Below are 72,089 nucleotides of genomic sequence, written 5' to 3' on the forward strand. Positions count from 1 at the left end.
TTCGGACATGTGATGTGACACCCAGAAAAATACAGCATATTCACTTAATTCCTCAAGAAAGATTGAAGGCAAACAAGGTCCAGGTAGAAGAAGAACACCATGGCTTCAAAATCAAAGGGACTGGTTTAGACAAAATCCAGCAGCACTTTTTCATGTGGCTGTTGATAAAAATAGGATTGCCAACATGATCGCCAACGTCCGATGATGAATATGGCACAAGAAGAAAATGAAGTCATGTTGTAAAACCAAAAATTGTGTGCTGTGTAATTTAATAGAAAAGATGAATAAAGATATGTAGATCAGCATATTGGACATGACCCTTTTAAAAAAAGAATATAAGTAAGAACTAATGCTTTTGTTTGATTGCTTTTGTGAGCCATGATGAAGATGTCTACATACCCTTAAATAACTGACTATATAACTGAGCAACAACTAATCTGCAAGGTCCTGCTAAATTCCCATCCTGGTATCATCCTTCCTCCAGTGGTCAGGACTGTTAATTCTAGGCACAAGAATCCCCTAACAATTTTTATAAGAAAGAATAGTGGCTTCCAGTGAGGCAAGACAAACCAATATCCATTTTTTTTTCCACTTTGCAAATGTGGGGGAATTACAATAAAAAAGGCAGTTGGATGTAAGATCCAGACTGCCAAAAGTCTCTCTGGAACAAATATAGATCTGGAGATTGCCCATATGTACTCTAGGCAGCTGATTTTTGTGAACAGTCAGCAGAAATAGAAGTATTTGCAGTCCCTTGCAATCAGCTGGGAGTAGTGGGTTCCATCATACTCTGATCTATAAATGCAGCTTTTCATAGACTCAGGCTTTGACTAAATCTTATCTTTTTAATTACTTTGGAGCCTTACTTTTTATTGCCTCTTTGAGATTGAAAAACCTTCAAAACCACAAACCTATCAGTTGCTGAGTGAGTTTCCCTTTAATCCCTTTAAAAAGAAAGAAAATGATGTCTCTTCAGCATAGTAAATTCTTAATTTATTTTTTTTGCAATATACAGCAAAGGGGTGGCTTTATTTAGAGTTCTTTTTTTAGGGAAAGATTCTAATGCTAAAGCTTAGTGAAATCTTTAAATTTAAAGAAAGGTTTGGGAAATTAATTACAAAGATCCTCTTGTGTGGGAAATATCTGTGTTATTTACCTTTCAAATACAAACAAGACTTCGAAGGTTGATGACCAAAGCACATGATGCCTACTTTAAAAGAAATGTTTGATTTCTGGGCTTGTAAAATGCTCAAGCTTTTTAACTCTTTACTGGAACTGAAGATAACCAAATGCCTCTAAAGATTAACAAAGTGACCTTTGAGGTGGACTTAAAAATTATAACTTACATATATATAATAAAAGAGATAGAAATCCTGAATTTACAGATGGAATTGGATGATCATTTAAAAATAAAAAGGATATGGCAACAGTATATGAGAAGAGTAACATGGATTACCCTTCTAAACTGAAGAGATTTACTGGAGTTATTTCATGGAAATTACAAATGGGCTTTGATAAAGATGTTAAGATCTTCCAGAGAAGAGGTAAAAAAGATAAAAAAAGAAAGCAGGAGTTAGAATTTTACCTAGAGTACTTAAGGATAGCTGGAAGGAAAAATATTTTTTTAAAAAATGGTTTATTTGACTATGGTTAAATAAATTCGTATTTTGATTGTGTTGAATAGTATCTGAACTGGATCATTTATTCTTTTGGAAATGTTTAATGGTGTAATGGATTAGTTTATAATGTTGATGTCATTATTTTTGATATCTAAAGAGCTTATTTCTGGTAATGTTTAGCTATTATTTTTTGCAATGTTTACTTGTTAAGAGAATGAGAATGGGGATTTAGATTAAATATAAAGGGAGATTATGTATTTATATTGTTAGATATTTTTGTTAACTTTTACTGATTAACTGCTGATTAACAAGGACACTGAAGATGAGAGATGAGTTTATAGAAAATAGGGTGAGATATAGAATGAAGAAGTATCTGCTTGCATTTTAAGAGACATTGATACATTGTTAATATTGAATATGCTTATTGGAGCGAAGGGGAGAATTTATTCTTACTAATGGGGGTATTTTTAAATATATTTGTATTTGGCTTTTGTTTTTGTTTTATTTTATTTTATTTACATTTATTTAAGATAAAATATAATTAATAAGAGTCATCTCCTGATTTTGCAATATCTTTCCCCTTCCACACCCACCAAGCCATGTCCACCAAGCCACACCATGTCCACCAAGCCACACCATGCCCACCAAGCCACGCCCACAGAACTTGTTCTGTCGTGGAGAATGACAAGTGCAGCGCCCACTAGGTAGTGGACAGGAGTGAGAACTGTGAACATAACAGAACCGGTAGTAAAAAAAATTGAATTTCACCACTGGTTATGGTATAGGCCGGGAAGGATGCTTAGGGATTTCTTTCTCCCTGTTCATTCTTGCTCTTTACTTTCCTTTGCCTGGCCTTTTATAGTAGGCAGGTAAAAATGACTTTTGCTTTAGTAAGAGAGTGAGGGATTCCAAGATTGGCTGAGAAACACTCAAAACTGAAGATCACTTGACTGCAACAGCAGTATATCATCAGCAGCCTGTAGTCCTGAAACGACCACAATTTCCCCAAATTTCATTCCTTTGGGTGTCATGAATCCTGAACTTTGGACACATTTTGTAAGTTAACCCATTTGAAGTACCTTGGTTCAAATATTGTTGCCCTATGATGCACTATTTCACCCAGTTTAAAGGTCACAACGAGTTTTATCTATCTATCTATCTGTCTGTCTGTCTGTCTGTCTGTGTGTGTGTGTGTGTGTGTGTACAGTTAATATTTCGGGTTTCTTCCTGTGTAATTGTGAACATATCCCTAAAAGGGTAGAAGCGATGTTTCGACAGAATCTCATCTGTCATCACCAGGCTTATGTGAAGGGTCTTTTGCTGTAACATTCACATAAGCCTGATGATGGCAGATGAGATTCTGTTGAAACGTTGCTTCTACCCTTTTAGGGATATGTTCACAATTACACGGGAAGAAACCCGAAATATTAACTGTACACACATATATACCCGTGAAAACTTACATAGACATATATATATATATATATATATATATATATATATATATATATATATATATATATATACACACACATACATACACACACACACAAACACATACATACATGTATACATACACACATACATACATGTATACATACACACATACATACACAAATGCTGCTGTGCCTACAACAGATGTACACATAAATCTCCAATGCTTTTAAAACACACAAGCCCCATATAACCTGCTCTTATGAACAAATAAAGTGAAGTGTTTTGAAAATGGTTTGTGTATATATATATATATATATATATATATATATTCTGACTCAAGAATCTTTGAGTGGCTATGCTCTAAAAAGTAGTGCCTGGGGTAAACTTTTATTTGATTTACATTTATTTAAGATAAAAATAGTTAATAAGATTCATCTCCTGAGGTGCATTTAATGGTGTTTTTTTTTTTGTTTGTTTGTTTTTGTTTTTTGCTGCATTAAACTTTAGTAATTGCTTGTGGGGGCATCTCAAGCCATTGACATCAGTGAACATCCCTGGGCCTTGAAGTTATGTAGGCTCGGACTGAGTCCTCCATTTGTCTGCAGATTCTCCCTGGAAAATAAGTAAACAATGCATATTTCATTCAAGCTGCCTTTGAAATTTAAACTCCGTGATATTATTAGGTGCATAGTCAAGTCACTGACTCTAGCTTACTTTACAGCTGAGCTCCCTTGTGGCCACTTCCTTTTAGATAGTAAGCTAATTTGCTAACTTTTAAAGGTGAGAAAGGAACCCTGCCAGACCTGAGGACTGTCCTACTCATCCTTCCAAATAGGGACTGCTTAAGGCAGGGGTGGGCAACTGTAGCCCTTTTACAACCTGTGGACTTCAACTCCCAGAATTCCTGAGACAGCCAAGCTCCCCAAGCTGGGAGTTGAAGTCCACAGGTCATAAAGGGGCCATATTTATGGCCCCTTTATGGCTTAAGGTTATTATTCCCAATGACAGGTATGTACAAGGCAGATGCTAAAAGAAAGCATGTGGCTGTTCTGACCTAGGCTTCCTTAGAAAGTATAAAGCACAATCTTAGTCCTGGCAAACCTCTTTAATTCATACAGCTGTGAATTATTGTCATTCCCAGTCTTTCAGGGGAGTGTTTACAAACACCCACCTTATCTCCCTTGGAATTCTGCCAGAGAACTAAGTGCCACATGTAGGGCAAGGCCAAACTTAGCATAGAGTCAAACAGAACTTTTCCAAAGCTTTTACTGACCAGATGAACTAATTGCTTCCTGCAAAAGCTCACATCCCGTTCGCTTCTCTTTTATGTCTTATGGGAGGGGCCAATCATCCCCAAGCCTTACTCACAAGTCGACTGTGTTTTCTTAATTGTTCCTGTCTTCTGGCAGCTCTGCGCATGCGCACATTGGGAACAGGCTCCTGCTGTTCTTCTGCCTTGCTGATGCCTCAAAGAACTACCAGATGGCCTTGGCCCCCTCTCTGCCTCCGACTCAGAGCCCTGGTCTGAGCCTTCCCCAGACTCCAGGACTGGCCCACATTCCTCCCCAACCTCCTCACTGTCTGAATCTGCTGCCAGCTCTGCTGGCCGCTGGCGGGCCACAACAGTGGCTTTATGACTGAGTTGTTATAAGTGTGATACTTAGGCCTACCATATCTACACCCCAAAAAGCCAGATGTCAGGTAAATGGCAACAAAGAGGTACAGAAAACTCTGAGCAAATGCTTGCTATTAAGTATAATTCATATGTTCCCATTCCATTGCAATGATGGGTACATCAAATTTGAATGGTGAGAGAGTGAAAGGGAGGGAGAGGGAGAGGGAAAGAGAGGGGGGGAGAGAGATTGATTGCTATGGTCTCCAAAGGATTGACTCCCAAGCATACTATGGTTCCATTTATGATCTTTGAGGTATGAGACTAGAGTGTCAGCAGAACACATTCTTTAACAAAAACTTCAGCTATATTGGTTGCATCAGCCACTACTAGGTGTCATCATACTTGGAACCAAACAAGAAACAATAACTTAAGAGTGCCTTTGGATGTGCCTGTTCTCACCAAAGACCTTCTCTCCATGTTTTTGATGATAAAGCCAAGAGCCCTTAGGAGGGATCCATCTATGCTTTTGGAACTGTTTCAGAAAGCCATCTCTCCGAAAGGCATTCTTCCCTCCTTATCTTTGCATGCAGACCTAGCAAACCACTCAGGGAAGAAAACAACACAATGACATCTCTGCATATATTCAGGAGAGACACAGAAGGAGGAAAGCACACAGAATATGACAGCTTTTCCCATCCCCATCACTGCAGCTGTGCCGATTGGGGTAAGACTAAATGCCTATCAGTATAGGATTATATATATTTAAAAGCTTAGAATGTATATATTGGTATGGGGCATCAAAGCCAGCTAATAACTACGCTGTGTATTATTATTTGGGGGAGTAGATTTTTTTTGGTTTTGTTATTGTTGTTGTTTAGTTAAGTCCTCACTAAAGAAGAAGGAAATAATCATTCTCCTCTCAGATGAACTTGGTCTCATCACTCTTAGTATGGACATTAACTAGATCATGTACTGAAAAGAGTACCAACAAAACTATAGACTTAATATTTTCACACAAAATGAGCTGTATGCTGTGTGGGTAATCCACAGAAGGGCTTGATGCAAACAGATCACTCTAATGTGGGCTTTTGAGGAAAGACACAGTGTTGACCTACCTGAACCTGATGAGACCTTTTGCTTGGTAGTAATTGCCCTCTTGGTAACTGTAATGGTCTGTGGGAATAACCTTGAGGAACAGGAGGAAAAGCCACAACCAAGGCAACAGTCAGATAAATGAAATCTGAATCCAGGGCAGAAATGTAATATGAGAAAGCATCTCAGATGCGACCCTCCCTAGTCAGAAGTGGGCTGCACTTTCTTTAACAAAGGATTTACTGGTTGTGATCGTGTGTACGTGCCCCTTTGGGAGAGAAACAAAGCTTCAAACAGGCTCTTAATCAGCTCTGGTGGCTCCGATGAGAACAGCAGGGGCGGCGTGGAACACAGCTGGGCCAGCCAATGAGCCAGAAAGTAAGTTATAAATGGATACCATAGAACAGGAGTGGGTGGGCGGGCCTAGCCAGCGATCAGAGCTAAGGGTTTGCCCGAACCCTTGCGACCATGCAGCAGCCCACCACTGTCCCTAGTTCTTATGATGATAAAGGAAGGGAGGGGGGAAGTGCATTCAGGTTTATAAGATTCTTTTACCATAAGTTTATAATAAAAGTAGTATTATCATTTATTGCTCTGATGTCTTATTCTGGTCTATCTCAAAAGACTGACAGTAACATGAATTATCCACCCATTGACAACTAGACATGTATCTTTTTGCATGACACAATAGCTTGTCCTAATAAAATACTGGGAAGTCATTAGTCACAAGACCCAATACTCTGAAAACCATTCAGTTTTCAACTAGACAGAGCATGTATTTCATATGAATCAGAAAATGCCTATACTATGAATACAATCAATTCCTTTGTAGGGTAGAAAGACATGGAGCTGAAAGTCTGAAGGTCAGATATGCGCATTGCTAAATCAAGCTTCAAGGGATTTAATTATCTATCTATTTATATCATGTATCATTTATCTATCCTCTAATCTCTGTCTTTATTAGATTAAAGTGGATCATTATTATGGCTATCATCTGCTCCAAAAATATATTGGGAATTGTTTCTTTTTATATTTAAGCTCATTTTTTATAATAGTAATCATGAATTCCATCTGTGTGAAGTTTTAATTATGAATAAAGGTAATATTTGTTATGATTAAATTAGTTTATTGTATCAGGATAGGTCCCGTTCAAGCAAGATCTGGTCTGGGTCCAGTTATTTGGGTTGGAATTGGTCATACAATATTATCTTTGCATCCCTTTATGAGAAAAATGGCAAACTAAGGGACACTGATCCTGCCTTGCAAAAATAAATAAAGTAATCAAATCAATGGAAGGTCTTCAAAGCAAGATCAGCTCCTGGTGACTTTCCAAACATCCACATATGGTTGGGGGTTGTTGTTGTTTGTTTTATTAGTGTTTGTTTTTGGTAGTAATTCAGACAGAGTTTGCAGATCTGGATTTTTTATTTTCTTTTTTCACTACCAAGTCAAGACTCTCAATTCTCAGAGCTACCCTTCCTAGGTTTCTCAGCTAATATTGAGTGGATCAGCTCAATAATAAAATACATGACCAGCATCACACATCATCCTGATTTAGGAAAGTCATTAACACCAATCAGCCCCTTTAAATTGAAAAATACAGATCTTGGAAGTGGATGGCATTAAACATTGTTTGTTCAAATATGGTTTATAGAATGTACCATCAGGCTATGTTTTCTCAGTCCTTGAAACCACAGAGTATGGAAAAGGTGTCCTCTGGATTGAAAGCATTTGTCAAATTACAAAAGCAGAATCATGCCATTGAAAGACAAAGTCTGCCCCTTTTGTACACAGGTATGTCATCATGACACCTGTACACCTGGAGATGTTTTTGTCACAAGAGCACCACCCTTTTGTCAGTTGCCTCCCTTTATCTCCCCACACAGAGGCCTCTGAGCAATAGTTAGCAAAGCACCATGGATGGGTTCAAACATTGTCAAATTACAAAATTTGACCATTGTGTGATTTGTCTGGCTTGGTTTAATGCAGTTGTGAACCAGCTATCGCAGAGGTGGGTTTCAGCAAGTTCTGACCAGTTCCACCGGTAGTGGAAATTTTGAGTAGGTCGGAGAACCGGTAGATACTACCTCTGACTAGCCCTGCCCCCATCTATTCTCTGCCTCCCGAGTCCCAGCTGATCAGAAGGGGATTTTGCAGTAACTTTCCCCTGGAGTGGGGAGGGAAAGGAGATTTTACAGTATCCTTCCCCTGGAGTGGGGTGGGAATGGAGATTTTACAGTATCCTTCCCCTGTCTCACCAAGCCATGCCCACCAAGCCACACCCACAGAACCACTAGTAAAAAATTTTGAAATCCACCGCTAAGCTATTGGCTATCATGCTGGTTTCTAATAGACTGTAAGTTCAAGTATCCAGGTACTTCCAAGGAGTCATTTATACCTTGGATTCCAAAAGTGAACTTCAAGTAACTGGATACTTGAATTGATAGTCCATTAGAATCCAGCACGACTGGTTTACACCTGCATTAAACCAAACCAGGCAAATCACACAATGGCTTTGCACAATATTTGAACCCATCCATGGTACTTTACTAACTGTGGCTCAGAGGTGTCTGTGGGGGAGATAAGGGGAGGCAAATGTGATAGAAACATCACCACATGTACAAGTGTCATGATGTTAAGGGGCAGAGTTTGTCTCTCAATGATGTGACATTGTTTTTTGTAATTTGACAAATGCCTTCAATCCTTTTAACTACTTTGGACTTTTAACTACTTATTTTCCACATGAAAGTTATAAGCCATTCATCATTTCTGTTAGCTCATTTATCATTCTGTGTTATACAACAACTTTCATCAGAAATCTGCCTTCTCTGTTGGGCTGTTTCCAGAACAGAATTGAACTGAATGTTGAGTATCTTCATTCAAGAGATTGATGAATAATGTATCTCCATGGTTAACTTTTATATCTCAAACATAAGCGATATGATTTGATTGCTTTAATAACATAGTTAACTATACTTGCATTATAAGAGTCATCTTATATAATGTTTAGCTTCAGGGTATTATATAAAACTGTTTCCTCAGTTATAGTTTCTTGCCTATAAATCCTTGACCTTATTAGAACTTGAAATCTACTCACTTTTTCTGCTAAAGTAGACAAAGACACTGCTATCACCTACCAAATTCTTCCCTCCATTGGCTTGTAGGCCAGAACCTGATGTCATGTGCTGAGAGTGGAGGACCTTCATGGCTAAAGCAAGAGTCAAACTCACAAGCTACTGGTTTCTAGCCTGATGTCTTTTCCTCTAGACCAAATTTACTGTTGTAATATATTTGCCCATCTCTCTCTCTCTCTCTCCCTCCCTCCCTCTCTCATAATTGTGAGAGTACTTTCTAAAATACCTATATATTTGATGGATGGATGAAATCTCTGTAATGGTTACTTCCTTATATTTATTTATCAGGTTTTTATCTGCCTTTATTATTTTAATAAATAACTCAAGGTGGTAAGGCATCTTCCTCTTCCTATTTCCTCCACAACAACCACTCCTTGAGGTAGGCTGGGCTGAGAAAGATGCCTAAAGTGGGACTAGAACTAGAACCAGAACTTAAATTTTGGAGTGTATATGAACATTCATCAGGTTGACTCAGCCTTCCATCCTTCCAAAATTGATAAACTGAGAACACCAATTATTGGAGGCATACTGACTGTGTAAACCACTTAGGGAGTGCTGAAAGCAGTATTAAGTGGTATATAAGGCTAGGTGCTATTATTAATATTATAGTAACATAACAAAGAATACCAAAAAAGTTGTATACGTTTAGCTGGAGTACCATTTAGCCTTGTCTACATTCAAATAAATTCTTTTGCTTTAGGATTTAGTTATTTAACAGGATCTGGGGGCTCAGTGGATAAGATGCTGAGCTTGTCAATAAGAAGGTCAGCAGTTCAGCAGTTCGAATCCCAGCTTCTGCCAACCTAGTAGTTTGAAGGGATGTAAAAAATGCAAGTAGAAAAATAGGGACCACCTTTGGTGGGAAGGTAACAGCGCTCCATGTGCCTTCTGTGTTTAGTCATGCCGGCCACATGATCATGGAGACGTCTTCGGACAGCACTGGCTCTTCGGTTTAGAAATGGAGATAAGCACCCTAGAGCCGAAAATGACTAGCACACATGTGCGGGGCAAGCTTTACCTTTACGTTACATTCAAAGAAGTTCTGTTGCTTTAGGATAGATCCTGTTCCTCATAACCTTTTTCAGAATCCCCAGAAGCTTCAGTTTTTGTTCCTCCTCTAAGATGCAGCCAAAGTCAAGCATTTACAAAATTAACCCTCTCTTCCAGAAATCAGTAAGACTTAAATGTAGTTTCCTTGGAATAAGGGAAACATGATGAGACTATTCACTTAAATAAGAGGTTTTGCAAAGAGCTATAAAGAAGCAGCTTTCTGTTCTGACTACAATTCACCAGCTCTCCTGGTGTAGGAATGAGCTCACAATATTAATGTGCTCTGAATGCAGAAGTCGCAGCAGCTGCTTTAACTTTAGCTATTGAAAATGTATTTTGCAAACATGTGAACACATGTTCAGATTTAAAAATGTATCTCCCTCCTGCCTAAAACCTTTTAGTAATTCAGAAACATCTTACAACCAACCTTACTTCAAAAGACATCTGCATCTCATGTGTGTTTTTCATAGAAGATATGTTTTTCTAAATGACATCATCATCTTTAATGTTTTTCAATAAACATTACATTCTTATCAGGTTTCAAACTTAAGAAGAGATATTTGCTATTTAACATTGAATGAATTATTGAGGAGTGGGGGATAGCTTGTCATCTATGCAGTCTGTTGCTAGATTCCTAGCCTATTCCATTGAATATGCTTAATTCCATAAAGCATGTTGTGATGCCCTCTAACACATCCATGGTTTGAGAAGGGAATTCATGAACCTCAATTTCCTGTGAGTCATATCACAACTTGTTGGAGTCCAGTTCAATCACACTTGCTTTAAATAAGAAAGCAGATCAATTTGCAGCCATAAGCATGTTTAGCATATTAAATCTTAACAAGGAAGACCTCTAAGTAGATATATTAAGGTCTATATTATACTCTTGATACTGCTACCTGGGATAGAAAAAAATCAGATGACACTAGAGGAAACAAATAGACACAAGAATCAACAACAACAACAACCATGCTGCTCTTTTATAATTGTATAGATCATTGCAGTCCAAATATGGTAGCCCTAATATTTGACTAAGAATCATGTAAAGAGCCTTTATATGGACAGTCAAGGCTATCAGCTGAATGGAGTATGTCATGAATATGACTTTCCTAAAGTTTCTTACTTTCTCTTGTAAAGACAGTGTACTAAATGCAATTCAGTTATGTCAATGAGCATGCATTCCTCCTGTTGTGTCTAATTTGCTCCTTGCATAGATAATAATAATTAGATGAATCACGTAAATGATAGCAAAAGGTTCATTTCAAGGAGATGGCAGTCTCCCCACATGCACACACACATACTACAAATTGCTCTCCCTTCATGATGAAAACAAAAACCCATGAAAGAGGATGAAAGGAAGATGGATGGGGACAGCAACATCCAGAAATCTAACAGAAATGAAGAACCTGGGATGAGAGTTCATTTCCAAACACCTTGTTTTCAAGTATTTAAAGCAATACACAGCCTCATGTTACAGTTCAAGGGGTGACACAAACTCTTTGCATATTAAAAATCCTGATGATGAGAAGATGATGATGTGATTCTTTCCTTGAAAAATAAGAGAAAATGGGACCTTACTTTGGTTTTCAAAGAGAAAACTGGGACACTTTATAAATTGGTTTAAACATCAAAAATGGAAATCTAACTAAAATCTTAGAGGCCATACATATTTACCCAGTTTCCCCAAAAATAAGACCCAACCGGAAAATAAGGCCTAGTATGATTTTTTAGGATGCTCATAATATAAGCCCTACCCCCAAAATAAGCCCCAGTTAAGATCATCAGCAGACGGAGGCGTTTAGTACTGTATTTCCCCCAAAATAAGACCTAACCAGAAAATAAGCCATAATGCGTCTTTTGGAGCAAAAATAATATAAGATTAATATATTAATTATAATATATAATAATATATAATATAATAATATAACAATAAAATATGATGATGATGATGATGATGATGATGATAATAATAATAATAATATCACCCAATTACTTGTCTGCCAACAACATTCAAACCGTTTACAAGAATACTGGCAAATTCAGTATTCAATCATCTGATGGAAAATGATTTGTATCCAGTAGAACAAAAAGGAAATTATAAAAAATCAAAAGGAACAAAAGATCAGCTGCTCATTGACAAAATGGTACTAAAAAATGGTACTAAAAAATGCAAAACGAAGAAAAACCAATTTGTAATCAAACCAATGGATTGATTACAAGAAGGCATTTGACTCATTACCCTATAGCTGGATTAACACTACCTGGAAAACTTTAGAATTAGCAAAAATATTTGTACATTTTTGAAAGCAAATATGCAAAAATGGAAAACATTTCTAACAGCAAATAGGGAGAAGATTGGTGAAGCCAACATCAAACAAAGAATCTTCCAGGGGACTCACTTTCACCACTACTGTTCAACATCACATTAATTCTATTGACAATAATCCTACGAAACACAAATCTGGGATACCAAATCTCAAGCCAACATGGCAAGATAAACCATCTACTATACATGGATGACTTAAAAATGTATGTGAAAAGCCACATTGAACTTAAATCAACACAGTTCAACTGTTCGGCGGCAACATCAAAATGAACTTTGGACTTGAAAAATGTGCTATATTATCCATGCAGCAAGGAAAAATGAAAAAAATAGAAGGAATAGAACTGGGAAATGGAAACACAGTAAAATCATTAACAAAGGATGATGGTTACAAATATCTAAGCATATTGGAAGCAGATAACATATTGAATGGAAAAGTCAAAGAGTCAACGTAAAAGGAATACATCAGGAGGGTCCACAAAATATTAAAACCAAAACTGAATGCTGGAAACATAATTAGAGGCATTAATACATGGGCAGTTCCAGTGATACTCTACTCAGCTGGAATCATCAACTGGACTTTGGCTGAATTGGAAAACTTGGACCGGAAAACACTCAAACTTTTCAATATGTACCACGCTTTACATTCACAAAGTGACATCGACAGGTTGTACCTGCCAAGAAAAATAGGGGGCAGAGGACTATTGCAAATCCATCAAACTGTAGAAGAAGAAAAACGAAGTTTGAATGATTATGTGAACCAAAGTACAGAAAAATTGCTGCAGGCTGTGAAAATGGAGAACATTATAAAAACAACAGAAACAAAGAGAATATAAGGAAAAACAGCTGGATGACAGATTAAATAGATGCAAAACCAAAGCTTTGCATGGACAGCACTTGAAAAACATTGAAGGAAAATGTGATGACAACTTTACATGGGCATGGCTTAAGATGGGAACCATCAAGAAAGAAATGGAAGGTTTAATACTGGCTGCTCAAGAACAAGCACTACAAACTAATGCCATGAAAGCAAAGATACAAAAATCCACTGACAATCCAAACTGCCGACTTTGCAACAACAAAGTCGAAACTGTTTCACATTTAATATGTGAATGCAGCAAAATTGTACAAACTGATTACAAAGCTAGACACGACCAAGTTGCTAAATTAATCCACTGGTCATTATGTAAAAAATAAGACTTACCTGTATCCAAAAAGTCATGGAAACATAAAGTGGAAAAAGTTATAGAAAATGAGAAGGTGAAGATCTTGTGGGACTTTCGAATACAGACGGATCGTCACTTGGAACACAACACTCCAGATATCACAGTTGTCGAAAACCAAAACGTAAAATTTATTGATATCGCGGTACCAGGAGACACCAGAGTCGAAGAAAAAGAACTGGAAAAAAATCATGAAATATCGCAACCTGGCCATAGAAACTATACGGCTATGGATGAAACATGTCACAGTGATATCCCTTGTCATCAGGGCACTTGGTACCATGTCCAAGAATTTCACAAAACACTTCAAGAAATTGCAGCTTCCTGCAATAACACCAGCGGAACTGCAAAAAACTGCGTTACTTGGAACATCATATATTTTAAGAAGGTACTTGGTTAATACCTAGGATGCTGGCAGCAACCCATATCAACCATTAGCACCAGTCAATGGTATTTGTGACATATTTTTAAATGTCCAGTTGACTGAGTTTCATTTTTAATGAATAAAAGAGAATAATAATAATAATAAATTAATATATTTTGGGGAAACACGGTAGTACATATGTATTAATAGAATATTAATCTAGGAAGATTACTACATTTAAATTCCAGTGATTTCTGATGAAGCAATATGAAAAATTATCTACTACAATATGTGAAAAACCTGCCAAATATTCTGTTTACAAGAAACAGACACCAAGGGATCATTAATAGCATAGAGAAAACTAATTGCTGGAAATCAACACAGCACTGACATATGTGTATATGAGCACTCATACGCTCAGAGATATGGTGGAACAGCATCTGTACATTGTACACTGAGAGCAAAATAAGTCAATTATTATTGATTGATTTATCAAATTTTGAGACTAAACAGTACATACAGAAAAAATCACAGCCAACTGGAAGAACAGTACACCAGTTACAAGCCAACCATAAATAAAGAGGGCTCCCCCATCACACTATTCCAAGGCCTGGATGAACAACTACAAATTTTTAGTAATATCCTAAATGCCATATTGTCATATTGCTATTATATTAATATATATATATAGGATAGAACTTGAGCATTGTATTTTAACTAGCAAATATGACCTTTGATTTTGTCAACTTGATGGTGGCAGAAAGTAAGATCCAGATTGTAGCAGGCATTTTTAATAGCAGTATCAATGAATAGGAATATAACTCTACAAATGAGAATGGGGATTGGCAGAAACCTGGATAATTAAAGAATTAAAGTAAAATGAGCAACCCCACTTTTATATTATATCTAATTCTGCAGGATCCAATCTGGGTCAGTCACCGGGACCAGAGGTTTTGTCTTCCAAGCTTTTGGACTCGTGTAGGAGCCCATCTACAGGGAACCTCTCTTTAGCAGTGTGTGTGCTGTTTTGCATGTGATATTTATATGGTGCCTGTTGTATGTAGCTTTTTAGATGCTGAATGGAGTGTGTTGATGGCTGGCTTTTAAGTCATTGTCTGACTTTGCTTGTGCTGCCCAGCTTCTAAGTAAATGTTTTGTTTCAGTGAGACTTGTCTATCAGGGCAACTTGGTCTACCAAATTATGGGACGGAGCCAGAGGTGGTATTCAGCAGGTTCTGACCAGTTCTGGAGAACCAGTAGCGGAAATTTTGAGTAATTCAGAGAACCGGTAAATACCACCTCTGACCCCATCTATTCTCTGCCTCCTGAGTCCCATCTGATCAGAAGGAAATTGAGATTTTACAGTATTCTTCCCCTGCCACGCCCACCAAGCCACACCATGCCCACAGAGCCGGTAGTAAAAAATTTTGAATCCCACCACTGGATGGAGCATATTGCTTCTGCTTTCAGAAGCCTTTGCAGGCAGTCGCCTTTGCAACAAACTAAAAATAGTTTGTCACGAGAGTGATTGCCTGTGAAGGCTCCTGGATTGGGGCTGAAAGGCAAAAGTGGAACCAGTGTGCTCTGTCCCATAATTAGGTAGACCAGATTGCCCTGATAGATTGGTCTCACTGGAAAAGACACTTAATCTCTCCCCCGGTATAGCTGACAAAGTAAGGAGAGCCCTTGGCTTAGAGGTTAATACATCTAATGTACAAGTAGCCCAGGTTCGAATCCAAGAAGGTATGTCTAGCTGATGAGAGCTAAATAGCTTGAAATAGAACTATACTAGTCTCCCTTTATTTCTTTGTCAGTAAAATATAAATTCAACACTGCTTCTAAGTACTTGATAGCTGGTGGTAAATCAGCACTCCTGTTTATTTATTTATTTATTTATTTTTAAAATTATATACCGCCCTTCTCCCTGAGGACTCAGGGCGGTGTACAGCCAGAATTAAAAAACATGGAATACAAATATTAAAAAACAATTAATATATATATAAATTTGGCCCAAAATTAAAAATACAAACCAATTAAAACATTTAAAATTTCTTCTTAAGCCAGCCCGGCTTGCTGGAAAAAGTGGGTTTTAAGGGCACGGCGGAAGGCACTAAGGTCTTGGATTCTCCTTATCTCTGGGGGCAACTGATTCCAGAGGGTAGGTGCCCCCACAGAGAAGGCCCTCCCCCTGGGGGTCACCAGCCTACATTGATTGGCTGATGGCACCCTGAGGAGGCCCTCTCTGTGGGAGCGCACGGGACGATGGGAGGTCATCAGTAGCAACAGGCGGTCTCGAAGATAGCTAGGCCCGATGCCAAGGAGCGCTTTAAAGGTGATAACCAACACCTTGAAGCGCACCCGGAAGACCACTGGGAGCCAGTGCAGCTCACACAGGAGCGGTGTTACATGGGAGCGCCATGCTGCTCCCGTCACTACCCGCGCTGCTGCATTCTGGACCAGTTGGAGCCTCCGGGTTCTCTTCAAGGGGAGCCCCATGTAGAGAGCATTGCAGTAGTCAAGACGAGAGGTGACCAGGGCATGAGTGACTGTTCACAGGGAATCCCGATCAAGAAAGGGCCGATGTTGACTGATGAGAGGCCTATTTCTCAGTCTTCAATCACTTTCCTGGCTGTTTTTGTGCATGCTCATCCAACAATCTTAGTAGCTGCAAAGTTGAATATGTGTCCAGGTTCATTGCAGTGTGAGGCTGCCAATGAGTTCAGGTCTCCTTGTCTGACTACTCGCTTGTATTCTTGCAATCTGATAGTTAGCTTCCTCCCCATTTGTCCTACACAGGGACAATCCATGCAGGGAATTTGGTAGATTACATTAGAAATGTCCCCCACCTCCAAGTTATCTTTACAATGCATAATTTATGGTAGCCTCTGGGTAGTGTGTTCTTGCAGATCTTGAAGCTCTGTTCTACAGCTTCTGAAATGTATTTGATGTATGGTGTAACTAATTCTAAACATGTACTGTACTAAAAACATATTAAAGGAAAAAGCCAAAAAGTCAAAATTATAAATTAAAATATATATCTTTTCAGTTTCAACATTGTTTCAGTTTTAACAATGAATTTAACCTAGATTGTACTAAATCATAATATCTTATCTTTTCTCCCTGTAGTTATAACACAGATTTTATCTTTATTGGCAGTGTGTTGTAAAATTATCTTAAACTCTGTTCTCTGCTTCCAACATTTTGTTCACGTTCATCTGATAATTACGGAAAGTATTATCCCCTTGTGATTTCAGAAAAAAAGCTGTTTCACAACTTATCTTGACAGGGCAGTGCTCAGTATAAAAGAAAATGATGAGAATTTTGACAAAGCCTTGCAATTGTAGCCATGGAATGAATACCAAAAAAAAAAAAAAAAAAAAAACCCTGTAGAACAATTACTAATTTTGGTCTTATATCTCCTTTCTTCAGTATATTTAACTATGTGTGCTAAGATTCCTTTATGGACAAGAATTATCTGAGAGTACAGACCTGACTCTCGAGAACAAAATAGCTTGGAATATAATGACTATGTTGAACATAGTCCCAAGGAATATAGAACTACATCATAAGGTAACAGCCACCAAGTGCCAGACCAGTTGTTCCAAAATAGCAAATCATCAGTCCAATTACAGAAGAAGAATGAAATGAAATGGCAGGAATATTAAATAAATTAATATTTAAATGACATTTTACAAAGGGAGAGTTAGAAAAGGCTATGACGCAATATGCAGTCATGAAAAGATGGCTTTCTATTGACCAGCCAACTTTGAGCAAATGCATGTTGAGGTGACAAATAAATGAAAACTATAGTGTGACCCCTAAAAGAGGCTTTGTGCAGTTTACAAGCAAAACAAACACCGACACATTCTCCAACAGAAGTGGAGAAAAAGATGGGGGAAAGAAATTCTACCCATGTGACTGCACACATTTTTGCCACTGTTGCACACATTGTTTTCTTCATCCTGACCAACAGTGCTCCTTGTGGCATCCCGTCTCTAAAAGGCTTCCAATTCATGCTATATCAACACAAAGCTGCCAATTCTATTAAAATTCCTCCTTCTGTTTTCACAGACCAATAACCCTGTACAAGCGGGGAGTTATTTTTAGCCCAGACATAGGCAGAGAACAAGCGATTCATAGTTTAAACTGAATTTATAACAGAATCTTCCTCACTATGCTCATGTTCTCACACCTGTCATGATAATCACACTTTGAAGAAAGTTTCCAGTGTTTTCTAAATAAGTGCTGCATGATTTATGGAAGGAAATCAAAATATTTTGCATCTTATTATGTCAATATAAGTAACTGTTGAGTCTCATTTAAGTAGCATCATGGCTTAGGGATGATACTAGGAGGTTCTATGTAAGAACTAGAGGTTGCATGCAAGGGCATCCTTTTTTATAGAATAAAATAGATTTTTTTATTGGCCAAATATGATTAGACACACAAGGAATTTGTCTTTGGTACATATGCTCTCAGTGTATATAAAAAGACAAGATACACTCATCAAGAATCACAAGGCACAACACCCAGTGACAGACATACGGTACAATAAGCAATCAAATCATACTGGGAAACAATCAATATCAATATAAATCACAAGGATATAAGCAACAAGTTACAATCATGCGGTCACAAGTGGGAGGAGATGGGCGACAGGAATGATGAGAAAACCAATAGTAATAGTAATGCAGCCTTAGTGAATAGTTTGACAGTGTTGAGGGAATTATTTGTTTAGCAGAGTGATTGTGTTCGGGAAAAAACTGTTCTTGTGTCTACTTGTTTCGGTGTGCAGTGCTCTATAGCTTCGTTTTGAGGATAGGACTTGAAACAGTTTATGTCCAGGATGCGAGAGGTCTGTAAATATTGTCACAGCCCTCTTTTTGACTCGTGCAGTAAACAGGTCCTCAATGGAAGGCAGGTTGGTAGTAATTGTTTTTTCTGCAGTTCTAATTATCCTCTGAAGTTTGTGTCTGTTTTGTTGGGTTTGTGATTCTTGGCTCCCCCACAGAGAGGATTTGACCATATTTATTTGCTTTTGGGGATATGAGGGGGCAAATTAGTTCCTTAGGCCTCTTCAAGACTTAACAAATTCAGCTCACCCATTAAAAATATGCCTACCAATTTTTTAAATGCAGCGATCAATGTGCCACATAAACTTCAAAATGAGCAAATGAAAATTGTGCATTCTTGTCCCAATATCATTCATGAGGTTATATTACATCCATTGAGTACCAAGAAATCACTGGGGTTTGTCATAGTGGTTGTGCAGATCTGTCATAGTGGTCAATGAAAAGACTCAAGCCGCCTTGAGTCTTTGGAGAAAGGTGGAATACTAGTTGAACAAATAAAAAAAAAATAAAAAAATAAAAAATGCTGTACATATAATCTAGAAATGGCAGAGTGAATTCTTTAAAAAATGGAGCTCTTCAAAAATACTATAGTGAATGATAGATTTTATCCAAAGAATGTGATGGGATCACTTTATTCCTTATTACACTTCCATCACTCTGGCCATCACTGATATTATATCTCATATTGATATTTGATTGAAAGTTACAATTGGACTAGGAAGTGCTTGCAGTATGTTAATTAGGCATTGTGTTCTGCTCCTTAAAATTGACATAGTACAGTATGTATTATATTGCTTAGATCAGGAGTCCCCAACCCCTGGTTCATGGACTGACACCTGTCAATGGCCTACCAGGAACCAGTCTACACAAACATTGAGGCCCCATCTGTACACATGTGGAACCACAAAACCATGCCCTCATCGTTTAAAAACTACTCTCCACAGAACCGCTCCGCAGCACCCAAAAGGTTGGAGGCCACTGGCTTAGATGACTTTGTAAAAAGTTAGACCTCTACCCCAATAAGTTTGCAAGTTAAAAACTAAAGAATTTAAATCTTCAAGTCACATTTAGCTCCTGATGACTTTGTGTAGGTTTCTTCACAACAATATAGAAACACTTTGTCACTGTCTTCTTCCAAAGTTTTTTTTTTTTTCTGACTTCTCAGTTATCCCTAGGAATATCCTCTGGTAGTCTTAAAATGCTATCCAGGCCCAATCCTGTTAATTTTCCTAGTCTAGGCATGGTCAGCCAAGTAATTTTAATTTCAAGTGAATGAATAATGAAAAGTTTACAGGAAGCTTTTAGAAAAAACCTCTCCTGATTATGTTTGGAAGAAGGTAAACTTCTGAGCTGAGTTAATTTCCAAAGTAATCATTGATGGAGGATGCTGAAGCCAACATGCATTAATTTGCCATTGCAGCTGTACTGATGGTAAGCAACATAATTTCAAGTCAATTAGTCACAGCTGCTGTTCTGCACCTGCACTGAGATGAACCACGGACAAGTCACTAATTTTGACAATCTAATTTTCAATAATTCCTCTGTCACATTGAAAAAAAGAAAGAAAAACAAGATAGAAATGAGATTCAACTCAACCAGCTGACTGCTTACCCCATATTCATTATGAATGCCTTAGGCTGGCATCATTAAAAACTCTAACCAGGGATTTCTAAAATCACTGGACATGCCCTAAGGCTCTCTGAGGTTTTGTTTAGTTGAGGGCAGTTTTGGGCTAACATCATCTTTCTTTGTTTTTCACTAAGTATATTATAACCCTTTGTTTCAAACCAGTTAAGCATCCAACACGACCACGTAGCTCATCTTTTCTTTTCTTTGATGAAGATATTAATGACATCTGAGCTGTAGTGGTGCAGAGGTTAGAATGCAGTATTGCAGGCTAATTCTTCTGACTGCCAGCAGTTTGATTCTCACCGACAAAAGGTTGACTTAGCTTTGCATCCTTCCAAGGTCAGTAAAATGGAGACCCAAATTGTTGGGGGCAATATGCTGACTCTGTAAACCGCTTAGAGAGGGATGTAAAGCACTGTGAAGCGGTATATAAATCTAAGTGCTATTGCTATCGGTAAAGTGACATTGAGCTACGCTTAATATTATGCAGATGGACTTACACTTGCACAATTGAATTTTATCCTGAGATTTCTCAAGTGTTCTTCGGTGTCCTCCATCATTACAAACAGATTTGGAGATGTGCTGCAAAGGAAAGGAAGGAGACAAGGAATGAATATCATTAGTGCCAACTCTTAGTCATTGTATATAGTTCTCTTGTTTCCACTCCATATAAATCTCTGCTGCTGAAAGGAAGTCCATTCACTGAGGAAATATCCTAGACAAGTGGGAAAAGGAAGCAAGAATATGTGAATGTAAAACTTTTACCAACCCTAATGAACAGAAAACCAGTAATAATGTCTTCCTTCCCACATTATTCCCGAAATGTTCTTAAGCTTTAAAAAAAAAATCAGAAGAATCTTTAAAATAAAACAGTCAAAGCTATTCTTTTTTGGCAAGGGTAATCAAAATTTCATATACTTCAGCATTCCATACTTCTGGTATTGAGGTTTCATTTAATGTGAATATTTCTCTACATGTTGCATTTGATTAGATTTGGAGGTTAAATTAGACAAGTGAATGGAGAGCTTAACGGTATTATTGATTAAAGTATGACAGGTCTCCTACTGTATAGTAAGAGCATCTCACATTTCAAAGTATATTTGAGAGCCCTTCAACTTTCCATAACATATAACAAGTTGGTGATTTTATGATTTTTTTAAAATCCCCAAAACATTTAAATTTGTCTCAGTTTTCTATTTGTTTATTTAAAAAGAGGAAAAAATGGTCTTCATCAACCAGAAATGTTTACCACATATTCCTGTCCATTACGTCTGTGAGAACTAGGCCTTTAGTTCAATTTCTTTTTGTTTCCTAAGAGGAAACAAAGGAGGGGCCAAGGGAGGGGTGAGAAAGAAGATTAGCCATTCTTGGAAAAGATTTGACATAATCTGTTGAATAAAAACAAAAAAGAGAAGAGTAAGTCCTACTTTGGGTAATAACTGCTTAGTACAGTGGCTAATGCCTGCATATTTTTCAGTACCCAAATGATGATTTACTGAAAAATAATTGCTTGTTATTATTCCCCTGGCTCCTCTTTAGCTTTTAATTATCCCATTTGAATTTGCCATTCTTATCTCCAAGAGGGAAGCATAATGTTGTTTACTCCTTTTTCCTCTTGCCATTGCTCTGTCTATATCAATCACTTCATTCTCCTCTTCCTCCTCCTGTAGAATTCATTTTTATGTTGGTATTTCATAGTGCCTAAGTCAGAAATTCTTTCAGCTCGGAGGCACCATGGAAACACATCATGTGCCAGAGAGAACTGGATCCAGTTTTAAATAACTTAATTGAAAGGCTGCAAATCTGAAGCCAGGTATATTAATCCATATTTTTTAAAAATCCTACTTTTGACCACCTGGTTCCACAGAGACCTCAGCATGGCTTACAGTAGAATAGCATCAATATAAATTCTGCAGGGATTAGAATGCAGTATTAGCAGCAAATTCTGCCCACAGTCTGAAGTTCAATCCTGACGGGACTCTAAATTGACTTAGCTTTCCATCCTTCTGAGGTCAGTAAAACGAGGACCCAATAATACTTGATGAGTTCTTGGAACTAACATCAAAACATTGTGCATCTAGAGCACTTAGTGCAAATCTTGGTTTGTCAAATAACCTACTCGGTTGTTTGCTTTTCTATTAACAATCAATTTGACTAAAATATAGCAAAATGGCAGGGAAATTTTCTGCCCAGTTGCAGATTGTATACTTATCATTTGAATTAATTATGTGTTCACAGATCAATAAAAAAAACAAGCACAGTATATAATTGAAAGGAACAAGGACTAGCAAGCAACTTAATGAGTACAAAGCAGAACTTGTTACAGATATACAGGGGACTAAATATCATTTCACCGGCTTTCCTATTTTCCTAATTCTAGTACAAATGGGGAATACACTGTAAGAAAGGCAACTTGGGGAAGGAGACAAGGAAGGAAGATCTACAAGAGCTGATTCTGATGGAATTCAATTTTTGCATGCACCAATGTTCCCAATAAACTTATACATCAATAAAATTATACATCATAGAGGCAGTTAGATGTTGGGATCATTCATAAAGAGTATGCATGTTTATTTCCTTCCTTGGTTACTTTGCATATCTGCATGTAACTTGCATATTATGTGCATACTCACATACACATACTTTGTTGCAGTGTCTCTATCAGATTTTTCTCAGTTGTGTGGTGGTTATCTTACATGCAGAACTTCACTAGTTTGAAACCTGGTAGGAATATTTTTAATGCTTTTACCATTTCTCTGATATAGCCGATTAATTTTCAATAAATCTAACATTGCACCATTCTGACTCAACATTTTGACAAACTTATTTCTTTTAAAAAACATTAGCCCAGTTAAACAGTAGGTAGTTGAGGGAAAGAAAAACAGTGATTAAAGAAATTATATTGGATTCTGAGTGGGGAACATTCTGCATGTTGAATAAGTATTACAGCAAAGAAGAAGTTGATATTTACCCATGCAATAGCCTGTACGAGAGGTTGCCTAGATGAAGTTAAAGCTTAGCAGGCTTAGCGATAATAATAATCATTGAACTAAAACAAGCCAGAAAATACTACTTTTAACACAGTGTGGGAAAACATGGACAGAGGCCACACTTATGGTGAACTGAAAGAGAATAAAAGACAGTCATATTTTCCTGTCCACTAGAAATCTGTTGCCTGTACTTACAACAATAAGTGTAGATGTGTCCAGAGTTTTGCAAGCAGAAATAAACTGAGACCCCCAAAATTGACTTACAGTGTGAGATATAAATATTGATGGATGATGTGCTATTTATTTCTGTCTATTTGTTGAGCAACCATCAACATGGATGATGGAGTATAGTTCTGTTAATACAAGTTCTTCTAATACAAGTTCTTCTAATACAAGCGTTTCATCTCTGCTGGCTCCTTTGGAGCTTAAGTCAAGGCAGTAATATTTTGCAATATTTTTGTGTATAAGTCGGGCAAACAAGTCATTTAAGTATACAGAGTTTGGCAATTATCTCCATACTGGGGTAATTTGGCAACATGTGTCTATGTTCACAGTATTCTCAAACAGAATTAGAATCAGAATAGAGTTGGAAGGGACCTTGGAGGTCTTCTAGTCCAGCCCCCTGCTCAAGCAGGAGACCCTATACTATTTCAGTTAGGTGGCTGCCCAGTCTTTTCTTAAAAACCTCCAGTGATGAGGTACCTACAACTTCTGAAGGAAGGAGGTTCCACTGGTTAATTGTCCTCAAAACAAAGAAAATCAAACATCAGAATCAAACAGGTATATGTTCTCTTATTTGATAAGAACAGTAATGCCCATTTCATTCAGTTTTTAATAGTACTATGCTGAACTGTTCACTTTTTTTTTTAAAGTACTGGTTTCCATTCATTCATTCATTCAAAAATAATAAAAAAGGAAAAAGTAAAACACAAAGACAATTATAACAGAAATGCATACATTGTCAAAGAAAAAAGCACATACAATGTGCTTCAAAAAGTGAGAAAAATACAACAAAGAAAAAACAGTAAGATATATTATTTTAATGTAGGCATGATCCTGCATATACTTATTTAATGCAAATATTGTTCAAATACGTATATATTTCTAATACCTGGTCCACTGAAACTCTCCACTGACATATTGTCTAGGCAGTATAGGAGCCTCTAATTCTTTATTCCACTCATTTCATAGCATCTGCCTATCAAATTGTTTTATTGATAATAAATATCTATAAAAACCAATAACAGCTGTTTAAGTTTTAAAGGATTTAAGTAGATGTTCTAATACCTCAGGTGTCTCAGAAGCTAAAAAACGCTGCTGATACAAACAATGTTGTTAAAAAATATTGTAGCTGTGAATATTGCCACTGAGTTATATCTGATAGATGGTATTCATCTCTTAACAAAACATATATTAAAAATTCATCTTCATTATCTGTCACTTGATCCAAAGTCAGTATCCCCACTTCCATCAAATTTTTCCACATCACCCTCTTTTTCCCAATTTTTAGTTGGGTTTCACCATAAAGTAAATTTAGTATGGAAAAAAAGGATCAAATCTTATTTTATTAGACATTACATTCCACAACTTTCCAAATGTCATAATTGTTTTCAGAGCTACTAGAACGTTAATGTATTTAGATCCTAATCATGTTCATCTAAGCAAAGTTGCTATATATTCCAAAGTTGTCCCTATTGGAAAATCAACCAATTAGCCAAAATAGTTGGCATCCAGCATTTGATATTTGACAATAAATAAGCATGATGATATAGCTCCAGATTCAGAGCACAGAATTCTCCCTCATTAACTGGTAATTACGTTTTCTGTAAAGGTATTCTCAGAATAAAAAACATTAAGAAGTGTAAACATTTTCTGTATAAATATGGACTTGATATTTCTTAAATCAATGGATAACCAAATTTTCACTTATTGACCTCAATTATAATTTGATCCAACTTTATCCTGCTATTTTACTAAAAGGATTTATCATTTGCACCAACACTGGAATAATGGCATGCGATTTAGAAATAAACAAAACTATGTTTTCTAAAAATACAACCAATTTGTTTTATAGATCTCCCTACGTTGTCTGATAGCACAAGTCAAAGGTTCCACAGACATATTAAAAAGCAAGAGTCACAGTAGACCTCATTATCATATTTGTCTAAATATTTGGAAAATAGGAGAATATAGGCCATTAACCTTTACTTTAGATGAGGGTGAGTCATGTAATATCACAACTTATTTTTTTGAATTACATCTCCATTTTGATGTTCTTTTACAAAATTATCTTCTTCTGGCAATTTCAGTAATTCTGCATATCCTTTATAAAGTATTTTGACCTTGCCCTTTTTAAAATGTTTGCCAGTAGCTGTGTACCTGTAGTTTAAAAAGTGGATTTTGTTAACATCAATGCTGGAAAGGCATTTGCCATTTTTATACCTCAACAATTTAAGCATGTATCTTGATTGGTCATTTCTTTGTCACATTTTTCATAATCTGTACATATTTTCTGCTAATCTGTTTGAACATGAAAGTGAGTTCAGTTTTCCACTCTGAAAAATCTTGCCAAATGTATATCTTTATTCATTGTAAATTTTTATTTCATCCCATTCCCCGTGTTTTTGCTGAATTGGTTTTATACATTTGATATGTTGTGCCTGCCTGGCTGCTGTGAGTTGCACATTATTTGCAATTCAGTGAGCTGTCCTAAGTGAATATTGTTTACCAGTCTTTGCTTTTACAATGTTGACAGTTTGCTTTCTCTGAATTTTTGTCTGTCTTTCTGTAGATATAAACTCTTTCTTTGCAGTCTCAGCTAAATGATTCTTCATAATGCATTAAGTGGCTTGTGAATCATCACCATTATTTCAGCTGTGCCACAAATTTATTGGTGGAAATTCTTATATCCTGCCATTTTTACAAATATTTTTTTTATAATGTTGGGGTTGGCAAGTATGATGCAAATGAATCAAGTTTTTTGTTGAACCAGTACTGCCTATATTCTAAATTCTGAATCAAAATTTTGACTGATTGTTTATCTGTTATCAATTTGGTGTAGATTAGGGGTGTCAAACTTGATTTCATTGAGGGCCGCAACAAGGTTGTGTTTGACCTTAGGGGGCTGGGGTGGGAGTGGATATGGCCAGCTCGACGTCACTCATGTCTGGGGCACCTGTGGTGGCCTGAGCACTCTGCAAGTGAAAATGGTCTCCCGAGCTCCATTTTCAGCTGTGACAGCCTCCTGAAACCCTCTGCCAGTGAAAATGGAGCTCAGGAGGGCTGTGTGCGGCCCTCCCGAGCTCTGCTTTTGTTGGCAGAAGCACTGCGGGCTGATCCTTTGCTGTTTCCAGGGCGGCCCCATGAGCCAGATCTAAGCACTCTGTGGGCCGGATCTGGCCCGTAGGCCTTGAGTTTGGCACCCCTGGTTAGATAGATTTACTCCAGGATATTCTGTTCTCAGTGTTCTAATGTTACAGCCATTGCTATTCCCACTCATCCACCATGCTTATGGTCATCCTCTTTTCTTTCTTTCCATCTTTCCCAGCATCATAAACTTCTTCAAAGAGTTAGGTCTTCACATAATGCACGGGTGTCAAACTCCCATTGCTGTCACATGATGTTTCACAACATTTTTTCCCTTCATAGAGCTGGGGTGGGAGTGGCCTGTGCATGACCATCCATCCCGGCGGCTGCCAGTTTAACACCCCTGACATAATGTGTCCAAAATATGATAATTTGAACCTGGTTATTTCTGCTTGAGTGAGAACTCTGGATTGGTTTGTTTTCTGACTGAACCTAAATATCTAATGATAAATTATGGTTCTTTTATTAAATCTTTATGTTCTTGGATTGTGATATCAATGAGTTTGTAAAAACAGAGGTTCAATATAATCAGTAATGTTTGGGGATGGTGTTATAACATATTTTGTCCCAAATTTGGGAACTCAGAATGTTTAACTCTCTGTGTAGTTCTTGGCATGTTTTGAGTTTTTCCTCTGTTTTCCTTTTTATCTTATCATTGAATCCCCAAAGGTGCTTTTTCAGGAGGCAACTGGACTTTCTTGTTTTTTGTATTGAAGATGTTTTGCTTCTCATCCAAGAAGCTTCTTCAGCTCTGACGGGATAGTGGGGAATGGAAGGATTCCATTGAATCCTGAACTGATTAATCATTCACTATTAACTGCATAGTTAAGGCACAGCCCACACATCTACTGATTTGGTTTTCTCTGCCTTTCCTAAAATCATTGGCATCATACAGATATTTTGTACTGAAAATCCAAATCTTACTATACTTTTCTTTTTCTGCAGGTAAGTTTGTTGCTAAGCTCTGCAGATATATCTTCCTCTAATTCAGTACAAATCTGAAACCGCGGGGTTTTTTCTCCTCTTACTACTTGCCTATTTTTGTGTTTGTAAAGAGAGATTCCATGTGCTTTCTTTACTAGAGCCAATTTTTAACATTTTTTTTTTTATTATTACAATTCACAGAAGCCACTTGCCTGGCACTGATGTCTTTCTCTGTTCCTAGTTGTGAAGTTTTCAGTTTTTAGTTCTCTTCCAATACTGTTTGGTCTCTGGCTGACACTGCCTTGGCTTGCAACCATATGAGCCTTAATCATACTTCTATACTTTTCTTTACAACAGTATGGCAGGCTTGTATTGTATCTATATAGTACAGGGTAGAAGTTCAAAATGAGATACAATATTTATGAGATTTTTGCTTTCTTAGGAAAAAGGAGTTTATGGCAATGTGAAACATTTTGTAATATGTGCATCCACTTGTTAAGTATACATTTATATGTTCTCCATTCCCATTTTATGACTCTAAAAGGCTTACAGACTTCAACACGCAACAAAATCCAACCTATACTGCACACCATTAAAATCCAACAACATAAAAATACCCCCCAAAACTTCAAAAAGCTATGACTATAAATACATGTTTTAGATCCTCTCTTAGACTATAACAGGAGGGAGCCAATCATGACTTCATGGCAAACTGTGTTATAATATAGCCCTTCAACACATTAAAAGGAGAATTATATGTTGATATCAAATGCAAGATATCCATGATGAGACCTATTAAAAATGATCAACTGAAGTTCTAAATGTGTGGGGCAGATTTTATGGAAAGATATAGTCTTGCAAGTAATCTGGATGATCCTCCCAATTGCAAACTGGTCTGTAAAATGAAATGTGATCTTATACAATTCAAATATACTATATCTTGTAAATGAATCAGCCATGTTTCTTATCCTGCCCAAATTTTGTTTCAGCTTACTTTTACTCTGCCAGCCCTTTGCAGCCTCAGGACGTGAGGCTCAGGTTCTTGAAATATTCAACTCTGAACCTTCATGTAATGGATTATCTTAATTCCTTTCAGTGACATTTCAATATGGCTGTCAGGATTCCTTGTAACACCCCCAACTAAGTAAGACTCCAGGGCAGACTTTTCCTCAAAGTTCCATTTTATTAGAGATGTCTTATTGGCACATCTGGGAAAACCCGAATCTGAAGTCTCCCGGATTTCCCCCCACCAAAGGAAATCCAAGTTCCTTCCTCTGCACTCACATGTCCATTACATGGTCCAATCAATCCACCATCCCAACTGGAGATGCCTCCCAGTCACACCTCTCCAGGTGCAGGTTGAATGTCCTTGACTCCCAGTGAAAGAACGTTGTTGTTGTTATGGCTATAGATCTCACCCCATTGCCATCCAATCCCCCTCCCAGTTCCCACAGCATGCCCATCTACTAAGTGTGGTAGCCCTGAAGATCCAAAGAAAAAATGGCCTCCAGGGCTGATAATAGCCATAAGACATTATCAGTATGTATCCTTCCATCACCCACCATCACAACTGATGAAGATTCTTGGATGAGAAGCAAAATGTTTTCTTCTTCTTCTTCCTCAAGGAAAAAGCGGTCCAGTTGCCTTTTGAAAAAAAGCACCTTTGAGACAACTATGACCCGGCTGAGTGAGAATCTTCACAGACGTAAGACAGAAAATGCATTGGTTAAGCTGGTTGAGGTGTGCCTCTCCTGATCTTATTAGGGTTACCAGTGACTTTGAAATCCTCAATCATAATATCTTTCTGGATTGCCTATGAAGATTGGGAGTAGAATTTACCATTTGTCCTGACACCATGTGTTCTGTATTGCTCACAAGGGAAGTATGGCAATGACCATATATACCACAGAATAATTGTGTAATTCCAAGATACAGTCTTAGTTAAGAATGCTAGACTGAATATTCAACAAATCTAAACTTGAACTGTTGGCTCAAACCATGAAGTCTTAGGAAGGAGTATTAGTCACAAAATTAGAATCTGCTTCCACCTTTGTTTGCCACTGTTACCTGTAATTTGTAGTGCAGGTGATGGCAAAATTGGTTTTATTTTATTTTATTTTGTAGGAAGGTGGAAATAGTTACCTACTCATCTTGAAAGGGTCTTGGGTTTTAAGCATTTAAGAAACACTAACAAAGAATCAAAATTCTGCTAATTCTGTAATACAAAATACCTGTAGCTACTCAAAAACATCTAGTGCTGCTTGCATTATAAATAGGGGAGAGGTGCCTATGTTTCCTGAAGATTGAAAGATGAGACTGCATATCAACATCTCTACTAGCAAGAGGATGCATTAACATAACAATATGAAAGCAGCTAAGCCCAACAAAGTGATGGCAGACAGTTTTAAACCAAAATGAGAAGTGTACCAGGACTGAAACAGATGTCCTGGTCAGAACGGGAGAACAGCAAGCACATTTTAAATCACATTCCATATTCTTACAGCACAGAGAAGAAAAAACAAGGTGTTTTGTTTTACTTTTAAAAGTTTATTTAAAACAGTTTTTTATTGTTTTTGTATCTATTTCTGATTTTAATTTTGTTTTTAACTGTATCTCTTTTATTTGGTTGAATGGCTTTTATTTGTAAACCACTCAAAGTCACTTAAGTGAGATGGGCAGTGTATAAATTTGATAAAATAAACAAATAATTATTGCATCTCCCCTGATTTGTTGCATTGGCAGAAAAGTAATAAGCAAACCATGGTCGTTCAGGAATCCAGGGTTTGAGTCTATGGAATAAAGCAGCTCTGTTTATGATTCCAACCTCAAGGTAAAAGTGAACTTGACCTGGCATCTAAGACTGGTATTCCCTTGCCCTTATGATGACATTTGGAGATCATCAACCCCCCCCCCACCAATCCAAATTGACATGATCAGTGGACCATCACATCAACTATAATCTCCCGCTAAGTACACTGGGAGGTTCATCAATGAACCTCAATTAGCACAGACCCCATATGTCTTTTTAATATGTAATTTCAGTGAAGATATGCAATTAATTTGTTATATAATGTATTTTCACTTGCCAGCCTTTTAAAAAACTGTTCTCCCAAGACATGTCCTTCAAATAAAGCAGCGAGGCATTAATGCGCCGCTTAGAGGGGAGGAGCACTGTCCTGAAGAAACCTGGAAATGATTGACTTTGCTATCCTTAATCCACTCAACAACCAAGACGCCACCGTTAATGAAATGACCCTCAAATCCGTAGCATGTTTAATTTGAGCTTTGTAGTATTCTCACATCTACATCAAAATATTTACAGGAGAGCATTTCCACTCTTTTCCATTGCTTCTTCTCTCCCCTGCATTCTCATGTTGCTATCTGGAAGGAGGGGGCACAAGAGAAAGGCAAATGCATTCGACCCCTGCTACTTATTTGCATTCCATTTTACTTTCTCCAAATACACAAGTAGGCTTAATATTAACCAGCGTACTGTAGTGGTTCAAGTGTTTTGTTTTGTTTTTTTAAAATTTGATTTATATGCCGCCCTTCTCCGGAGACTCAGGGCGGCTTACAATCCGTTAAGCAATAGCCTTCATACTTTTGTATATTTTTACAAAGTCAGCTTATTGCCCCCACAAACTGGGTCCTCAATTTACCTACCTTAGAAAGGATGGAAGGCTGAGTCAACCTTGAGCCTGGCAAGATTTGAACTTACTAATTGCAGACAGCTGGAGTTAAATTACAATGCATTAGTCTGCTGAGCTATCCAGGCTCCTGGATAGTGTTGAAGTAAGTGCAGAAAGATCTAGTCCATCTTCAGTTGCAGATGAGCGGTATTGCACTAGTGCAGACTAACTCTGCCAACTGCCAGCAGTTTGATCCTGACTGGCTCAAAGTTGACTCAGCCTTCCATTCTTCCAAGGTCAGTAAAATGAGGATCCGGATTGCTGGAGGCAATGTGCTGAGAGGACTGTAAACACTATGAAGAGATATATAAGTCTAAGTGCTATTGCTATTGCAGAAGATCAGGGGGCAACCTTCTGCCAGTCACATCCTCTCTGAGGCTTATAGGCTATATCAACCTATAGTGTCCACTCCAGGTAGAATTTGCCTATCTGAAACATGTCGGCCAAGACAGCAAACTGTGGAATCCTCCAACCCTTTCTGTGATATTAGTGAAGGAGACCTAGAGAAACTCTTTTTGGTTGTAGCCCCTTTTCTCTAGAATAGCCCATCTCCTGTGTTCAGAGCAGCCTATTGCTAATATTCAGAAAAATGCTTTTCCATGTAGCTTTTAGATAGTGAGATGTAATCCAGCTAAAATTGTCAAATGAGATGGCATGCATATAATTCTGTGCATATATTCGTGTATACATGCATGAATGAATGAAAGATAAAACACTACTCTCTCTACACCTCTTTCCCAATGGACTGAACCTGGCAAGATCACTGGATCTTTAGAATGTTATCCTATCTACTCAGAATTATCCCATTAAGTTCAGTGGGCTATTTTGAGCCAAGCAAATACAGCAGTGGTGGGTTCCTCCCGGTTCGGCCCGGTTCGGCCGAGCCGGTAGCAGTGACGATATGACGTAACCGAACCGGTTCTCTTTGTTTGGGAGCTGCCCCCCGCCCCTGCATTATTCTTACTTTTTATTTGGCCCCACCCCCAATGTATTGCTGCCTCCAGAGTCCCAGCTGATCGTCTAGAAGGAAAAAAACTGTTTAAACTCTTGCCGCGGGGCTTCAAAGGGCCACCCTACAGCTGATCAGTGTTAAAAGGCAGTGTGGTGGTAGACCGGTGCCTCCAAAAACAAATGGGTAGACCGGTGCCTCCAAAAACGAATGAGTAGACCGGTGCCTCCAAAAATGAATGGGTAGACTGGTGCCTCCAAAAACAAATGGGTAGACCAGTGCCTCCAAAAGCAAATGGGTAGACCAGTACAGCTCTGCAAGCAGTTAAAAGCCTGGTAGACCAGTACCGCTGCTAAATCCTAAAGAATACGCACTGTAAGCCGCCCTGAGTCTCCGGAGAAGGGCGGCATATAAATCAAATTAAATAAATAAATAAATAAATAAATTGTCACATGACCATCAAGCCACGCCCACAAAATAAGCCACGCCCACAGAACCTGTAGTAAAAAAATTTAGAACCCACCCCTGAAGTACAGAGTTGCACTTGAATAGCAAGTTAAAGAAAGACAGGCAAGAAAGATAACAATGAAGCCACATCTGTAACCTGCTGTATTCTCTTTTCTACCTTTAAAGGCTGAGCTAGATGTAATTTGTTACTTTTTTAATATTTTTTTTCCATTTGGCAATCTAATACGTGATTCCATTTATTTGTGCTCCTGAATTTCATATGACTCAGGTTTTATTAAAACAAAGTTTGCTATGTCTGTCAGAAATACTTAAAAAGAAACTCCCCGGGCAACCAAGCCTCCCAAGATTTATTATTAAATAGGTATGTGTTGCATTATGAACAAATAATTCATAAATGTGAGAATGAAACTCTCAATTGATTCAAATAAGATGCTGGGGTTCAAAGAACAGGGATATGCTTTCTTCATCAAAATACAGAAGAGGGGCAATCCATTATTTGTAGCCACAAAGTTGTATTGATTGAATGGATTTTTTTCTTATGTTATGCTGAGTAACTGATAATTTCAACCACTAAAGAATGAGGCCAGTTCAGGAAGATTTTGCACAAAATAAGAGACCCAGGCTTCTTCAATAAAGATGTATCTCCTTCATCTATGTCAATGGTGCAGATAATATATTTAACCCTTATGACTGCGTAGAATATTTGGAAGGAGAAATTTAGAACCCCTGCTGGCAAAGGCTTTTTGGCCAAAGAATGATCCCTGAAATATATTTGTATTTATTGCCTAAGTGCAAGCACGGCTATAATATATTCAGTGTTTCCCAACCTTGGAAGTTTCAAGACATGTGGACTTCAACTCCCAGAATTCCTCAGTCAACTTTGCTTCGAATTTAATTGAAATCCACACATCTTCAAGCTACTATGGTTGAGGAACTTTGTATTATATTATTTTATACCTGTATTATATGATTATATAGTATTATATAAACACTGTATTATGTGATTAGATTTATATGATTATATTATATGGTTGCACATAATGAAATGCAGGAGGCATACACAATCCCTCTGAGAGGGATTGTTTACCAGATTAACTTTGTACTTCCAAAACTCTTACATAGAGACATCAAAACTGGGTGCTGCCATGCCGTTCAACACACAAGTATTATTTCTTTTTTGCCTTGGTATCTATGATCTGCCTGTTGAGGGAAAGGATGTCTCACCAAAAATTCCAGCAGAACGTGCATGTAACAGAGCATGGCATGCAGGCAAGTCTTTATCAATCATAGCTGTTCTTCACCATTTTTTATTAAGGAAGGAGGAAACAGTGATAGTCCAGATGTTTCGAATGGCCAATAGTGAAGGTTATTAGCAGCTACCATTCTGCAACATCCTTAAGAAGATTTCATACAACTTTTTTTTGTTGCAATAGCTATTACTTTGAAGAGACGTCTTCATTACCGGTAGTCCTCAGCTTGTGACTATTCAGTCAGTGACACTTCCAAATTATGTCTATTGGTGGTGCACTATTGATGTGGTTCGACCAGTCCCAGCACCCCCACAGTCATGTGATCATGATCTGAGTGCTTGGCAACCCATTCGCAATTATAACTGATGTACCTCATGATCACATGAATGCTACTTGTACTTCCCTATGAAAGTTAATGGGGAAGCTGGCACGGATGGTTGCAAGTTGCTGAGGTAACTCTCCCCCGCCCACACTATCCCCCAACTCCTCTGCAATCATGCTGTGCTGGCCACGTGCGCACCCTCACATACCCTTGTGTACCTTTTGAACCTTGCCTTTTCTCCTGTGTACCCCCATGAACTCTCCCTGTTCTGTACCTTTATGCACTCTCCACTCCTGCATAGTGCCTCTTGCCCACCCCCTCACACTCAATTACACTCAGTCCAGCTTGTTCAACTATTGCACAGTTCCCTTGAACAGAACTCTTGCACACACTCTTGTACCCTCAGACATCCTCCCAGTGTCAATTTTCTGACAATGGTTATTTAACTTCAACCACACGCTCAGCAGAAACACAAGATGTACCATGTTTATCTGGAACAGTATTTCTTTAAAAGAAGCTTGATATTTTCACAGAGATGAGTCTACGACAGCATATTTATTATTAGATCTTTATGCAACAGAGGCTACCATTTGGATATTGTTAGAGATGGCAGTCTTCACATACATTAGCAAGAGAAATTATAGTGACTGATTATCAGTAAATGTCTATTGTTAAATGGGATTGTATATGTATCCATCTGTGGATGGAATGGCATCCATTATTGGACTGGATCCCTTCTCTTTTCCTACTAATGCATTAAAAATCCAGAGGAATGGGGGTGGGGGGGAATCTTCTAGGACAGTTTTGAATTATGGGAAGCTACAGAGGTAAGGAGAGCAAGAAGAAATCTTACTGTACAAGTGAAAGTAAAATATTTTTGAAAGCACACTGGTTAATGGGAATCTTTATTTATTATGCTACTAAGATTGATAGTGTTTTAAGGCTGTACAGTTTAGATTGAATTCTGTGCAAATGATCAACAGACTAACAGCTTAACAGCCTCACCAGTCATTAATGATATTGTACATGCTATCATTAACACTAATGGGCTGTAGATCAAGGCCCAAATGAAGCGAGAGCAGCTTTTTAGAAAGCAAAATCCAAAACACTGTAAAATACAGTGATAGCAACTGATTGTTAATATGCTGAAAAATTAAATGTACCACTCAATGGAATTCTGAAATTATATATATATCGGGAAACGACGAGAAAACTTTAAAAATGGTTGAGCATTTAAAAGTAGAAGAGATTTAAAGTGTTAGAACTTTGGATCATATATTTCAGGAGCATATTTCAACTACTGGAAGTTTGTATTTACCAGTTGCGCATTTAATCCATTTTCAGATAAGAGTTCCCCACAGTAACAAAACTCACAATGTGATCAAAAGGAAACATAGCTAGAGTTTTTTTTACCTCGTTTGAACTCTGCATTTTAGCAGCAAGCTTCTTGAAGTCCTCAAAACAAGAGTCTATCTTTGATTCTTTGCATCAAATCAAAATACCTAGCTAGTACACTGTTTAAATGGCATTTTTTCCAACATCTGCAGTATGTTGCTATGAAGATAAAAGGCTTAGCACGAGTTTTATCTGGAAAAATAACTGTAGAAGCCACAAGATATATGTATATTTTTAAAAATGATACAAAATAATAGAAAAGCCAGTTCTGCAGTTCAAGGCCTAACTCTAAAACTGTAGACTGGATTATGGACAAATGTTGTTTATTAATGTAGGAAGTTAGCACCCACCCCTTTCCTGGAAGAGTGAAATATTTTAGGAAATATGAAAAAGGCAGAATATTATATTTCCTTGGATAAGAAATGGAGAAGCATATTTTACAGACAAAGCAGCTCCCACCTTCCTGCCCCCCACCCTTTGTCAATGGGCCATTAAGGCTTGGGCCAGTCTATTCTACATAACAAAGATCTACCTCCTTCAGGCAGAGCCATAGTAGGAATTGCCAAAGATCCAACAAAGATAGGATTAGCCCTCTACACAATATCAGCAGAAACTCACCACATGTGACCTGGGAAGCACATATGACCATCAGCCAGCAAGGCTAGCTAAGACCCCCACCCCCTGGGAGTCTGACAACCAATCCGGATACTCTTTCGGGGGCCCAGGAAATGCAAAGCCAGAGAGAGCATAAAAACCCAAGGACTCCCTGTATCTGCCCCTTTTCTGTTCAGGAACTCAAGCCATGTGATCCTGTCCACCATTAAACCATCTTTCCAAGCAGTCTCCATGTCTCCAGTGTCTTTTTCCCCACTTGGAGCAGAACCTAGAAGGATATTTCTTCCAACATTAACATTTGAACTAGATTTCTATTTTGTGTAAAAGGAACTAGACAGGGTTTTCTAACAATGTAGACAGCTGTTTCAGAGTTGTTTTATCAACAGGTTATTTTCCAGCCCTGTTTTCCTCCTTCCCCCTATTTTTTTCTTTTTAAATTATTGTAAAAATCAATCCTGAAATTAATTTCCTAATATTCTTGTATTTGTACTTCTCTTAATTAGCTTAGCAAAAATAAATAAGTACGTAATTGCTGATTACATATGTAAAGTCATCTGAGTCAAGTTTATTTAGAAGCAAAGTGTAAAATTATACATGTAAATGATTTTCTATGTTTACAGAATATTTTATCTCAATGTAAATATTCCAAAATACAATTTATCTTGTACTAATATGCATCTTACTGTATGTTGATACATTCTGAATCCAAAATTGCACTGCCACATCAGAGAACTGATGGTAGCACATGGTAGAAGTCATATTTTGTGAGTTCTGCCCCTTTCTAGAGCTATATCTGGAGTAGACTTTATCATTAGAAAGAATTCTAATGTGAATGCTTAGAGCTCCCTCGATAGATATAAAGAAAAGCAGATCTTCCCAATCCAGATCAATGTGTGAGAACTGTGATTGTAGAACAGTCAATTGTTCAACTAGACAAGCTATTATTTCACAGAAAGGCAAAAGCATGGCGAGTCATGAAGCAATCTTAATTAAGATCATGAACCAATCCTAAAAATGTCAGTTAGCAAATGTCTTCACACTTTCCCATTCTTCTGCTTTTCTTTTTGCTTCTTCTTGCTCTGTCTCTCCATTTGGAACCAGCTTTGATATCCCAAAATGCTATTCGAGTTTCAAGCTACTACGTTTATCCCGTCAGTTAGGTTAAACATGCTTATAACTAACCTTCCATACATATGTGGTACACATAGAAATCACATTTATAACTTGTTGATATTCACATTTTGATTCAATTGTTTGATCAAACATATACTGGCTCTGAAAGACCAAGCAAATGAGTGACACCATAGCCATTTATTTTCATACACCTAAAACAGTGTACAAGTTATATCCAAACCTGGACTGTGAATCCAAGTACGCACATAGATACATACATACATACATACATACATACATACATACATACATACATACATTTAATATACTGCATTAAACAGCTTATTCATTAGTTTATAAATTGCCCAGATCCTTTCTGCAGAATTCATGATTATATAATAAATCAGCTCTGAAAATCATGACAACCTGAAATACAGTAGTAAACTTTATTTACCTTTTTAAAAAATCACTTTTGGTAATACACAAGAACCAAAATAAGTTTAGCTGATTAATCTAAGAAATAAAGCCAGCACCCCAATTGCAGTTCGGGAAAAAGTTTATGTAGGTGGACACACTGTTTCCAACACAAAACCAGGTTTCTCCGTAAGAGGAAATGTGTGTGACGATTGGTGTTCTACTGTTCTCACAATATAAAAATGCAATAATATGATTTTGAATACTGCTAATTTTCTGTCTAGAGAGATAATGGAGGAAGAAACATTTTTGATCTGTGGTTTTAGATTTGGAAAATGCATGCATAAGATGGTTGTATATTATCTATATATCATGAGCAATCTGTACTATCACATATTTTTAAGCCAACTAAATGTTTATGTGCAAATCATTGCTTCTGGTTAATTAAATGAACAGATTGTGTTTGCTAATTTATTTATTTTTAATTGCTGTGAGATATTCTCAGCAAAATAGGAAGAAACAAAGCTGCTATATTTCATTTGTTCAAATAAACTGCAACATGAAATATATATAGCAAGTCAGATTACATTAGGATGATCATACATAATCAAGTTCTTCATTTTTTGTAATTGAAACTTAATGAGTGATGGCCACCAAGTTTTACATTTTTCTTAGTAGCTTGAATTATGTTTTATGCTGATAGAGAATGAATTATTCTGATTACTCTCTCATTTAGTCCATTTCTAAGTGGAAAACAAATCCATCACGGTTTTGGAAATTTATTTAAACAAATGTGCATTATACTCAATATTTTACATGTTAAATATGGCCAAGATTTAGATTTTGGTTAATTCTGCTTTAAAAAAAAAACTTATAGGATTTTACATTATTTAATATACTGTAGTTAGTTCTTAAAGTGAAATGTAGGTTCCTGATAGAGCACAGATACATAACCAGCCACCAAGCATTGCACATGGCACACTAGTCTCCTTGTACTCCTTTCCCTGGCTAAAATCAACAGCATAATTTCCAGATGTTTTGCATTATGAAACATATAAAAAAGTATACTTTTTTATATGTTTTATATGTGATGTTCCAGTGCCTGGAAGCGGTGCGGATCTGGATGGGGAGGAACAGGCTTCGGCTCAACCCTGCTAAGACCGAGTAGCTATGGGTACCAGCATCTCGGTCTGATCAAGAGATTTCATCTTTGGTCATAGGGGATGACCTATGTCATCCCCTGTAGACAGAGCGCGCAACTTGGGTGTCCTCCTGGACTCACGGCTAAACTTGGAAGATCATGTAATGGCCGTAACCAGGGGGGCATTCGCCCAGGTTCGCCTGGTGCGCCAGTTGCACCCCTATTTGGACCTAGATGCTCTACACATGGTTACTCATGTGCTTGTCACCTCCCGTATTGACTACTGCAATGCCCTCTACATGGGGCTGCCCTTGAAGACCACTTGGAGGCTTCACCTGGTGCAGAATGCGGCCGCACGGGTTGTGATGTTACACCTTTCCTACGCGACTTGCATTGGTTGCCGGTTGCCCTCCAAGTGAGATTTAATATGGCTTAGGCCCGGGATATTTGGGGGGCCATCTGCAGCCAGCAACAGTCGCCCATCGCCTGGTGCATTCCCACAGAGAGGACCTCCTCAGGGTGCCATCGGCCAGACAGTGTCGGCTGGCAACCCCCAGGGGGAGAGCTTTCTCTGTGGGCACACCTACCCTTTGGAATCAACTGCCCCTGGAGCTCCAGATGGCCCCCAACCTCTGCTCTTTCTGTCGCGATCTGAAAACATGGCTGTTTCGTTTGGCTGGCCTGGACTGATGGGGTTTTAATTTTTAACTTGTTAGTCTTAATTGTACTTTTAACTGTTAAATTATGAGATTTGGATTTAATTTCTTTTAACTTTTTCATTAGATGTTTTTTACTGTTGTGAGCCGCCCTGAGTCCGGCTGGAGATAGGGTGGCATATAAATCTCATTAATAATAATAAATAAATAAATAAATAATACTGTGGGCCCTACAATACGCATTGGTAGTACAAGGGTTTAAGGCACCCTGTTATTAAGCTGCTTAAGACCAGCTGCCTGCAATTACTGCAGGGTTCGAATCTCGCCAAGGCTCAAGGTTGACTCAGCCTTCCATCCTTTCTAAGGTAGGTGAAATGAGGAGTTTGTGGGGGCAATAAGCTGACTTTGTATAAATATACAAAAGGATGAAGGCTATTGCTGAGCACATTGTAAGCCGCCCTGAGTCTTCGGAGAAGGGCGGCATATAAATCAAATTAAAAAAAAAAAAAAAAATTAGAGAAAGGTAAAATTGCTTCCCCCATATCCAGGAAAGGAACAGAAAATCTCAGCTCCACTCATGTATAAGATGCTGCCACCCTCACCAACCAACCATCACCTATGTATCCTTCACCAAATTGACTGAAAGAACAGAGTAGGCCAACGTGCTCCTTAAATAGAAAACAAATTCTTGCTTTTGACTAAATCAAGGAAAGGGTATAAAACAGGGAGGCATCAGCATCGTAACAGAGAAGATAGGTAAAGGTAAAGGTTCCCCTTGCACATATGTGCTAGTTGTTCCTGACACTAGGGGACAGTGTTCATCTCCATTTCAAAGCCAAAGAGCCAGCGCTGTCTGAAGATGTCTCTGTGGTCATGTGGCCGGCATGACTAAATGCCAAAGGTGCACAGAATGCTGGTACCTTCCCATCAAAGGTGGTCCCTATTTTTCTACTTGCATTTTTTACGTGCTTTCGAACTGCTAGGTTGGCAGAAGCTGGGACAAGTAACGGGAGCTCACCCTATTACTCCATTAGATGTTACAAGGAGAAAGAGGGGGCATCGTCTATTCCTGTGAAATATACAAAACACAGTGGGAGTTTTCAGAAACCCCCCACTTACACCCCCCCACCCCGTTCATTGCTTGCTGGTGTGCCCAGCATTTTTTTGTACAGTACAAAGTTTTCTTGCTAGTAACATTCTACTAATTATATATTTCAGCCCCTCACCTCTCTACATTACTTGACTCAGAAATTAATTTAGCTCTGGTTATTTCTACTCTGCCTCCCAGAGAAGCCTAGAAATCAAATTATAACCCAATCCAATGCAAAATGCCTAGGTCTGAATTGCTTTCAAAGTTATTGCCTCAATATGTAAGGTAAGACCCAAGCACAAAGCAGATATTAGGTATGGTAATTCGTATTTGAAATTCTCCCCCTCCCTTTTTCTCCTTTCTTTCTATAGTTTCTTGTGCAGTTATTTCTCTGCTATGTAACACAATTCAAGTGTCTTCCTGCTGGTGCTTCTGCCTTAGGCCAACTGTATTTGTAAATTTTACTTGATATTTCCCAAACTCTGCCTCAGTTTGGTCATGGTGGATAGGGTCCCCATCTCCTTTTCTTCCCCTATCATTTAACAGGGAGGAGACACCTGAAAGTCTGCTTTTTTTTCTCTCTCCTGAAAACTGATAAAAGGATGAAATATGGCCTTTAGTCCAACAGACTCAATAAAGCCATTCATAGGTCAATATAATTAAAAGCAAAACACAGATTCAAAGCAATGATGCACAATGTCACAGAAACAGGATATCAGAAGAGTGTTATTGAAGTAGTGGCATAGGGTGAATTTCTTCAATTCTCCTTCTGCATCCTGTTTTACAAAAATAGCTAAATCGATATCTCTCACATTCTCATTCTGTGAAGGGTAAAAGTAAAGGCTTCCCTCGCACATATATGCTAGTCGTTCCTGACTCTAGGGGGCAGTGCTCATCTCCGTTTCAAAGGCGAAGAGTGGGCGCTGTCCGAAGACGTCTCCGTGATCATGTGGCCAGCATGACTAAACCCAAAGGCACATGGAACGCTGTTACCTTCCCACCAAAGGTGGTCCCTATTTTTCTATTTGCATGTTTTACATGCTTTTGAACTGCTAGGTTGGCAGAAGCTGGGACAAGTAACGGGAGCTCAACCCGTTACGCACTAGGGATTCAAACCACTGAACTGCCAACCTTTCGATTAACAAGCTCAGCATCTTAGCCACTGAGCCAGCGCGTTCCTCTGTGAAGGGTACAAGTCTTCAAATCACAAGTTAGGAAACTGAATTTAGTTATTTTTCTACATGCAACAGAAAAATCTCACAAATGCTTCTTGTTTTCCTGACAATAAATTTATAACAGTAATAAGTGAACAATTTGCTACCCTATTTCTTAACACCTGAGCTCAAGAGCCTAAGACAGCTGTCTCATTCTATCTAATAATATGGCTCTCATTCCTTCGTTTCTTAGGTAATCTCTCTCCAGAGTTCAGAGCTGCAGGTTATCTGCAGTGGAGATATTTATTCCTTCAGTTTACTTGTATTTTCTCCTTTCCACTAACAGAATCTGTACACATATTTGCAGTGTTTTCATTTCAATATGATTCAATCGAAAACTGCTATCTGATACTTTGTGGATGGTGCTTTTACCAAGAGAAGCAATGAATGTGATTTTGGCACTGATTTGCTGTCCAAACTTGAATGTGATGTTGTATAAAAAGTATATCAATTTAACTTTGTCCTGGACAATGCGATTCCATGTGTTTGTGGTTGAACTTGTTTAAAAATAATGATATCAATTTTTATATACGGTAGAAGTAAGCATTATATCTGTATTTAGTAATGCAATTTGGGATTCTCAGTATTCATTTATTGTTTAGATCATGTAAATTTTTCACTTTGTCTCATTTTTGCTTTTTTTCTCATGTTACTTTGGCAGTTTGGTTAGGGTTTTTATATTTTGCTTTGTTTAATATGCATTAACATGTTTTGGGGATTTCATTTTTTCCTTGTAGTTGAAAGCAATATAAAAAGCAGCAAGGCATTTTTTAAAAGATCTGAATTTATATACAGTCTTTGCAGAACTGCTCTGGTGCTTACGCACATAAGGAAATCAGTAAGTGCAAAAATGCCAGACATCTGGATGTTGTGGCAAACTGCAGTTAATCCTGAAAAGTTAACTTACAGTGCAGTCCTTCGCTTTTTTATTTACAATTAAGCCTACTGATTTTTACTCCCCCAGCTAAATGAGTATAGGATTGCATTGTTACAATGGAATACAATTAAATAAGGGTCAGAATAGCCCTATAAAACAGAAGTGAGAAGAGGCAAAATAATTTTCAACAGAAAAGAATATATGTAAGATCAGGATTGAACTGTGAAGTTCTTGGTGCACTGTGAACTTGTTTGTTTGTTTGAAGATGTTTCATTACATGACTAAGAGCAATTAAGAAGAGCAACTAAGATGATTAAAGTCCTGGAGACCAAAAACAGCTGCAGGAATTGAGCATGGCTAGTTTAGAGAAAAGAAGGATTGGGGTGACATGATAGCAGGATTCCAGTATTTGAGGGGCTGCCACAAAGAAGAGGGGGGCCAACTTATTTGCCAAAGCACCAGAAGAAACAATGGATAGAAATTAATCAACGAGAGAAGCAATCTGGAATTAAGGAGAAACAGTCTAACAATGAGAACAATTAACCAATGGAAAAGCTTGCCTTCAGAAGTTGTGGGTGCTTCATTACTGGAGGTTTTTAAGAAGAGATTGGAGAGACACTTGTCTGAAATGTTATAAGGTCTCCTGCTTGAGCAGGGGGTTGCACTAAGTCACTTCCAGCTCTATTCTGATTGATTAGGTAACCTCACCAGTGCTAGCGAGTGTGGAGTTTATTCCTTGTTTATATAAAATAGCTTGCCATTGCCAGTGTTGATAGGGCTGCGGTTTTCTCCTTGATAGTTCCTTAGACTATTGTTTTCTGCTTGATTGATTGGTATTAATTGTGGCTTATCTGAGTGTTGTTTGCTGGAGAAGATGTATTCTGGTCTTTTTATTTCCTTTTAGCTTTTTTGTTTAAAATATGTCTCTATTGATGTCTGATTTGTCTGAATGCTAAGTTTCCAAGATTTTCCTGGCATTTTTGGACAATCAAGCAGAAAACAATACCACAACTCTACCAACACTGGAAGGGCAAATTATTGTATATAAACAGGGAACAACTGTTCCCTGTTTATATACAATAAACATTGATGCCACTCACTAGCAGGTAATGCTACTTAGTCAGGTAATGAAACATCTGCAAGCAAACAAACAAACTCAGAGCGCACCAAGGACTTAACGGTTAAACCCTGAGCTACATTTATTAGTGACTGAATTTAATTTAAACAAGGAAATCTGATCATAACCAGCGCTGTAGTGTAATAAACACTATTGTTTGACTGGTACATCCCATAACCAAATAGTTAGGCGGCTGTTGTAACTGAATGTTGTTCATAAAGACATTAAGCCAAGGGTTCTTAAACTTTGCAATTCCATAACCCTCCCAACTAAAACTAAAGCTACAGTATAAAAAGTAAATAAAACCCGCTATAATTGGCAGATGGTTTTATGACACTTGTAACCCTAAGTTGTTTGTAAATATTGTGAATATCCAGAAGATTCAGTTTGAAAATCCCTGGATTACATGGAATTTCAGTTGGCACAGACTGTTTTTATATGCTTCAAGAATCATTCTGGAATATATTGGATGAAATCTGGGATCTGCGAAGAACACAAATAATAGCATTTATTCACTCATTCATTCATAGCAGAGCCAGGCTTCCAAATACTAAAGCAGTTAATAGTATTCAAAACAGATGACAGAATCATCTGTCAGTGTTATTCCAGTAGAACTCAGGACCACCCAATGAAATTGACTGACATGGTCTGACAAAAAAAAGGAAGGGAAATAATAGATGGATGGAATTCCTGTTGTGGGTTGGGGGGAAGAGCATTAGAGAAAACACAGACTATTTGGGATGAGATAAAAAGAAGTGAAGGATTTTTAAAAAATCATCAGAAAAATTGAATATTTCTCATCAAATTAAACTTTTACAGCAACAGCTATCAATGCTAACAGTAAAAGAGGAGCCTTGGTAGCACAGTGGACTAATGCACTGTTATTAACATCTGCTGCTTGCAATTACTGCAAGTTCAAATCCCACCAGACTCAAGGTTGACTCAGCCTTCCATCCTTTCAAAGGTAGGTAAAATGAGGACCCAGATTGTGGGGGCAATAAGCTAAATATACAAAAGTATGAAGGCCATTGCTTAACGCATTGTAAGCCGCCCTGAGTCTCCGGAGAAGGGCGGCATATAAATTAAAGCAAAAAAAAAAAAAAATGGAAATAAAAATGAACAATGTAAAAAAAATAGAATTCGCAAATAAACCAGAGAAATGGCTAGCATATAAAGTAAGAAAGGAAAAAGAAAAGAAAATGCATAAGGACTTCAAGATGGAGACACAGTATTAGCAGATAATGTAGCTAAACAAAAGATATTTTACCAGTACTATTCTAATCTGTATAAAAGACATGATATCTCTTTGGAGAAAAATATATGAATATTTAAAAAAATATCTACCAAGGATTACAGAAAAACAAAGACAGGTTATGAATGGACCCATATTAAGGAAGTTTCCAAATTTATATTTTTTAAAAAGATTAAACCAGGAAAATTACCAGGACCAGATGGATTATCAGGTTCTTATTATAAATGTTTTGAGAATGAACTTTTACAATCTCTGATGCATTTTTTACATGGAGGAAAGATACCAGAGACTTGGAAAGAGGCTAATATAATACTAATACCTAAAGAGGGACAATATTTCACTTTAACAAGAAATTATTAACCAATATCATTATTTAATGATTATAAATTGTTCAAAATGATCATAGTCAATAGACTAAATTAATTTTGCAAGAATTTGCTCTTGAAAGAACATGGGTTCTTACCTACAAGACAGTTTGCTCTTGGAGCAACATGGGTTCTTACCTACAAGACAGTTAAAAGACAATATCAGAATTGTGATGGACATTCTAGAATGGTTGGAACAGCATAATGAAAAACAAGCCGCATTAATTATTTCAGATGTAGAGAAAGTGTCAGACCCAAGGAATCAAGTGAAAGAGTGTATGATAAAAATGGGTTAAAATTTAGTTACAATAAACAAATGGGAGAATGGAAGACTATGTGGATGAGAGAACTGAGAACTGAGATTTCTTACATTCTGAGATTTATAATCTTAGATTTTTTTAATAAAATTATAATTTTATAACTATATGTTAGAATATGTAACCAGAAAAAATGTATATAATGTATAAAGGTACTTTGGATTTATGTTGGAAATGTGCACAACAAGAAGGTACATTTTACCATAAAAAAGCTACATACATTGAATCAGAAGATAAATAACCAGAAGTGCTTTTTTGGAATTCATGGACAAATAGTTGTAACTTTGTTTTTGTATATAATAACTGTAGTATGATTATGATGTACAAAGGTGGAAAGACTTTTGTCTTTACTCACACTGGAGGAATGGTTAGTGAAGATGATGGAAATTGCAGAGATGGCCAAAATGACATCTTTGATTACAGAAACAACATTGTGTTTAATGCTGACTGGAAACTCCTTATGGATTTTTTTTGCATGAAACAGAAATAAATAAATTTATGATATAAGGTTTTTATGATTAGAAAAAAAATTAGAAAAAATTATAGAAAAATAATGAAATTTATTCCGCAACCATAGAATAAGAGATTAACACATATAATTGCTGTATAAGAAAATCCTTCCTTCCTTCCTTCCTTCCTTCCTTCCTTCCTTCCTTCCTTCCTTCCTTCCTTCCTTCCTTCCTTCCTTCCTTCCTTCCCTCCCTCTTTCTTTTCTTTTCTTTTTTCCTAAATATTACTTTCGATTACTTTTTCTTATTTAAAATCCTAATAAAGTTATCTAAAAGAAAAAGAACACTAACTTCCATGGCTTTATGATAGGCCCGCCTATATTCACAGAAGAGAGGCCAATCAACAGCTATTAGCCATTATAGCTAAATGGGCTTTTCTCTTTCAGAAACAATAGGACAGATGGCAGGGCAGCTGCTGTTGCTTGCCATGTGTAAGAAGGAACTGCTTGTCATCTGATCCTGTAAACAGAGACACTACAAACCCCGGCCCTTCAGAGAATATGCTTGATTTATTTTACCAAGCTGTGGGCTGCATTTAAAACTCCTGCTGATTTTGGTTAGATTTAGTAAACTATAGTGAATGATTTGCTTGCTAAAGAGCCTGCATTCAATGTATGTCATCTCTAGGTAGGATTAAAAAAAATCTGGAGAAGCCCTGGAGAGCTGCTGCCAGTTGTGTGGACAGTTTTGAACCTGAAAGGCAAGTGGCCTGATATTTAAAGAGCTTCTTGTGAATTTTTAAATAATTCACACGGAGGCACTATGTTGTGGTGGCCAAGCAGTGTTAAATTGGAATGTGGAAAAGCTACCTTAATGTCCACATTCTGAAAGTTCAGTGGATGGCCTGAGAATACCATTCCTTCTTAACCCAAAGTATGAGACACAGGGAATAAGCATTTATATTGAACTTCTTCACATATAATGTTGTACTTACCACTCTAGTGTTCTTCCAAGACATGACTACAAAATAAAAAAACACCCTATTAACCTATCAAGAAGCCTTCATAGGAAAGGCAGAATGTAATGTGTGCCCCCATAAAAGAAAAGTCTTCCCATCTCTCTCTCTCTCTCTCTCTCTCTCTCTCTCTCTCTCTCTCTCTCTCTCTCTCTCTCTCTCTCTGTGTGTGTGTGTGTGTGTGTTGCTTGGTCCAGAATAATATTCTGGCTTCTCAACTGCTCAGCAGTTTCTCCCATAAATAATTTCCAAAGTAATTTCTGGCACAAAAAGGATATGAAAGGGGGGAAAAAATCAATATACTTACTGGATGCATACAAGCTCTTGAATCACAGCACAGCACATTTTCCCCAAGTAAAGTGTTGTGTATGTATGTTTAATTCTCAAAAGCCTGTTAGAAAAGGAGGCATAAATTGTATTTTGTAATGACAGAACATGGAGTTAATAATTAGTAGGAAAATGATTTGAATTTTTTTGCAGCATTCATGAATTCTCAGTAACCCTGAGCTCCAAAAGGCAATATTTATGATCAGAGGTGGGATTCACTTAATTTCTCTACCGGTTTTCAAATGTGAGCGCGCGCACATGCGCAGTAGTTGCGCATTACTTCCGGGCGGGTGGGTGGAGCCTCCCACAGTCGCCGCTACCAGTTTGCGCGATCTGGACAGAACCAGCTGAATCCCACTACTGTTATGATGCATGCCACCCAGAGTCACTTATTGAGCATCTATAGAAATCAAATAAATAAATAAATAGTTTCCCCAATATATTTCTGATTTCAGTACACAGAGTAGGAAAACAGATGAAAAGGACATGTTTTCTTTTGAAGAATTTACCATTTAAGTGTCACACAAATAACCAGAGAATCAATCAGACTAAGAGTACAAAGAGAAAGAATAAACCATTGCTTTCATTCAAAACTTGGCATGGGAACAAGGGGGATATATCAAAGCTTTGGGGAAAAATATTGTTATAAGAAGTGACTGTATGGAAGAAACATCATAGATGCTGAGTGGGAGTTCTAAAACTATTGGGATAACAAACATGAAAAGGTAAAGAAATTGACTGTGAGAGAGCAGGAGGTCTTCAGCTGATGGAAAGTGGTGAAATAAGGGTCATGGAAGGAAAAAGAGCCACATGTGGAGTTTAAAGGTAAGGTTAAAGAGCTTAATAAAAGAATGCCAGGTGCTTAGACCTACCATGTGAATTTTGTCAGGCAGATTCAGTGAATCTCATTCCCTCTTGTCAAGCCCTTCTGCATCTGTCTTGGCAGCCTGTTCTAGTTTAAAGGCATGAGCACCAGGCACAGCTTCTGATGTGGGGAGGTGACAAAATCTTTAGCTCAGAAATATCACAAAATGGGGAGAAGAAGAGATAAAATGTGAGAAAAGAAATACCGTAGAATCCAGAGAGAATAAATCAGTGGTGGGATTCACTACTGGTTCTGAGGGCGTGGCTTGGTGGTCATGGCAGGGGAAGGATACTGTAAAATCTCCATTCCCACCCCACTCCAGGGGAAGGATACTGTAAAATCCTCATTTCCTCCCGATCAGCTGGGACTCGGGAGGCAGAGAATAGATGGGGCTGGGGCCAGGCAGAAGTGATATTTGCCAGTTCTCCAAACTACTCAAAATTTCCGCTATTGATTCTCCAGAACTGGTCAGAACCTGCTGAATACCACCTCTGGAATAAATTGAAGGTGTGACAGCTTGCACATTAATCTCAGAATATGTGTACCGCCATCAAAGCCATTGTTCACAGCAATGGTGGGATTCAGCCAGTTCGCACCACTTTGGGAGAACCAGTTGTTAACTTTCTGAGCAGTTTTTTGGAAGAAATCATTAGGGCAGAGAACTGGTTGTTACATTATCTAAATCCCACGACTGGTTCACAGGCTATTAGCGTAAACACCACAAACACCATTTTAAAATGAAAGAGGAGCCCGACTTGAGCAGACAAAACAGCAAACTTGCGATTTTGTTTTAAATCAGTAAGGTTACAGGAGTGGTGCAGCTTTGCTCTTGCAGCTCTTGGCTGGAGAAGGCTGCAGTTATGGAGTGTCTGATGCTGTAATTCAATGCAGAAACATCCATCCATGTGTAAAAGGAAGCAAGGTTTTCATTGAAGAAAAAAATAACTAAACTTATTACATACTATAACAGCAGTTCAGGTGAAATTGGAAGAGTTGCCAAATGACAGATAAAGTTAGCTTGATCTGACCATGGGCTGAATATATAGATCTTGGGCAAGTCATACTAGTACCTCAGATGCTTTGTTTTACTCAAATGATAATATGCATGTAGAAGCATCAAACTGACTTACAGTAAGTGTTATTGCTCATAACAAATGATGGTTTATATGCGTCTAATGTTTTTTTTTTAATTCAGCAAGTAGACTCTCATCATGTGACCTCTTCTTTACTATGCAGGTTTCTGCAGAGTCTAATGTTGCAAGGTGATGGAAATACCCAGCCAATTTGAAGAAAGGTGCCAGATTGCTCATTAGAAACAGGTAATTAAATCGGTTTCTAAATACATAAAGTTGTTAAATCCCATTTAGTTCTGTGAGCCAATCAATCCTAAAGGCTGTTCCAGAGGATTCAAGAAAAGGAGAAGAAACTGTGGATTTAAAAAAAAAAAACCATAATGTTAAACTGCAAGAAGGGAAGGAAAAAAATGGATTAGAATTCTCTCCACCGTTCCCCTTTACTTGGGCCCTTAGAAAATAGGTGTATCAATATTTCTGGTCTTACTTCTAGACATCTGTATATTTCAATCTTATATGAAACATCCTACAGTTCTTGTTTTCCTTTGTTGTTGTTATCTATCTATCTATCTATCTATCTGGCCACATTAGGTAATTTTTCAAACAAAGGAAACCATGATAAAGGCAGCATTGTGACTACTTTTCTATGGATGAAAAATTGCCAAATACATTTAAAAAGAATGTAAGAACTCATGGCAGGTGGACTAAGGCAGTCGTAGAATGGGTTCTACTCAGAAGTGGGTTTCAGCAGGTTCTGACCAGTTCTGGAGAACCGGTAGTGGAAATTTTGAGTAGTTTGGAGAACCGGTAGTAAAAATTCTGATTAGCCCTGCCCCCATCTATTCTCTGCCTCCCAAGTCCCAGGTGACAGGGAGGAAATGGGAATTTTGCAGTAACCTTCCCCTGGATTGGGGTGGGAATGGAGATTTTACAGTATCCTTCCCCTGCCATGCCCACCAAGCCATGCCACGCCCACCAAGTAACACCCGCAGAACCGGTAGTAAAAAATTTTGAAACCCACCACCGATTCCACTTGATAAAAAGTCTCCACAAGAGATCTAAAACAAGATGGATTGACCACATCAGCAAGTATTGTGGACCCAATTGGCAAAAGAAAGCTCCAGACCGTATTGGTTGGAAACATGCACTACATCATCCTGTAGTGGATTGACAATGTCTAGAACAATATATTTTTTTTTTAAATCTAGCTAAACATAACTAAAATAAGTCATACTGGATCAAACTCTTTACTTGCTTTCATTCAATATCTAGCTCCTATCCGAGCTCAATGAAGTGCCTCCAGATAAAAGGTAATTTTAAAGCCAGTTGCCTTTTGCTCCTAAAATTTCAATGAAATAATACAGAATGGCACAAAGCCCTATATAGCCATTGTGGCTCAGAGTGATTAATGAATAATTAATTACTAGGGACAAGCTATGAGTAAAAAGCCAGTTTGGTGTAGCGTTAAGGCATCAAGACTAAAAACCAGGAGACTATGATTTCTAGTCCCCCCTTTTAAACACAGATCTTCTCGCAGTCCTTCTCTTTCGGTCCTGGGAAGAAAGCAATGACAAACTACTTCTAAAAATTTGCCAAAAAAACCTGCAGAGATTTGTCCATGCAGTCACCAGAAGTCAATGATGACTTAAAGGAATACACAGAGTTTACAGTACTGGCAAGCATTTAATCTGAATCCTGTTATATTTTTATGGAGCAAAAGTCATTCCTAAAGATTGACTTCATCAATTGTTAGGGCTGGTATCTAATCAGTGTTTTAAGTTGAAAGGAAGCTTAAGATGTCTGATTATATTAAAAGTAACTGATTTTTGAAGCATTCAAGAGCTTGGAACTAGCAATGTGGGAAATCATTCTGCTGTCCTGGTTTGTCTAAGGTTCATTCTGGGCTGTATTAAGTAAAAAATCATATTATTAGGAATTACACTCTTGGCTAGTGAAGATGCTATTCCAGCAATGCTCCTCAGATACTTGAGTCTTTGGAAGGCTTTTGTAATAGTCTCCTCTCCTCATCCCCCCCCCCCACACACTTAATGCAGACTGTAGTTCTTAAAGGGCCATGTCTATTTTGATAATCTCTAAAGGATATGAGTGTTGTAGGAAAACCATCCTCTGAGTGAGAGACTTTAGGAGAGAATGTAAGATGAAATCTTCAGTATGAAAAAGGCAGAGAAAGAGGTGCTTTTTTTGAATAAAGATGACATATAGACTATCAGAATCTGAAGAATCATCTGGGTAGCCAGTGGAGGCACCCATTTTTGTTCCCTGGTAAGAGTATCACTCAGCATGATGTGCATCCTGATATATTTGGACCCTTTGGATGACAGCCTTGCTACTGCATGAAGTTATAGCCATTTTGTCGTATTATAACAATTCAGCAGCCCTATACTGTTGATATTTCATACAGAAAGCATCACAAGGAAGCAAGGATAATGTTAATGTTGGAGAAGATTTAACTCTAACCATATAAGTATCTCCTAGGCAAATTTCAGATATGAATTTCATCATTGTCTAAGCTTGAAATTCCTTCATCGCAATAATCCAAATAAAGGCTATTTCTCTCACGATAGTTATATTGCTATCAAATAATTTAAGTTTGCCATGCATGCTATGCTCAACATATCTATAGGATTCAGATATTATTGTTAAAATGTCTTCATTCAAACACAAGATTATCCTTCTTGCTGGGTTCTGAATGACATAGGCTTCTCAGAGTGATGTAGAAGCCCAATATGCACCAATATTAAAGTAATACTAACTTTAAAAGGCTCAGAGCTGTGTCATTTGAACAACGTCTGCATAAAGTGACTCAGATTTGCCTCACAAAATGTGATATCCCGGAGCAGACACTGCTCTCTTCTGTCGAACCCGAAAGTTTGACATGTGTGTAGACATTTTAATTAGCCCTATATTATACTCATTTATTCCTTCTCTTTCTCTTTACTTATGTAAAGGGGTTTTTTTTGGGCTCGCCCCATTCTTAAGGTTGGGAGGACGGAAAAGATAGTGAGGATTGTTTTGGCTAGGTGACTTTCTTTCCCGTGGGAACAGAGGCTGTCCTTGCTGAGAGCTGGAGATGGAGTCTGAAGTCACCGGGCAATGTTGATTTTGCTTTCATTGGAGAATGTGACTTTTGTGGGATGTTTCTAAGTTACAATATTATGTGGCATAATTCTGGTTTGTGTCAGATCCAGAATTACAACAGACTTTGCCAATTCGATGTCTACCTAAATAAAAGAAATTTGTTTTGGAAGATGGACTTCACAAGTTTCTTTTTTGAGTGGGTTTCATCACTTGGAAACCTGACATCTTCGTTATGGCAAAGAGGTGATACCCTTTCAAAAACTGGGAAAGGCTTCTGGTAACTAATTGGGAGTATTAGATGATGTGCAAAAACCTCTTCCAAATCAAGGCAGAAAGAGAAGCACTGCTTTGCTTTTTGAAGTGAGGGAGCAACTTTTTCCCCCCCAAAAAAAATTGGAGAGGGGATTTCATTCAAGCTTTCATCAAAGTAAACACCACCAACCAGGATCTGCACAGTCCCGATTTCCACAAGAACAACTTTTCAAATCACCAGTAACAGAGTTTCTGCTTCTTGGGATTAGAATTCATGGACGAATTCAAAGGAGCAATAAATCTTGAAAATTGCTGCATGGTGCCGTTTGTAGCTACCTGCCAAAAAGTGAGGGAATCTAACTTGTTTAAATGCTAATGAGGGTCATCTGGTAGAGAATCATAATTTCTGAGGGGGAGGGGGGGAAGCTTCTTCCCTAAAACTGAGTGATATGGTTGGGTGGTTTGATGGGTATATCAGCAGCACATATTATAAAGGATGAAAAAAGAGCTAGAATCACAGTTGGAGTAATTCTTGGCTCTTCAGGAAGGCAGTAGTAAATGTCTACCAAAAAACCTCCCAGTATTTCTTCAAATTATGTGGAAAATACACGTATCCAGCTGTTTTTTCTCCATTAAGAACAGATAGATCAATCAGTTCACCGGGTAGAAGTGAAGAATAACAAAGCTTAAGGATACCTGGGAATATTATTCTTTGATCTCCTCATACTACGGTTGTTACAGGAGCTTTTGAAGATGAAGAATGGTCATAAAACTAGTATTTCTCTTTACCTTGATCTTAGGCCTTATAGATACGGGCAATGATTGTTCCATTTCTGGTACAGACCAACAAACATATTTTGAAAACAGAAACAGACAATGTCATCTGTATCCAGTCATCCCCACAACAAATGCAAAAAACCCCCACCTTTTCTCCTCCAGTTTTAAAGTAGTTAAGTTCTCCATTACAGGTAGTCCTCGAGTTAAGACCACAATTGAGCCCAAAATTTATGTTGTTATGTGAAACATTTGTTAAGTGAGTTTTGTGCCATTTTATCTCCTTCTTTGCCACAGTTGTTAAGTGAATCATTGTAGTTAAGTTAGTAACATGGTTGTTAAGCGAATCTGACTTCCCTATTGACTTTGCTTGTCAAAAGGTCACAAAAGGCGATCACAAATTTATGCAACCATCATAAATATGAACCAGTTGCCAAGCAGCTGAATTTTGATCATATGACTATAGGGATGCAGCAATAGTCGTAAGTGTGAAAAATGGTCATAAGTCACTTTTTAAAGAGACGTTGTAACTTTGAATGGTCACTAAAGGAACTGTTGTAAGTCGAGGACTAACTGTAGTAGTCTTGAATTTTCCCGCTTGTTTTGCCCGATGCACTTTACATCTTTACTTCCCAGTGGAGAACTTTGGCTATTTTGCCTCATTCAGATGAGACAATGGGGTAACAGGAAAAACTAACAGTGTAGTCCTGGACTTATTTTTTAAAAAGAGAAAAGTAGCTTGCTCATATAATTTTTTTTTCTTCCTAGCATTTTCCCACAAGTGCAGGATAGTAATAACAGCTGAATAGAAGAAAAGAACTGGAGAAAATCACAAAATACAAAGACCTGCAAATAAAAGTTAGAAAGCGGCAAAAGAAAGCACAGATAGTGCCAATAATAATAGTTGCAAGGCAGTGGTGGGTTGCTACTGGTTCTCCCCGGTTCTTGCGAACCGATAGTGGAAATTTTGAGTAGTTTGGAGAACCGGTAAATACCACCTCTGCCTGGCCCTGCCCCCAATCTATTCACTGCCTCCCGAGTCCCAGCTGATCGGCTAGAAGGAAAAAATCAGGGCTCACTTGACAAAGAAGAGGGAAAAAAAAACAAGACACCTTAGCTTTAAATTGAGAAGCCAAGAAGCCTCCCAACTGATTGGCTAGAACCGATCCACTCCTTGTAAACCACTTGGTGGTGGTAGATTGGCAATTGAGGCCAAACTGCCAGAAAGCAGTTTCCAATGCTCTCGGTGGTGGCAGAGTGGCAAAAAACTGTTTAAACTCTCGCCGCAGAGCTTCAAAGGGCCGCCCTACAGCTGATCAACAGTAAAAGGCAGTGTGGTGGTAGACCAGTGCGCTCCAAAAACAAATGGATAGACCGGTGCACTCCAAAAGCAAATAGTAGACCGGAACGCTCCTAAAACAAATGGGTAGACCGGTATGACTCTGCAAGCAGTTAAAAGCCTGGTAGACCAGTATCTCTGCTAAATCCTAAAGAATTGCTTGTCACATGACCATCAAACCACACCCACAAAATAAGCCATGCCCACAGAACCAGTAGTAAAAAAAATTTAGAACCCACCCTGGATGCAAGGGGGTTGCCATCCCTAAATAACTGGAGCACCACTTGAACACCGTAGACATCGACAAAAATCACCAACAGTCAATTGCAAAAGGCAGCTTTACTTGAAACAACTTACATATTGCACCGGTACCTTTAACACCGTCAAACAACATCATCTGCCTATTCCAGGTCCTTGGGAAGGACTCAATAAGTGGATCAAAATACCAAACCCAGGGTAAATTTCTGATGACTGCAATGAACTATACTAGTGCTGCTGTAATTGAACTACGTTTGTCAGTGCTTTAATGGATACTAATCTGCCTTTGATTGCAGAAATTTAGTAGGTAAGTCCTCACACATACCTTCTCCTCCAAGTAAAAGGCTGATTGAAGATCAAATAGTTAAAAATCATGTTAAAGCCAAAGGTTCCATAAATTTTACTTCAAGGTAGAGATTCTATTTCCAGAGATGGTTAAATTTCCGGTGACCATAATTCTGTTTGCGACATGAATAAGCAACAGCAAGCCTTAGATTCAAATTCTGGCCCTCCTCTCTTAACCAGTCTGTTAATTTCAAGGAGGTTATCAGAAGTAGCTGCTGCTGAGTTTAGTTTACCTGCAGAAAGGATTGTTTTTTCTAGAACTGTACAGAACTTGCAGTGGAGGTGCAAACCTCCCTATCTGCAACTATTGAAAGCAGCTGCTTCTTTTCTCAGGATCACCTGAGTGGGAGGAAAAAGTAAACATTATCAAGTTGGCCATTGTGCTATTGAAGCCTTGCTGCCTTTTTTTTACACACACATAAAAACGAGAAGGGCTTTAATCTTAGGATCACAGTGGTCATCTTGACTCTTTGATTCCTAGGAATAAATTAACTCTAGTTTCAGGGATTTGTGTAGCCCCTGGAACCTCTTCTGATCATTATACTTGAAAATTAGTGGCAGGGCTTTGTGCCATTTTGTGACACCCGACACACAAAACCCAGACGGTGTGCCCAAAATAGATTTTGTTCGTTCTAAACAAATAATAAAACAAACAAACCCAGAAAGGAATAGAAAATGCCAGCTGTGTACATGTGGCGATCCCAATCATTTTGCATGGTTGTCTCTCCGCTGCCATCCAAGATTTTTAAATGAGGCTGCCAGCTAGCAAACCCTTCCAGATCTTTGCATTATGGCATTGTGTGGTTGATTGGATGTTGGCTTAGTGTTGTGTGTGGTTGGGAAAACATGGTGGATACCTTTCCAGGATGTGCAAAGACAATAATTATGTTGACAGATGGTAAATTAAAAAAAAGGCATGAACATTCTCACGAGTTGGAACTGGTTGGTTTAAACCAGGCCACAAGCAAAGTTAGTGGGGAAAGCAGACAGAAGGTCACAAATGGGGACCATGCGACATCCTCACTTAATGATGGTATGTGATTTGCTTAATAAGGGCAACCAGAAGAGCTGGAATTTTCATCACTAAGTGGCACACATTTTACAATTGCATCACTTAGCGATGGAAATCGCGGTCCCAATTACTGTCACTAAGTGAGAACTGGTACAGGTAGTTCTCAACTTACCACAGTTCAAAGTTCCAGCGGCACTAAAAAAATTGATTTATGACAGCTTTTCACAGTTACGACCATTGTAGTAGCATCTCCATAATCATGTGATCAAAATTCAGACGCTTGGCAACTTGTTCATATTTATGACCTTTGCTGGGGTCCCGGGATCATGTGATCCCCTTTTGTGACCGTCTGAAAAGCAAAGTCAATGGGGAACCAGATTCACTTCACAACTGGGTTACTAACTTATCAACTGCAGTGATTCACTTAACAAAGTGTGGCAAGAAAATGGGGCAAAACTCGCTTAACAAATGTCTTACTTAAAAACAGAAATGTTGAGCTCCACTGTGGTCATAAGTCAAGGACTACCTGCAGTCTCCTATGTGCTGCATTTGCCAGGATGCAATGCAGCACTCCGGGGTATAAAGCTCTTGAAAGAATCTTGAAATTCTTCCTCTATCCATTAGAGCTGCTACTGAATTCTGTCTAATTTCAGGGCCAGCTGAAATTACCTTCTAATTTAATTTCTGCTGCTATATTTTGATTTTTAATATTTAAAAGTACTGTCATTGTACGGTTTCAGCGTATTGTGCTGGAATAGTTTAATTGATTTAATCCTATTGTACTCCATTTCAAGATGATCACAGATAATGAAAAGTGGATAATACATTTTCAAAATAAAATACATAAATCACAGCTCAATGCATTTCAGTGAGAAGATGAGTTGCAGTTAACCTTAATCAGAAGGGAAAGTTTACACGCTCCCTCTCATCACAGTTTATTGTCATAACATATAGTGATTTTGTAGGCTGCCAATATTCTATGCTAGTAGATGTATCAATACCTAAATTGTTATACAATTAGCTTGCTCTGTTTAAAACTCAAGATCTAGTCATTCTTCTCCTTGCCATCCATGCTCACTCTTGATAAGGGAAACAAAAGATCAAGAACTGTCTTTTCACCCATTTTCACTGGTATGAAAAAAAAAATGCACGGATAAGGTGTGCTGGAACTGACTTATACCAACTTGGAAGAACTCATTACATTTTCTGGAATTTTATGAGCTGGTTAAGAGCACATCTAATTCAGCATGCCTAGTGTGTTGATTGGGTGTTCGTTTATTTATTTATTATATCTGTTTGCAGCCCATCTCACTTTGAGGTGACTGGCAGCTAATTTACCAGCATACCACTTGAATAGCAATAGCACCTTCGCTTACAATATATACCGCTTCACAGTGCTTTACAGCACTCTCTTTTAGCAGTTTACAGAGTCAGCATATTTCCCCTAACAAGCTGGGTCCTCATTTTACTGACCTTGGAAAGATGGAAGACTGAGTCAGCCTCGAGCCTGTCAGGATATAAGGAATTGAATTCCTGGCAATGTGAGCAGAGTTAGCCAACAATACTGCATTCTAACCTCTGCACCACCACAGCTCTTGTAGAATGTAGATATTCAATAGGTCAGGGGGGTCAAACATGTGTCGTCACGTTGTCGTCACATGATGAATCGTGACTTTTTTCCCCTTTGCTAAACCGGGGGTGGGCGTGGCCAGTGCATGATGCATCAGGCCCACAGGCTGCGAGTTTGACAATCCTGCAATAGGTAGAACCACTTCTCAGCCACTTATAAGTCAGAAATGACCAAAGAAGCGGAGAAATGGCAATTATGCATCTATCCAAAATACTTGATCATGCAAGCAAAGGCTATGGGTATACAACCTAGTCTTTCCTAAGTTCAACAATTTCTGGCTTGTGGATAGGCAAGAAGATGGATCCTAACACTGAAATCATATTTCATCCCCAGCCTAGGTTCATTCTTACCACAAGAATTATGGCATTCTGGGAATGAAAAGATGCAAGAATTGAGCATTTAGAAAAAGAACAGATAGCAGGCATAAGAGGACTATTTGGTTTTTATTGACTGGTGTAGCAAATAATGTTCTTCCCATCCATAGACTTACACATGAAACTACACATATACATATAATACACAGCAGCAACTTCAGAAGAGACCAAAGAAGTCAAGAAAGCAACTGAAACCATGTAAAGCTCCCTGCCTTTTTGTACATTCTTTTTTTTTTTTGCATTTTAAAATCAATATTTTATTTTACTTGAAGTGCAAATAAATATTTTTTTAAAAAACTACATTTAAAGAATTGCAAAGCAAATACAAGCCAAAACCAATTTTTTTAAAAAAGCAAGAGATCCTTTAGAAAAACCGAAGAATTATTTTCTTGTCTTCTCTTCCGACTATTGACAGGTCTCTGTTGGTTTCATGTAGCCCTTGCTAACACCACACTGAGCGATGAGAAGGATACAAAGGAGAGAGTCTTGCTTTGTCCATTCAGATTATAAATTAATTGATTTATAAAAGGATGTGTAAAGATGGCTTTGAAAAAGTTTGAGGAGAAAGAGGGGAGGGAGGAGGGTGGTCCAGAAGTGGATAAAATTCTCAAACTTCACAATGCCCCCCCCCCAATCATTAAGCCTTTTGGTACATTCATCAGTGTTCTTCATTTTTTTTTTGAATTTTTTTGAAATTTTATTTCTTATACACATATTGTAAATGTATATTCTCTTATCCATAATTGATCATAATATACAGTACATATTTTTTCTAAAGCAAGCATAAAGATAAGGCATTTTGATTACATTCTTTGATTACATGCATTGCTCTTCTACCCTTTCTTTTCCCTCATTTTACAACAAACCTTCTTCTCCTTCTTCTTTGTTTCCCTTCCCTCCCTCCTCTCCTCTCCTACTTTCTTCCTTCCTCGTCTCCGTCCTCTTCCCTACTTCCCCTTTCTTTCCCCCACTCCTCCTCTCTTTTCCCCCTCTCTAGCCTTCTCTCCTACTCTTTTCCCCTATATTTTCTTCCTTTCCTTTCCCCTTTCTTCCATTCCTCTCTCTCCCTCTCCTCTTCTATCTTACCCTCTACTGCTCTTTCCTTTCTTTCTCCTTTGTTGTCCAATATTTCCCCTATTTGATATCTGAATACCCCCAGTTTTCTATTAATATATACTTTCTTTTCAATTTCTTTTCAATTTTACCCAGTCTATCACTTCTATCATCATAATTATACATTTATATTATAACATTCTTTCTTTTTTTTCCCCATCCCCCTTTTCCCTTTATCTGTATAACACTAACACAATACATTCATCAGTGTTATATACAACGGGTTTTATTCACATTATTGCAACCCCATCTCAATTTTTTTATCCTTCCTGCAGATGCCCTGACATCCCTTCACACCTACGCACACCCCTCTTGTCCAGTCTATTCTAAAAAAAAAAAAAAATTACTGCACACAAAATGCCACACTACTTTTTTTGTTCATAATCACATTGTTTAATAGGAAAGCCATTGTGATACTGTAGTTAATGTGATGAACTAGGAGTTAGGAGCAGAAAGATTCAGGTTCTAGTTCTCTTTTATTTATGGAAAACAGATGGATGATCTTGGCCCAGCCACTACTTCTCAGCTCAAATCAGTATCTGGTTCTGTGATAAACCTTAGCAAATAAATAAATAAATAAATAAATAAATAAATAAATAAATAAATAAATAAATACCCTCCTGCATAACACCAGAGGTGGGTTTCAGCAGGTTCTGACCAGTTCTGGAGAACTGGTAGCGGAAATTTTGAGTAGTTCGGAGAACCGGTAGTAAAAATTCTGACTGGCCTCGCCCCCATTGATTCTCTGCCTCCCAATTCCCAGCTGATTGGGAGGAAATGGGGATTTTGCAGTAACCTTCCCCTGGATTGGGGAGGGAATGGAGATTTTACAGTATCCTTCCCCTGTCACGCCCACCAAGCCACACCCACCAAGCCATGCCACAGCCACCAAGCCACACCCACAGAACCGGTAGTAAAAAAATTTGAAACCCACCACTGCATAACATATTGGAAAACTTCAGCATAAGAACTAGCTGAGCAAAAGAAGTGGATCTAGCATTCAAGAGGGACAAATGCTAAGAACAACAAAACTGTCTAAAACACGGTACACAAGGAAAATAGGATTTGCTGCCAGAAATTGTGGGAATGGCAGCCAATGTGATTTCAGTATGGAAGTGGGCAGTTTATGAAGATTCAGCTTTTCAATCGCAATTACTCTTGACTCTCTATTTTGTCTTGAAACCTGGGCAATATATATTAAAGACTGATTGCTAGCAGGTAGTAATGGGAGAAGGGTATCACTTTCCAATTCAGCTGGCCTCCCTGTGTAAGTGTGAACCCAATGGACCAAATAGCCCTGATAGAGCCTGATCTTCTTATGTTCTTAAACCACTTCTCCAATTTTAGTTTGAGAATAAGAAAATATCTATGATGACCAGATATTAAGCTGATTGAGGCAGTAAATCAGAGAGGCAAACAGGTATCCCTACTCTATGGCTGGATTTTTTTTTCTTACCTTGTATAATTACTTGGTGATTATCAAAAATGCCATTAGTAGATTACAGAGAAGGAACCTCCCCATAAATAATAAATCCTGAAAAGTAATTACTTTTTCCAAGCATGGATTTGAAAAGCATGAGCAGATTCAATTTCACTTCAGAGTAGTACACCAAGGCAGAAACAGACCTCCTAATTATAATAATTATAGAAAAAACTGCACTGAAATGATATTAAATAAGATGCATGCATGATAACTACAACTTCTGAAAGCATTTTTAAGACGTAGAGAATAGGTCACATAAACAGGAATTACTGGTCATAGAATAAAATAAACAGGTAAGACTTTTTTTTTTTAAATAGCAACTACTGTATGCTTATCTTTCCTCTCTGAAAAGCGCCTCCAATAGATCTCTTTTGATCCACTTTGGGATGAACGACTACAGATGGTCTTTCAGTGGCTAGCTATCAGTATTTGGGCAGCTGTTAAGAGAAATTTGATAAATCCTCATGCTAAGATGTTTGTTAGTATAATAGAAAACAGATGGGCAATAGCAATGTTTTTTCAACCATCAATTTCAGCATTGGGTAATTCTTTTAATAAACAGTAGCTTTGCATTTAGCCATTTCTGGATAATCTATCCATATATAAAACTTAATCCCCCGTTTGCCACATGCTATCAAACAATATGGGTATTTTGATAACAAAGTCTAATTAGCTCAGACATTGTGCTTTTAAAAAAAAAACTTTCTGGAATTTGGCCCAATTAGACTTAATAGGAAATGTTTCCAAGATAAATCCTTATGTCTTGATGAAACAACTACCAGAAAATTCCATTTCCAAAACTGTTATCTTCAACTTGATTTTTTATCTTCTTTAAAATTCAAAAGATTGACCCTTTGATCGAACTTGAGGCAATAGAATTGAATTCAAAGAGTACTTTATTAGTGCTACCTCCTTAATTACTCCTATTACCTATCATAAGAGCTTAATCCTTTTGCAACTCTGGCAATCCTTACCTTTGTACACCTTTAAGTTCAATAAACATTGAATACTCTTTCTTATCACTTTTTTTTTTATATGTATACATCCAAAAGCTTTTCAGCCGTATGTCCCAAAAGTGCTTTTTCAAGGGGCAATTGGGCTTTCTTTGTTTTTCCTTAAACACATTTTGCTTCTCATCCAAGAAGCTTCTTCGGTTCTTCAAAAAGCACCTTTGGAACAATCATGACTTGGATGAATAGAACCTCCATAGACATTTTCACCTGGATGATGGAAAATATTCATCTAAATCAATTTAAAAAAAGTGTGGTTGGCAATAGAAAGAAGAGCCAAAGACAAGGGAAAGGATTGATTTTGACAAATGTTTATGGAGATTTTCAATCATCCAGGTCATGATTGCCCCAAAGCAGGGGTGAAATCCAGTAGGTTCTGACAGGTTCTGGAGAACCGGTAGTGGAAATTTTGAGCAGTTTGGAGAACTGGCGGAAATTTTGAGTAGTTCGGAGAACCGACAAATCCGCCTCTGGCTGGCCGCAGAGTGAGGTGGGAATGGGGATTTTGCAATAACCTTCCCCTGGAGTGGGGTGGGAATGGGGATTTTGCAGTATCCTTCCCCTGCCACGTACACCAAGCCACGCCCACCAAGCCACACCATGCCCACCAAGTCACGCCCACAGAATCGGTAGTAAAAAAAAATTGGATTTCACCACTGCCCCAAAGGTGCTTTTTCCAAAAGGCAACTGCTTTTATTTTATTTTATGCTAGATTGGTGGGGCTGGTCCAGCAGCGATTTGAAAGAGAAATGAATAGACATTATTCAAATTACAAATGGAAGTTCTTATGGGCTTTTATTACCTCTTTGGTTCTTCCTTTTGCCACTACTGCTTTTCTATAGCATCCCTGACCAGACATCTAATTTGTTACACAGAATCTCAGTTATGTCCTAATATAGCTAAATTGTAAGACAGACAGAGAATTACAGACGCTATTAGCTAGAACTTTTCCATGAATATCTTATTTTTTTTCCCCATTTCAGTTGCTAGGATAAAAACAAAATAAATGTAGATAAAAAAGAAGATGTAGACGTGTGTGTGTGTGAGTGAGAGAGAGAGAGAGAGGGAGAGAGAGAGAGAGAGAGAGAGATGGACACATACTTCTGTGGAGTTTATGCATGATCAGCTTGAATCAATCCACTGTGGAATGAAAGAATTTACTGAAGGTTATAGGTGTTGGTCCATAATTGATAGACAGAATTGGTGGATTTTTAAAATTGTTCCAGTGTAGGTCCAAGGAAGAGATATATATGTACACAACAGTGGTGGGTTTCAAATTTTTTACTACCAGTTCTGTGGGTATGGCTTGGTGGGCATGGCAGGGGAAGGATACTGTAAAATCTCCATTCCCATCCCAATCCAGGGGAAGGTTACTCCAAAATCCCCATTTCCTCCTGATCAGCTGGGACTCGGGAGGCAGAGAATAGATGGGGGTGGAGCCAGCTACTCAAAATTTCCGCTACCGGTTCTCCAGAACTGGTCAGGACCTGCTGAAACGCACCTCTGGTACACACACATACACCCGTAGGCACAGACAAAAAGACCTGTACAGTTCCTTGAGTTCCTACCTTGGTTTCCAGCCATGGTTAGTCCTACTTTGGTGGTTGAAAGTATTCCTTCAGATTCTCCTCCCTTGTGCAAAATAAATCGGTGCATGTGTGACTTTTGGGTATACAATGCACGTGTATAGATAACTTCCAGAAGCCACACCTAAAAAAAGGAAAAGAAAATAAGCAGTGCAAAAAAAAAAACAAAACCCACTGTATTTATTTGAATAGCTATTAATTAAAAGTAATGCCCTATGACCGTGATGGAGAACCTATGGCACACGTGCCAGAGGTAGCACACAGAGCCCTCTCTCTGGACACCTGCGCCATGGCCAACTGCTCTTCTGGTTTCCGGGGCGCACATGCTCGCCAGCCAGATAATTTTTGCCGGTGCTGGAGCACCAGAAAACGGCCTGAAAACAGCCCAAAAAATGACCAAAAACAGCCTGGAGCACTGAAAACCTGAAGACCAACTGGTTGGCCCGCACATGACTGTTTTTTGGGCATTTTTCGGACCATTTTCTGGCCATTTTTCAAAAACAGCCCAACGGCCTGAAAACAACCCGGAAAATGGCCTGCAAACAGCCCCAAAACTGCCTGAAGACGGCCAAAACAGGCATGTGCATGCCAGCCAGCTGGTGTTTTCGGTGCTCCAGCCCGCATGCGCATGCCAGAAACCTGAAGGCCAGATGGCCATGTGTGTGCATGTGCTGGAGCACCAGAAACTCTAAGACGAGCTAGCCAGTATGCATGCATTCACATTCTGGTTTGGGCACTCAGTGCTGAAAAGGTTTACCATCACTGCCCTATGAAATTATATAGCCTGTTTAGAAAATTAATTGATCTTAATCGTCTTAAACTGACCCTTCTCTGTTATACACATAAACACCCAAGTATGCTCATACATGCACACACGTGCATACAAACTTCTTTTCCTTCTGTTTTTCCTCCCCAGGCCAATTCCGCCCTCAACTGCAGTTAATTTTCAGACTAATCTTTATTTCATAGATATTCCTGATTTGTAACAGCCATATTGCTCCTATTTGCATCTTATGCTAATTCTTTTGTTTTCAACTGCTTCTGTTATGGTGAAAAAAAAAGGGGGGGGAAGCCCTTAAATTAAAAATATTTATCAAGAGAAAAAAGTACCCTGTCAACTTACCGGCAAATATAATGTGTTGTCATGAAATCTTGGTATATGCTTGACTTGATGTATGTTTGACTTTATCACACATATTCACTATTTTTACTATGACTTATCCACTTTATTAAGTAAAATTGAAACCCAGCATTCATTTCCATAGCCAAAACTCCAATTCATTTAAGAAAGAACATTATGATGCTATTTTAAAATCTCTTAATGGAAATACTACAAAGTCATTACTGGCATTACAAAACAACAAAACCTATGTGGTATATAAATATAAACTTTGAAAAATTACTGAAAAAAAAATAAGTGGCTGATTTGATGTTCCTTTCTAATATGCAGATTGGAAAGCCCTTTTTGTACATATTTCCCATGGCATTCTAGTAATATAGGTTCAACAATGCGTGTTTCAGGGGGAAAAATCTATAATTTTTATTTTGAAGAAATGTACCTTATTGTAAAACTGTTTGGAGAAAATGATTCCTTTTGGGGGTGAATCATAATCCTTCTGTGCTCTGTTGTTTGCTACTTAATGTGCACCCAAGCACTTTATCCCATCTATACAAGAGATTATTCATTCCAGACAACATAAAGTATTGAGTGAGATAACAGGATCTACATTTGTGACTACAGAATAGTCTATATTGCTTTACATCATGGCAGCTAAACTCTTTCATGGTTTCTGATTAAATCAGTCTGAACAGTTGCAGCATTATCATGCTGGGAAGTCAGGTAAATCGCAGAAAAATGAAGAAATCTGAAGAAAATTTTATTCATCTACTTCTCTCTCTCTCTCTCTCTCTCCCTCCCTCCCTCCCTCCCTCCCTCCCCCTCTCTCTCTTTCTCTCTCTCTCTCATGTAGGCATTCGTTCATCATCATGGAAAGTTCCTCAATACTTTTCAATCCAGAACAAATTGAATATGTAAAAAAATTGTTCTTTAGTTCTAGCAGAGACTAATAATAATTGATGATTTATCTAAAGATGCCCAATTTTATAAGTTTCTTTTTTTATGGCATACTTCATCGTTTATTTATTTATTTATTTATTTATTTATTTATTTATTTATTTATTTATTTATTTATTTATTTATTTATTTATTGGTTCGATTTATGTGCCGCCCTTATCCGGAGACTCAGGGCGCCTTACAATGCATTAAGCAATAGCCTTCATACTTTTGTATATACCTGCTTAGTAGGGCTTTTGGCCCTCCCTAAGCGGTGTTCATATTTTTATACAAAGTCACCTTATTGCCCCCACAATCCGGGTCCTCATTTTACCTACCTCGAAAGGATGGAAGGCTGAGTCAACCTTGAGCCTGGTGAGATTTGAACTTGCAGTAATTGCAGGCAGCTGGTGCTAGTTAACAGCACTTTAGTCTGCTGCGCCACCAAGGCTCTTCATTGTACATTTCAGTCTCATGCTATATTTGCTGGATATTGTTAGTTCTTAAGGTATACTGGAAACTCTCTGGAGCTAGAAATTATTTATCACAAGGTATATTTTCCACATAACCACAAGCCTTGTGTATCACAAGGTGATTCATGCAGGTGAAGAAATAATAGAAGTCTCTTCCTCAGCTGAGGACCAATAAAAGCAAGAGAGAAAGAGGGAGGGGAGGGATGGAGAGAGAAAAAAGAGAGAGAGGCAAATGATCTTATGCTTGCTCTAGCATTTCCTTGCCTTCGTAATATAATTCTGAATAATTTCATTAGTCCTCATTTAATAATCATATAATTTCTTTGGAATAATAGAAAACAAGATTAATTATATTCCAATCTTTTGCTCTGCAGGAGAAATAGCATTATTTTTCATTAAGGGGCTTTTGACAAGACCCAGAAATAATAATCATTTCAGTAACTGAAACAGTTCCTTGTGGTTTAAAGGGAGATTTTAAGATTCATTTTAATGTGCTTGATTTCTATTCATGCAATAAACTTTTCCCATCCATTTCTCTCTATATTTTCTCAAAGGATAGGCATCTAGAAACCACATTTGAGGGATTCAGAAGATTGCAGGTAAAGGAGAATATGCTCCACCATTCATGGCCTAAACAATGGTTTACCATTGGGTGGGTGAAACTTTGGATAAAATAATATACAGTACTAAAAAAATAAAAAGGATTTAACTTACATTGAATACTTCATACCTCAAACTTGCCATTGTTCTGACTATAACCAGTAAACAAGTAATAATTACCAGTAGTAAAAAAGTAACATTATCAAAATAGATTCAAAGCAATGGAAGACGTTTTTGGAACAAAATCCCTCAGAACAGAGCAAGGCACTATGAAACAGACTATATGCCACACAGAATGATTATATTTCAACACACTACATGGAATTCAGTAACATGTTGAAAAACCCATCAAATGCTTCTTTGATTTCAGTCTATTGCTGGGTGAGTTCTACTACAATAGTTTGCTAAGATTCTAAAAAGTAATAGGCCATTAAACTATTTGTAACATTCCTTCCATTGGTGTATCAACATCACAGCTTTCTAGAATTGCATTAGCCATTGGTTCCAGAAGCTTCCAGAAGCTTCCTGAAGATCACTTGATTTTTTTTTCAGATGCGCAACAAACAAGGGAGGAGGGGAGCAAAACACATTTACAGACACATATTTTGAGATCAGATCAGAAAGTTCAAATTCATGAAGAGGAATGGCCTTTTAATGGCTACTGGGAATCAGTGACAAAGCAATCATATTTGGGATTTGACCAAATTATAGAATATAATAAGGAGGTGGCTTCCCATGAAGTAGGGGTGCATTTTAGAGGTGTAAGAGGCAACTCATTCCAGATGTTACTTGTGTTAGAAAGAGAGTGAAGAGACCGCCTCTCTAATAGTTCACGGAATGTATTGCACATGCAGATAGTACAGTACAAGTTTTTGTCTATAGGTATGAAACAATAGAGAACTCAGCTGGGAAGAATCACCAAGTGTCATCCTTGGTTTTAGACCTGATATACTCCGTGATACTGGAATAAGTGTCAGAAATGGGACAGATGATTGTAGATGAACAGGATATGTTTTCTTTCCTTCCTGTATATATGATAAATCCAAGAAAGTAGCGCTTACCAACACTATATGTCCACTCAAAACTTCAAAAATATGTGCTATTGAGTTCAGAGTACTTACATTTATTTACCAGTATGTGTTTGTTTGTCTGTTCATTCATTCATTCATTCATTCATTCATTCATTCATTCATTCATTCATTCATTCATCATATTTCTAAATCTCCCATCACCCGCATGTAGGTGGATATAAGATAACTGCATCCTTTGTGTACAACTTGCCTTGCTGGTGACCACAAATGCATTTTTTTCCCCGAACACCATCATCTGTTAAACAAATAATTCCCTCAACACTGTCAAACTAGTTACTAAGTCTGCATTACTATTAATCTTCCTATCACCCATCTCCTCCCACTTATGACTGTATGACTGTAACCTTGTTGCTGGTATCCTTAAGATTTATCTTGATTGTTTCCCTATGACTATCATTAAGTGTTGTACCTTATGATTCTTGACAAATGTATCTTTTCTTTTATGTACACCGAGAGTGTATGCACCAAGACAAATTCCTTGTGAGTCCAATCACACTTGGCCAATAAAGAATTCTGTTCTGTTCTGTTCTGTTCTAAATAGGATTCTTTAGTATCTGCAAATGTCAGACTGAGAGAGCTAGTTCTCACACAGTCAGTGAAAAACAATAACAACAAATGGCTATGGAAACCGAGGACAGATCGAAACTGGTCACACCAATCACATGAGGGCAGAAACTAGTTTATTACATAAAGCAACAGGGAAAATGAATTTCATGACAGACTGAACATTGATTCATCACAATTGCCCTTATCGTCGTTGTCGCTGTCATCATCATCATTATCATCAGTTTGCTAAAATTCATTGTCTATGGCTTCCTAACTTTTTTTTTGGTAAAGATTACTTGCCAAAAATTCTTGGATTTCTTCTGAGCTTGATTAATTGGTTCACTTCTGTTTACAAGCTGAGGTCTGACAGAAAACTACTATGGCAGCAATTGGTTAACCAGGACTGTACAGGTAGTCCTCAACTTACAACAGTTCATTTAATGACCATTCAAAATTACATTAGCACTGAAAAAAGTGACTTATGACCATTTTTCACACTTACAATCTTTGTAGCATTGCCATGATCATGTGATCAAAATTCAGATGCTTGGCCACTGGTTCATACTTACAACCGTTGCTGTGTTCCAAGGTCATGTGATTCCCTTTTGCAACCTTTTGATCAGCAAAGTTAGTGGGAAAGCCAGATTCACTTAACAACCATGTTATTAATTTAACAACTGCAATGATTCACTTAACAACCGTGCCAAGAAAGGTTGTAAAATGGGGCAAAATTTACTTAACAAATGTCTCATTTAACCACAGAAATTTCTGGCTCAATGGTGATCGTAAGTCAAGGACTACTTGCACACTCAACTGGCCCTTTGAGGGCAACTAGAGGTGGGTTTCAGCAGGTTCTGACCAGTTCTGGAGAACCGGTAGCGGAAATTTTGAGTAGTTCAGAGAACCGGTAGTAAAAATTCTGACTGGCTCTGCCCCCATCTATTCTCTGCCTCCCAAGTCCCAATTGATCAGGAGGAAATGGGGATTTTGCAGTTTCCTTCCCCTGCCACACCCACCAAGCCACACCCAACGAACCGGTAGTAAAAAAAATTGAAACGTACCACTGAGGGCAACCATAATGCTGATGCGGCCCTCAATGAAATTGAGTTTGACACTCCTGATCTATTTTAAAGGGCTTAAAACACAACAGGATGGAAAGCAACAGTTTTGAATGAAAGCTACAAAAGACCGGTAAAGAGTACTATTGCAATGAATTGGGAGTGGATAACAGAATATATTATCTATTCTTCCAGTAAGGAACTGGTGGCTGGTCCATACTGGCCTTGAGACAAACAGAAAGTATGACTCTACCCTCAGACTAATCTGGTTCACTTTGGACCATTTCAAGAAAGAGTCATTTCAGTTTGGAAGAGGCAGATGTCTCCAAAGTGGCCTATGTTGTGGTATTAAGATTTTGCCCGAAATAGATACACAATTAAAGCTGTTGAAGTCTTCCTTCTTTATTCTGCTTTCTGGATAAGAGAGAGCATTATTTGTTTAACTAGAGAAATTGTTACTAGAGTTTGCCTAGAAAGAAGACCAGTAACCATGCAGTTCCTTTTATTACCTCCAACTAACCTTGTAACAGCACTGTTCAGCGAGCTGTTTTCGTGGCTGTTTCCCAAGATCATGTGATCATCTTCTGCAACCTTTTGATAAGCAAAGTCAATGGGGAAACCAGATTCGCTTAACAACTATGTTGTCAACTTATCAACTGCAGTGATTCATTTAACAGCTGTGGCAAGAAAGGTCAGAAAATGGGGCAAAATTCACTTAACAACAGAAACCTTGGGCTCAATTGTGGTCGTAACTCGAGGACTACCTGCAGTTTACCATTTGTTTCTCCTTCCAAGAAACAGTTTACTCTGCATCTCTCTCAGTGCTTAAATTATCTGGCTTACTCAAGTGGCACATGGCACACTTCTCAACTTGTTATTGTTAATACTGTTACTGTTTATTATTTATTACTGTTACTGTTTATCCTTCTTTTAATTTTTTTTAAAGAATTCTCTTGCTATCTCTTTGATGTTGCTAACTGCAGTTTTTATATACATCCATCTTGCATTTGTGTGTCTTTCTACAGATCAGTTTATTGTTTGTTTATATGTATGTGGTTAATTCATATGGCATCCAGAGAACTTCAGTTACTGGGAAGTTTTTAAATGAAATATTCTTCTCTGAGCATAATGTAGCTATAGATATAGTATGTAAATCAAAGAGATCTGAATACTGCTGTCCTTGCACTATTCATACTTTGCCTGTTTCTGCACTTGGCTTGCTTCCTGTCCAGAGGTGATTGACACTTATTTCTCCACATAATTACAACAGACATGTGGTAAGGTTTTGATAGATGAATTGGAGTTTTGCATCCCAGCACTATAGTCCAGGGAGTGTAATTCATGCAAACAGCCAAGAGCAATGTAACCAGAGTGTGAAATCGCTTTACCTCTTGAAATGAGATCAAATTATGATGCAAGTTCATTGATAAGTTCTTAGACAAACAAATGAGCTTGAAGAGATATGCAAAGTTGCTACTACTAAAGAATAATTTTTTCTATGATTAAAGAGCTATATATAGTTAATGTCCTTCAGAAAAAAAAAACATGCACTAGAAGATCGTGGCATTTCTCATCTCTTTGCAACTTAGTTTGCAATTTATTTGCCTTTATGAAGCTGGGGCCAAATTCTTCTAAAGTGACAGATCTTAAATAGTTATACCACGTATTGATACTTATTTATGATACATATTTAAGGATAGATATAGTGAGTTAGATACAGATACAGAGTCTTCTTATGCCATCACCTCTCTTCATAACAAAACTGTTCATTCTTCATGCTGTTGTAAATTTTATGGCTCAGGGATCTTGAGAAAATGTCAGATTGAAAACCTTTGCCTTTTTGATAAAAAATTACAAAACATAATTATCTGAATTTTTTTTTCGTGAGAGAGAACTTGGATCCATGCTGAGATATTCTCTTGTCTCACTGTTATATCTAAAGGACCTGAATCAAGGGAAAAACACAGCTTTTGAAGTCAGCAGTTCAAAAATAAAATAAAATAAAGGATCTTTCATGTAAAAGCAACGCAGTTGTATGGGAGAAAATACAGATAGTTCTTGATTTACAACCACAATTAAGCCCAAAATATCTGTGAGAAAGTTGTTAAGTGAATTTGCCCCATTTTACAACTTTCCTGCCACAGTTATTAAGTGAATCACTGCAGTTTTGGAGTTAGTAACCAGGTTGTTAAGTGAATCTTGTGTCTCCATTGACTTTGCTTGTCAGAAGGTCACAAAAGATGATCAAATGACCCCAGGACACTGCAACTGTCATAAATACTATATGAATCAGTTGTAAAGCATCTGAATTTTGATCACATGATCATGAGAATGCTGCAACAGTTGTAAGTGTGAAAACAGTCATTAGTCACAGCAGCCGAATCAGATGAAGAGGAGGCGT

General features: G+C 37.9%; 1 protein-coding gene across 2 annotated transcripts; it reads right to left on the reverse strand.

Moving 5' to 3' along the window:
- Positions 1-3,441: 3,441 nt before the first annotated feature.
- On the reverse strand, positions 3,442-45,716 carry LOC117672497 (uncharacterized). Of its 2 annotated transcripts, XM_087882085.1 has the most exons (4): positions 27,832-27,949; positions 20,840-20,921; positions 5,787-5,857; positions 3,442-3,668 (listed from the first exon to the last, which is right to left on the reverse strand). In XM_087882085.1, the coding sequence occupies exons 1-4, from the start codon at positions 27,934-27,936 to the stop codon at positions 3,624-3,626; spliced, it is 303 nt and encodes a 100-aa protein (XP_087738211.1). In that variant the 5' UTR covers positions 27,937-27,949; the 3' UTR covers positions 3,442-3,623. The 2 variants fall into 2 exon arrangements, 1 of the variants encoding a protein (XP_087738211.1); XR_015731179.1 differs by lacking the exons at positions 5,787-5,857; positions 27,832-27,949 and adding an exon at positions 45,645-45,716.
- Positions 45,717-72,089: the final 26,373 nt, after the last annotated feature.

Source organism: Pantherophis guttatus, chromosome 1, assembly GCF_059756535.1.
Source record: "Pantherophis guttatus breed Tessera chromosome 1, ASM5975653v1, whole genome shotgun sequence".
Classification (NCBI taxonomy): Eukaryota; Metazoa; Chordata; class Lepidosauria; order Squamata; family Colubridae; genus Pantherophis; species Pantherophis guttatus.

Bases quoted from the DNA above. Each gene is read 5' to 3' on its own strand.
- LOC117672497 (XM_087882085.1), bottom strand. From the start codon at position 27,936: ATGGTTGCAAGCCAAGGCAGTGTCAGCCAGAGACCAAACAGTATTGGA. The intron at 20,922-27,831 runs GCAAGTGGCTTC...TTTCCTTTGCAG, and splicing joins GAGAAAGACATCAGTGCCAG to CACATCTCCAAATCTGTTTG. The intron at 3,669-5,786 runs GTAGGTCAACAC...CTTATTTTCCAG, and splicing joins AAAGGTCTCATCAGGTTCAG to GGAGAATCTGCAGACAAATG.